Here is a 60,948-nt window from a genome sequence, read left to right as displayed (position 1 = left end):
TGTGGTTAAAACCACTTCATCGAATCCTCCATGAAGAAATTTCATGTTTATGAAAATGCTTAAAAATGAAATGTAGATGCACAACGCAAAATGAAAAAAATGCATGAAATGTTCGAGGCATTGATCCAGAAAAGTGCCCATTATTATAAATAATCCTTATTTCGACAAAAATGTTTTATCTTGTAAGAGACATAAAAACAATCAAAGGTACATTCGGACTAAATCCTCTAGACCCCAAACAACTTCCACCAGGTTGACAAGTCTTCTGTTTTCATCTGTCACTGGTTGTATGCCTTGTTGGACCACTCCAGCTTCCCTTGCCAGGCTGTGTAGATGGCGAGCTGCCTTCTGTACTTGATCCAGGAAATCTCGGATGACTGCGTCTCTGGCCTTCACCCTTTGTTGTGCCTGCTCTCAACGGAAACGCCACTGTAAACCCCCGTCGAAATGCACTATCTGAAGCTCACTCGCTTGCTTTTTGAAGCTATTATTTTACCATCTTTCTCATGTTGTTTCTCCAGATCAGCCATTTGGATTCTCAGGCGTTAGATTCTCAAGAGTTATCCTTGATTTTATCTTGGTACCCCTTTCTCAAGTCTTCAAGCTCAAAATAGACTCTTTTCTGCTCCCTTTCCAGTTTGTCTGCTCTATCTTTCTGAGAATCGGCATCTAGTTTCCATTGATAACGTTCAGCTTCAAGTTCCTTAACTCTCTGTTTCAGCTCATTATTCACAGCTTCAAACTCTGCCTTGACTATATCAAGTTCAGAATGGACAGGCCTGAGATGTTCTTCCATGGTCCGGGTGTCTTCACAGTCTGGCATCGGGATACTATCATTCTTTCTCAATCTTCGCCACTCCATATAATCCAGAGTAAGCATATCTCTGGCAGCCACGACATCCATCCGGGATACTTTCTTCCATGACTCGGCTGTCTCTTTGATCCTCTTCTTATAACTGTCACCGTGATACACAAACTCTGATGTAGATAATTCGTATGTTACTGGGATAAACTGGCGTGCCCCATACTGTCTAAGTGCCAACAACAGAGCATACCCAACTGCACCCCAAAGTCCAAGTAAGGTCATAGTATCAAAATCCCCAAATCAAAAAAGAACGTCACTGAGAAACAACCAGGGGGCTCTCCAAGTAATATCCCGGTCCTGAAGATGAGTGAAGACCTTCATCCATTCTTCCTTTGAAGCACCTTCATGCCATTTCATAGTGATGAACTCTCCGAATGGTGAATAAGTAGTGCTGAATCAGCGATAGGCAACCCCGTTAGTCTTCTAGAAGTGGCTGTGAATCCAGACTTGAAGGAGCTGAACACATCCAATGAACCTTCCTCCACCAGTTCTTCTGCAATGATTAAGAGATCGAAAGGTCTCGGCTAAGATGGTCGTCACTGGGTTGACTCACCTTGGAAGTTGTTCAAATAGTTCTACTACAGCTGCGTCGATGCACCCCAAGGTCTTTGGAAAGATAATCAAACCGTATAGACCCAGAGCAAAAAGATCTATAGTCTTCCACTCGATTCCTTCCCCGCTACCTTTGTGTCGGAGTCGATCAGTCACCCACTTTTCATCAACCCCTGCAATCTTGGTCAGTCCATTCTTAAAAGGCTGACCCTTGATATGTTTGATATATTCCTTCTCTAGTCTGATGCTTTCGTAGTGCAGTAGTGTGGTACACTCTTCGATAGTGGGCACCATGTCCTCCCGGTTAAAGGTGAAGCAACTATATCCCGGGTTCCAGAATTGAATCAGTGCTCGGAGCAGGGGCTCATCAGTCTTGACATGAAGTAAGAGGGCAATATCACCATATCGTTGGTTGAACTTCTGCTTTCTGTCATTCTTCCAACTGTCCCAAATGTTTCGCAACTCTTGGACATCATTCTGTTTCAGGCTGACAGAGGCATAGCTAACCAGATCTGACACGTAGTTCCCCTGAAGACTGTCTCCCTTCTTTTTCTGAGTCATCTCGGACCATAGTCGTGCCTCGGCGTTCTTAATCTCTTGTATTACAACACCTTGTCCATTAATTCAGATTATTTTGTGTGTAACAAACGCTTTTTAAGGATCAATAGCCTCTCGTTATGATGCAAATGCTAAAAAAACAAACACAAAGGTAGAAATGTTAGTAAAATAAATAAATAAATAAATGACGAAAGGAAAAAAAAGACATGGTTAAGGTAAAAATATCCTAGGTTAAGGTAAAAATATCCTAGGTTTCGGAAATGTGGTTTCGGGTAGGCTCTAATTCTCCATGGTCTCCCAGTTTAGGTTCTAAAAATGGTACCCGAGTTCTCCTTGCCGGTGCCCCCTTGGGCTTGTCGGTGCCCCCTTGGGCTTGCCAGACCCTTAGTCCTAAACCCATCACATGCTTGTGTGGACTAAGTTAAACTCGAGGGGACACATTCCCTTATGCTCGCACGGTGAATAAATTCACACGAAGACATAAGGTATATGAATCCCGAAGGCTACTTGCTAGGCTCGCACGATGAATAAATTCACACGAAGGCGTCGCTTTCACCCCCACTTAAAGCATGGTTTGGAGCTCAGGTTTAGAGCCTTAGATGAAAAATCTTTAAGGGCTGAAATCATTAAAAAACGGTCAGTACAACTATTTACTCAAAAATATAATCAAAAGTAAGTAATAAGGATCGAAATGTTACCTTAAAATTTAAACTTACCCTTTTCATTAAAAAGACAACTGGAAATTACCTTAGCCTGACTCACTTACCTGTCTCCCCAGTGGAGTCGCCAAGCTGTCGCAACCGTCTTTCAGTTGGGCCCCGGAATTGGGTTTTGACTTGAAAAATGTGAATTGGAGTCACCACCGATCATTTATTTAAAACAAATGGGTTGATCGGATACTCTATTTATTATCTGATCTGCTTCTTTCCAAAGATGTGTTGGGTTCTGGAGTCAGTTACGGTCAAGGAAGGATTAGCACCCTTGAACCGTCCTTTCGGTACTACGTAATTTCTAGTTGTCTTTGATTAAGAAAATTGCAAGTTAAATTAAAAGGTAAAATTTGATCTGAATTACTTACCCTTAATGAGTTTACGGAAATACCCTTAAAAATAATAATAAAAGAAAGTAACAAAACTAAAGAGTAAACCAAGGAAATAAATGAAACCAATAATAATAAACATAAAATAATTGGATGAAAAAATGAAATTGAATAAAATAAAATAAATGAAGATAAATATATACAAAAAGAATAAAAAAGGTAAAGTGTTTTTTAAAAAAATAATAATAATAAGAGCAAAGAAACTAAAAATATAATGAAAATAAATAAATAGTATAAATAAAATAATAAATATATATATATATATAAATATAAAAATGTATGTATAATATAATAAAATACTAAATAGAAATAATAATAATAAATAAAAGAAAAATAAATATACATATACATATAATATTAACTAAAAAAATAGTAATCATAGAAATATAAAATAAAATAAAGTAAGAATATATATATATATATAACGTTAGGAAAATATAGTAAAAAAACATAGTAAATAAGTAAACATAGATAAACAAATAATAATATAATATATATATATATATAATAATAGGAAAATAATATAATATAACGTAAAGAAAAATGAAAAAAATTATAATAAATAAATAAAATATAATTAAATATATACATATATACATATAAATAATAAGGGTTAAATTAAAATAAAAAATGAATTAGGTGTCAAAATTAAAAGCCAATAGAAGAAAAAAACGACAAAACACGCGGATCCACACGACCCGTTTATAAAAATCCGAATAGTTTTTCAAAAACACAAGCCTCGGGGACTAGATCTACAAAAATAGATCTCGAAAACGCCCCCGGTCATCGGCCAAAAACACTTCTCTCAGTTTTCTTTCGAAATCAAAACACAGCAAGGGTAAGGAAAAATAACATGCAAAGGTATGAACTTTACCTTTCAAAATATAAATGCTTCGAAAAATGGCTACGAGTTGTTTGTAATTTTTTGCTTGGTATTTCGTATATCCTCCTCCGAATGTGTTACAATAGTGAGTTACAATGACTATTTATAATGCTTGTGGATCTTATCTTTAGGAGTTTAAATAATAGTAGAACTCTATCCTATTTTTAGGAGTTTGAATCCTAGCAAAATTCTATCCTATTTTTAGGAGTTTGAATCCTAGTAGGACGAAAATGTGTGTTGACAACCGGTGGCGGTGAATATTTACTGACAGTGGCCAGAAAAGTGACCGTTCGATGGTCAGTCGGTGGTCGACTGGTGACTGGAGTTCCCTCCAGTGAGGGATTTTAAAGAGAATAGAGAGTTTTTCTCTCTTTAGAGAGAGAAACAAAAGAGGAAAATGAGGAAAAATGGCCATTTAATACCTATTTATACTCTCATCAAAACTACGTCGTTTTCAGGAAGGAGTGTCTGTGTAATTTCAGAATTGATAAATCACGTCTGTGGTCCCTATATTCTGTAATCTTCCATTATAGTCACCGAAATCAGGTTTCTATATCCTTTAATTTTATCTACGCATTTTATTTATTTTGATTTTAGTCACTACTCGTATATTTACATATATTTAAGATAAATATTCATATTAGTCCTCATAATTTTAATAAATTATATTTTAATCTTAATAGTAATTAAGGATAAATTACACTTTTAATATCTATATTTTATAATATTATGTATTATGGTAATTTATATATTTTATATTTTTTTCCTATATTATTATTTTGGTTATTATTTAATTGTAATTTTATTTTATTTTTATTATTACCTTTTATGTTTAAATATTTTAAATCTAGTACTTATTTATTATTTTTTTTATTTTAGTCATATATGTATCCTAATAATATATACTAATGTTTAAAATAAAATAAAATATTGAATAATTAAAATAATAATAAAATGCTACCATTATTAAAAGTAATAATAAAAAATAGAAAGGTAGAACACTATTATGATAGATGTTCCACTAGCTTTTACTCATGTTTATTAATTTTTGCCAAATTTTGTCACGTTCTCACGTTTTTTTTATTTAATTATAATCACATTAATTTTTGTTTTTTTAATAAGAGCACTATAACTATGTATACTCCATTTTAAAATATATTCTACTAACTTTTGCTTATGTTTATTAAATTTTGTCATATATTTTATGATATTTTGAATTAAGATCATTAATTTAGATATTTTATAATTTAATCAATAAGCTTTAATATTTTAATTTTAAATAATATTTTAGGATTATTTAAATTTATATTACCTATATTTCTTAATATTTCGAATTAGGACAATGAGTTTTGATATTTTATATTTTAATCCTATAATTTTAATTTTCTTTAATTTGGTCACTATTTTATTTTATTTTATATTTTATTATTACCTCTTTAGTTTCAATATTTTTAATTTAGTACTTTAATTATTATTCTTTATTTTATTTTTATTTTTATTTTTATTTTAGTCCTAGTTAATTTCGCATGATATCCTTATAAGCATCACTTGACTCGAATCGAAATACATTGACTAAGGGTAATATTCGAACATTTTAATATTGTCGTAAAGTGACTGTCTTAACGTATAAGAAAGTTACTTTCGATAATTTTAAAATGAAAGTCTATCCCGCTAAATGACACTAATTAAAGCGAATTCATTTTTAAAAAATTTGGGAATCGAAGAAAAGACCGTATTCTTTTAATTAAATTCATTGAGAAAAGACGGTTAAATCGAATTTAAAGTCTTGTCTCAAGATATTTGATTAATCGAATATCCTTATTCTCGTTAAATATTGGTAAAATAAATAATATAATTGATTGCTTGCTTGATTTCTTTTTAATTTGCTTGACTTTTACATGATTTCACTCTAAAAATTAATTTTGGTTATTATTATTTTGAAATTTAGAATGAAATTTTAATATTTTTTATTTCAATTATAGTAAGAATCGATTTCTTCAAGGTATGATAGATTGGTTCTTCTCGATAAGAAATAATTAAATATTTATTATCTTTCATCCAAAATTTTGAAAAATGATATTTTAAGGGATCTTAAATTAAATCAGACTCAAGCTTGTACATTTTATAGCAAATACAATTAATTAATCGACTAGGTACCGATTTAGGGCGTTGTGGGGTGTTAATCATTTCACACACGTAACCGACTCCCGAACTCAAATTTTGGTAACGTATATCCCAAGTTTGTCTTTTTAATTGAAATTAATATTTTATTAAAATGACAAATTTATTTTTGAGTGTCCAATCACACCCTAATCAAAGATTGGTGGTGACTCCCTAACCACGTTTTAGTTCAAACCGATCGATCCAAAGATCATTTTTGAAACGAGGACAACCTTTCCCCCAAGCGGGTAAAAGACCGTTTCGACATATACTTTACCTTTTAATTTAGTAAAATGTTACATTTTTAAAATAATATTAAATTTTAGTATTTTAAACGAAATAAACTGAATCGAAAGACCACTCTCACAATAAATCTATGGAATATTTTATATACATTTATCAGCTGATAAACTAGATATATATATATATATATATATAAGGATTGCTATGCAACAACAGTAATATTGAATGAAATAAGGGGATCACATGATTCTTTGTTAATTCTTCTTTAGCTGTGATTAGGGCATGTGAAAATTAATTATGACCACGTTGACCATTTTATGTACCTTTTAGTTCCTGTTTAATCTTTACCACATGGGAGGGTTTTGTTACAACTATAATTACTTAACCTTTAAAGATATTAAAACACTTATTAGTGTAATTCTTCGGAATAAACCATTTTTTGTGACTAACAGTAAACACAGTGCGAAGGCTATGCAATTGTTTCCATTGTTTTAGGCTTTTCGATTCATCTTTCCTTTAGATTTATCCAATTACGTACCCCTCAAGAAGCATTCATGTAAAATCTTCACTTAAATGATGTTTTTGATGTAAATAATTCAAATTAAGTTTTATTCTAATTGTTAATTTAACGAGTAAATAGGTTTAGGTCCTCGTACCATTTAATGATAAATCATTCCATTATCTTGCCTTTGATAGTTTTAGGTAACTATTTAACGTTTTCAACCTTATTATTTAAGGTGCATAAATTTTTATTCCATATTAGAGGTTTAAGAAATTTTATTTTTTTAAAGAATTAAGATTTTTTAAATAAAAAGAAAACATCATATCATATATCAAATATTGATTAAATAATATTTTTTTTAATAATTGTTAACAAACAAACACCATAAATAAACAGTTTTAAAAAATTCAACTAAAAAACTTTAAATATAATAAATAAATAAAATATATAATTTAGATATTTAGTTTTCGAATTTTTCAGTAAAGTATGAAGTGACAAGTCCGGTACGAAACCAATGTACCAAATCTAAGCACATGGCGGCAATATATGCCAACGCCAGCCGGCATAGATCCTCTGCCATCTGGGCCTCCCTACCCCCTTAATTTGAGGGACACGTCCCCACTTTCTCCACCAATAATTTACTCACAACGCTCGTACCAAGTACACCCTAATTCCACCGCATACAATCCCATTTCTACACCTCCAAATAATATTCCACGCCATGAATCGGAAGGGGCAAGAATGACAACTTATCTTAGTGACGGAACCCTTCGCACCGACGTTAACGTATCAGTACGAAAATGGAGGGAACAACTGACGACACCCACTAACGCCGTTTAACACGTTTCCTTTTGAATCCTCAAACTATGAAAATGAAACGCGCGTGGCACGTGCACCGACGCTCGACGAAGAAGAAAGACACTGGACCCCACGACAAACACGTACCAAAACATTTTATTTGATGTTAGCGACTGTGATCATTTAACGTGTTACCAACAAATCAAAATCAACGGGATAGACGTGGAGCTATCCTTATCCTCAATCAACCCTTCCTTTTTGTTTTCTTCTCAAACGGTTCGTAAATTTTGGTGGCTGTAATAATAATCATAACCCTAATTCCAACATTAATCACAATCAACCCTTTCTGGTCCTAAAAGTTTGTGCCTCTGCAGTAATTTAGTCCAACATTATGCTATTGTACATACATACTTCATCCACACTTTTTTTTTTTTTACATTTTATCCCTTAATATTCAATTTTTAGATAGAAAAGTTATTTTAATTATAAAAATTGCTAGTCAACGAGCAATTAACACTATAAAATAAGAATTTTTACCTTAAAATGAAATGTTCAGATCGAAATATTTTAAAAAATAATAATAACAATTAAAATGATTATTTAATCAAACATTAAGAATGTTCTTATCTTAAAAATAAAACGTTAAAGTAAAATACTCCAAAAAGTAATAAAAATTAAAATGATTATTTAATCAAAGGGTAAAGTACACAAATAGTCCCCCGACTATTGGGTGATGTTCTGTTAAGTCTCTTGACTATGAAAAGTTATAAAATAGTCCCTTGATTATATGGTGTTGCTTTGTTGAGTCATCTGACGATTAAAAGTTACCAAATGGTCACCCGACTATTTAGTATGTTTCAAACCCGTCCTTTTTCGATAAAAATTTGATAACAGTCTGAGTTGGATATTAGTCTGTCGACTAATATATGATAGTTTTTTGAGATTCAGATATAAGATTTTATCATATATTAGTCAGCATGTTAACATCCAACTCAGATTGTCGTCAAATTTTTAAGGAAAAAAGGACGAGTTTGGAACATACTAACTAGTCAGGTGACAATTTTGTAACTTTTAATAGTCGGTGGACTCAACAAAACAACACCCTATAGTTAGGGACCATTTTGTAACTTTTAATAGTCGAGGGATTCAACAAAGCATCATCCTATAGTCGGAGGACTATTTGTGTACTTTACCCTTAATCAAACATTAAATACATTTTTTTAATATTATACTTGAACTTTAATATAGAAGGTTAGTTAAGGGCAGAATATGATGGATGAATGAAGGGTGGATTTGGTCGTCTAAAATTATGCAAAGCTGGTCCTGCTGTGTCTCGTCTTTAATAAAAAGTGGGTGCACTGCGGATTTATGTTCACTTTGTATATAGAGTTAGCAGATGTAATTGAGTATTAGGTTGTGCGTAGGCCACCTTTCATTTTGTTTATTTACTCCAAGCTTCTTAATTAATGGCTTCAATTTAGTTACAAAAGTGCTAATTCGTTATATGTGTCACTTCTCCTATGAAAGAAATCCACACCAGAGATTGTTCTGCCCATCATAATAGAGATTAGGGCACAGCCCCATAAGTTTATCCCCAATTATTGATGTAGGTTGAATAGGATAGGGTAAAATGAAATGAAAGGGGAAGGAATTTTGATTGATGTAACCTGTTTTTGAGTAGCCAAAATCATATGAATATATGAGCTTATAAGTGATGAAACATGCACCTGTCAATTAGTATTGAAATAACCCAAAGAAACAGATAAGCAGGATTGTACCTTTCAGTCAATAAAATGAAAAATGGTGTTTATTTTAAAAGAAAAAGTTAATCAATTTGATGATATCAAATGAGGGAAACCCACTTGGTCAAATTGAACACTTGGATCAATGCATCATCAACATCAAGCAGTCTAAGCATAAACAAAGAAAAAAAGAAGAAACTTTTGGCTCATTTGTTTCAATTCATTGCATGCAGTAGCCATTAATGGTGATTAATTAGAAAACCTCATTATAATTTTGCTCACAGTGAGTGAGACATCATTCAGCAGGACAAGGGACATGAAAACATGCCATAATGAGTGACAAACTCAGTTGCAAAAACCATTTCATTACTGCCCTGAATAAACAAATTCTTTTCTTTAATGAAAAGGGAAACGGTGTGGGCAGTTGGTGGCCTTAAACTGCGGTTGGAATTGCAAGGGAGAAATGGGACTTTACCTTTCCGCTCGTCTCGGCGTTGAAAAGCTAAAGGAAGTTGGAACAAGTAAAAGAAGTGGTTGATTTATGCTTTTATCTGTATTTCCCCTTTGCCTACTTAATTATAAGGGTAAACTACGTGTTTAGTTCTTAAACTATCAGTTTTGATACTTAAACTTTTATTTTTTTCAAAATCATACCTAACGGTTAGTTTTTGTTTCATTTTAGTATCCGTCGTTAAAAACTTAATGGACAGGCTCACCAACTTTCGCGTCGACAGTCGTCGGCCGTCACATCCATTGACTGATGAAACCCAAAATTTCTAGCCCGCACCTTTCTGACCCTCTAAACGCGATTCCGGTCTCCTTTTCACGGGGAAACACCTCAATCTTCCCAAATCAACGATAGATTCTTCGATTTCTTCATCCTCCGATCTCCAAAGTCCACCGTCTGATGGACCTGAAACTGGACTATGTTGGTCAACTCGTTATTCTCATGTGGTCTACTGTTTAGATTGGTCGTCCGTCCACTTGAGCTATGCCACGTCAGCCCGTCTGTTAAGTTTTTAACGGCAGAATACTAAAATGAAACAAAAACTAACATTTAGGTATGATTTTGAAAAAAAAATAAAAGTTTAGGTAATAAAACAGACCAAAACTAATAATTTAGGTACTAAATACGTAGTTTACCCTAATTATAAAGTACATGCCATGTGGGAACTTTTTAGAAGCTACACCTATCTAATCAACCATTGCTTTGACTTTTATAATCTGTTTAGGATTAATTTAGCAAATCTAATTACTTTAATTAAAGGGTCTCCTTGAAAAGAAAAAAATCTAATTCATAAATGGTAGAAAAAGCATTTAAAATATAATCCTAGATTTCATGTTAATCTTAAAAAGTGTGGTAAAACTCATTTTCAAGGGAGGGATATGATTTTATACTTCTTTGAATATTCATGTTCCGGTCAACTTCATCCATTCAATTATGTCTCATCCTAAAATTATAAATACATTTGACTTGATGATTTCTTTTTACGCGATTCATTTAGCTGTATTTTTTCCAAATGTTCTAAAATGTCAAAACCTTATAAAATTCTTAAATTTTCATTAACAATAAATTTCAAGTTCAAATTTGAAGGAATTAGTGACCCTATTATGATTAAAAGAAGAAGGCTCCAATTTGACAGAAAGTAGAGACTAAGCACTGAATAGGGTTTATGCCTTCTTGTCTTACTATATGCATTTGCATGTGATGCTTTCGTACCGTAGTATTAATCATAAATGGTTCGAAGAGTTGATGGAGGGGTTCATCTCTTATAAATTTCAAATGTTTATATAATTTAAATATTTTTTTTTTTACTTTTTGTTGATAATACGTATTCGTCAATTTCAAAATTTATTATATCCATATATTGTGAAGAGAAATAAAGACAACAAAGGTGACATCAGCTAGAGCTAGTGTCAATTAGAACCACAATAATTCTCATAATACAGTTAGTGGGTTCAAGTGTTATCGACATATAATTTATAGTTTGATCTCTGTGAAATTTCTTCATATAATCTAAGTTGATTACAAACGAATCGTCGCAATAAACACAGAGAGAGTGTTAGGTTCATGAAACTGAGCTGGTTATTCTGGGTTCACATGGAAAATACCGAGGAAGGAATGGAGACAGACTTTGCAAGAGGTCCCTAAAGACAAAGGGCAGGCTTCAGCAATGATCCCTTCATTAATTATTTTCCTCTCTGTGCTTTCATTTATGACCATGATGTCCTAGGTCAGATGGTATATTAACACCTCAACCCACAAACAGTTGTGTTGTAAAAAGAGTGTTGTCGGTTGGCTCTGTAAGTTTGCTGGGTTAAATTTGGAATTAGATTATATCAGACAAGGGTTTTGATGCATGTCCATTTGGTAGTATTGTAGTGACACTGACAACTGCACTTAAAGATTTAGCTTATCTTATAACTTGACACCTTCATCCAACTCTAGAGAGGAAAAACAAAATTCGGGTTTCTATTTATTCAAGTGTATAATTAGTAGAGTTTTGAGTAAAGATAATTTCCAGAAATTAAAACGAAAAATATTTGATAAAATACATCAAAACATGTACATTAGTACTTAATACATATATAAATTTCATGTCACCTTTTCATAGTTTCAGTAAAAATATGGGAAAATGGCAGTGACTAAACTAGTAAAGTTATTGCAGATTCTGTTGAGGCGTGGGAAAAACTCACCAGCATTAAGCTTTTAATCTTCACTTAATACCAGTCTAAAGCTTCCATCATTTACTGTTGGGGTACCTTTTTTCCCCCTTTGTTTTCTTTTCTCTATCTTTTTCCACATTTTCCTTTGTTGTATTTGTTATAATGGCTATGGACACTTGTAAGCAGTGTGAGTTGTGAGTTGAAAACTGTAACACCCATTATTTCTTCATTTATAAATTTGAGGTCTGCTGAGGGCCTCATTTGTGAAATGGATTCTCTTCCTTCTTCATTTCTCTCTCATTAAACCATAATCTTCATTGTTTATCATTCTCACCCTTTCTAGTTTCAAGCATTGGTTTTGTGAGTTTTGAATTAAAAAGGGCTGAATCTTGAGCTTTTTTTTTAATCAAAACATGGAAAGAAGATCATTATCATGGCTTTTAATTACATTCTGCTTAGCTCTGTGTTGGGGTTGTCAATTGGTTCAGTGCAGTGTTACTTATGATAGGAAAGCCATTGTGATCAATGGACAGAGGAGAATCCTCTTTTCTGGTTCAATTCATTATCCCAGAAGCACTCCTGAGGTACTTCAAAAAACTTCTCCTTTTATTCAGAATTTAAGAGCTTTTGGGGTATGAATTCTTTTTTGAGAAACTTTTGTTGTTGTTTTTGTAGATGTGGGAAGATCTTATACAGAAGGCTAAAGATGGAGGAATTGATGTGATTGAAACTTATGTCTTTTGGAATGTTCATGAGCCATCTCCTGGGAATGTAATTCATTTCCCCCCCTCCATTTTCCTCCAAAATATAAATTAATATTTTTGCTTTCTAAGCTGCTTTCCTTTTCTTGGAATTCAACTTGTTAAATATTTTATTGTTTTTTCAGTATAATTTTGAAGGAAGATATGACCTTGTGAGATTCATAAAGACAATACAGAGAGCAGGTCTCTATGCTCATCTTCGCATTGGGCCTTATGTTTGTGCAGAGTGGAATTTTGGGTTAGATCTTAGTCTCTAGCTATGCTTCATTTCTTATTTCTCTTCTATGTTGTTTGACCTAATTGGTCTAACATTTTCTTACCATGTCCAGAGGGTTTCCTGTATGGTTAAAATATGTACCAGGCATCAGCTTCAGAACAGACAATGAACCTTTCAAGGTATATTCCCTTCTTGACTTCTTCCTTTGATTTTACTGCATGACTAAAATTACTGGTAGGTAAATTTAATCAGTATTAGTTCAGGATATATTTTAACCATTTGTTACTAGAAATAAAATAAAGAAGGATTACACATAATTGCAGAGAGCTATGCAAGGGTTCACAGAGAAGATTGTGGGACTGATGAAGAGTCATAGCCTGTTTGAGTCCCAGGGTGGTCCCATTATTCTCTCTCAGGTAAATGTTTTCCTTGTTTCCATTAAGATGTCGATTTATGCAACTACAGATTTCACGTCCGAGGTTAGTTTACAATGGTCATATGAGCCTCTAGTTTACTCTTTTTAATTTGTTTGAATGCAGATTGAGAATGAGTATGGGGCACAGAGTAAATTACAAGGGGCAGTTGGCTACAATTATGTTTCTTGGGCAGCAAAAATGGCCATAGAGACCGGAACCGGTGTCCCTTGGGTGATGTGCAAGGAACAAGATGCCCCAGATCCAGTGGTAAGTAATTCAATCAACATTTAGCATGTCAAGTCTCTTGCTCTATGATCTTAGTGTTCTAAGGAATTACTTACTGTGTACAAAATCCAGTTTCTTGTTTTCGAATCATATATGTTCTCTCTTTTCTGTGTCATAAATCTCAATGTTAGTTTGCATAATGTGGATGGATGCTAAGGGAGTTTTATGTGTACTTTGATAGATAAACACATGCAATGGTTTCTACTGTGATTCATTCCAACCCAACAAACCCTACAAGCCAACAATATGGACTGAGGCTTGGAGTGGATGGTAAGTTCTTCCCTCTTTGTGACCTTAATTTCGAAGAATCTTACTGAGATGTGAATCCAACCATTTTATGCCTTTGTTTATGCAAAAGGTTCTCTGAGTTTGGTGGTCCACTTCACCATCGTCCAGCCAAAGATTTGGCATTTGCTGTTGCTCGATTCATTCAAAAAGGAGGATCTTTTGTTAACTATTACATGGTAAATTCCTCTTTTTTCTCATTATCTTCACTTTTTTTCAAAGGGTATACAGTTTTTACAACATAAACCTGATTCTTATTTACATTTCGAAACAGTACCATGGAGGGACCAATTTCGGACGTACAGCTGGAGGTCCTTTCATCACTACCAGTTATGATTATGATGCTCCAATAGATGAATATGGTGAGAAAAGGCTTTTTTTTTATTACTTCCAAGTTGTTTGTTGCTTTAAAATATAGAAGGATTGTTCACAACTTACAATCTTTGCCTCGCATCAATAGCGTTTAAAACCGAAAACAATATGAACTCGTATACTTGTTCACTTATGTCTTCTCATGTTAACTTATAAGCTTATGTCCTTTGATTTTGGGTTACAAAAATGGGAAGATCGTATCTGCTATCCCTTTACATGTTCCTCCCCATTGTCTTACCTCTAATTCAAGCTAAAAATGACAGGTTTGATTAGACAACCGAAATATGGTCATCTAAAGGAGCTCCACAGGGCTATTAAGATGTGTGAGAGAGCTTTAGTTTCGGCAAATCCTATTGTTACTTCACTAGGAGACTCCCAACAGGTTTCTGCTTATATTCTCAAAGTCCATATTTCCAGCAGATATGAGATCCTTAATTGTTCACTAATTCTAGTCATTATTTGATATTTGCCAGGCTTATATGTACACAACGGAATCCGGAGATTGTGCAGCTTTCCTATCAAACTACAATACCAAATCTGCCGCGAGAGTGCTATTTAACAACATGCATTATAACATGCCTCCTTGGTCCATCAGCATCCTTCCCGATTGCAGGAATGCAGTATTTAATACTGCAAAGGTATTGATTTTGTGAAATAACTGAATTCGCTTGATCAGTTTTAGGACTATGGGAACTGAAGCATACTTTTTTTATAAAGTAATAAAAGGTTCAAGGATCTCTATGTAACTCATGCTGTTTTCTTCAGGTTGGAGTTCAGACATCACAAATGCAGATGCTACCAACAAACACCGAGATATTCGCATGGGAAAGTTATAATGAAGATCCTTCTTCACTAGATGACAGGTCTGCAATTACTGCTGATGGGCTATTAGAGCAAATAAATGTCACAAGGGACGCAAGCGATTATCTGTGGTACATTACTAGGTGAGACGATGAACCCGGGGTTAGATTTGAAGAATATTTCTGCTTTGTCCTCTCAATTTATTATAGCTTGTTTCTTCTGCAATTCTTTGTTTCCAAATTTTTTTGTCAATTTGGGAATGTCTCACAAATACATGTTATATGATACAGTGTGGACATTGGTTCATCCGAATCCTTCCTTCGAGGAGGGGAATTCCCTACTCTCATAGCTCAATCAACAGGCCATGCCGTTCACGTCTTTATCAATGGACAACTTTCAGGTACATAGTTATGTTGCCCTGGATTGTACTTTTTCTCTCCTTTTTTTGTTTTTAGAAATAGAAGTCTTAACATGGTGTTTAACAGGTTCTGCTTTTGGAACAAGGCAAAATCGGAGATTCACATACACAGGGAAGGTCAATCTGCATGCCGGAACAAACAGAATTGCGCTGCTGAGTGTTGCCGTTGGATTACCAGTTAGTTCTTCAAATCATCAAAAGTTTAAAAACAATGGCATGGTCATTGTGTTTTGAGATGTGAAATGACAATTTTTTTATGTTTTTTTGGTGATTATAGAATATAGGAGGACACTTTGAGACATGGAATACAGGTATCCTAGGTCCAGTAGCACTTAATGGACTTGACCAAGGAAAATGGGACCTATCACGGCAAAAATGGACTTACCAGGTAGTGAAATGAACCTCTTCATTGTCTTTATTGTGATTCAAATATGTTTTCCTCATGAATCCTCTTTCAACAGGTTGGCCTTAAAGGAGAGGCCATGGATCTAGTCGCACAGAACGGTTTTTCCTCGGTTGAGTGGATGGAAGGATCATTGGCTGCACAAAAACTACAGCCCTTAAGATGGCATAAGGTAAGAAAAAATGAATAGTACAAGTAGTTGCAGGATAAGGTGGGGATTCTTAAAAGTTCAATACGGTTCCCTTTCAATGCTGCAGGCTTATTTTAATGCACCTGAGGGTGATGAGCCATTGGCATTGGACATGGAGAGTATGGGAAAAGGTCAAATCTGGATTAATGGACAGAGTATTGGTAGATATTGGACTGCATATGCTCATGGTGACTGCAATGGCTGTAATTATGCCGGAACGTTTCGACCACCAAAGTGCCAGCTTGGTTGTGGGAAACCAACCCAAAGATGGTAACCATTTTTTGGACCGAAGATATGCAAAAACCTTTCAAGCGTGTGTTATAAATCGGAGCAGAATATGCCCTGAATTTAAACATATTTTCATCGTTTGATCGATAATTTATTTTCCCTGTCTTAGGTACCATGTTCCTCGGTCTTGGTTGAAACCTACACAGAATTTGTTGGTTCTTTTTGAGGAGCTAGGAGGAGATCCTACTAGAATCTCACTTGTAGAAAGATCCCTGTCCAGCGTTTGTGCCGATGTCTCTGAATATCACCCGAATATTAAGAACTGGCAGATTGAAAGCTATGGAAAGGTACAAGAGTTCCGCAGACCGAAGATTCACTTGCGCTGTGGTCCCGGACAATCTATCTCTTCCATTAAATTTGCAAGTTTTGGAACTCCTTTAGGAACTTGTGGAAGTTATCAACAAGGCCCTTGCCATGCTCCTGCTTCATATGCCATCCTAGAGAAGGTATTATAACTTTCTTTGCCTGAGATAAACTAAAACTCGCATCTATGCATTTTTCACTGTGTTCTCCTGTTTGACGTTTAACAGAAGTGTGTAGGGAAGCAAAGATGTATTGTCACCATTGCCAACAGTAACTTCGGGCAAGATCCATGCCCGAATGTGTTGAAACAATTGTCCGTCGAAGCTGTTTGTGCTCCGATCTCTTCTACAACAGCACAGCCAAACTGGGGAGGCTAATAAGATTAAAAACAAACTCACAGAACAACTCCAGAAGGTTTGCATCTAGTAATTTAACTATACACTATCAGTATTTGAAGAAAGGAGCAAAGAAAAAAGAAAAAAAGAGAGCAAAGAATAGGCGTTTAGTTTAGGTTTAGGTGCCACAGCATTTCCAAATGGAGTGCTCTGGCAAAAATTGTTCAGTGTTCAGTGTTCAGTGTTATAGGCAATAAATCATTTTCATTTTAAAAAGGTCACTGTAAATTAGTGATTACAAGATAGGTGAGTTTCTAAGTTCTTGGGGCCCTTAAATTTAGGTTCAACGGGTGAATTTTCTGGTGTGTGCCGCCGGGCTCTTAACCTGATATACTGGCACCGGGGAAACATACACTTTGTTGTATTTGGTGTGATATCTGTTTGTATCAGTAGGGGGAAATTGAACCCCTGTTAGGATCATGTTGGGAGCGGTTTGGCCATTGTTTTATGTGCAGTTCCTGAATCAAAATGCTCTTTTGTCCTTTGTAATTTCTAAGCTATAATTCATCAAAGGTAATTGTGGTACCATTTATTTTCCATCAGATGACATAATCTGACGAGATAATTTACCTTCTTACAAACCCCACAAGTATCAAATAAAAGCTAAAGTTTCAAGTGACATACCCAAAATCATATCAACCATGAAAACAAGCTTTGACTATGAATCACACTAGTTAAGGACATAAAAATACCTCGAATGATATAGAAACAAACTTATAACATAGAGATGTGTTTATTAATACCAGCACATCAAAGATGCTTGTCTGTGATAATAAGTTCCTCAAAACATGATAAGATAGTACTAATAATCATCTCCATCAAGCAGAAGCAGTAGCAGTAGGCATATGTTTTATCACAGTCTGCTCAAGCTCTTCTTTCTTTGCACCAACCACTGTGCCAACTTTCTCTCCTCCCTTGAGGAACAAGAAAGTTGGCATAGCCTCCACACCCCATTCAGCAGCAACTTCCTGAAAACAAAACAAAAACAATCAGTTCGATAGACATTTTCACTTCTCGATCATTGCCAGACTGATAACCGAGAATTGTCATTGGAACTCGACATTGGTGTTACCTTCAATTCATCCACGTCCACCTTGAGAAACATGACATTAGGATACTTCTTGGCCAGTTCAGCCAGAAAGGGTGAAATAAAACGGCAGGGTCCACACCATGAGGCAGTGAAATCAACCACCATCTGCATTTAACATATAAGAAGTAATGCATTTACCATTTATGAAGAAGCAAAAGGTACTGAATGGTTTCAAATTAATGGAGAAAAAGAAGCAAATATCAACATCACCATTAACATCTGTATTTGATAAGTCATCACCAATTCACCAACACCATCTGCCAACCTTAAAATTTATTAATGTCACGCGTATAGCATCAGTCTGTTACTATAGTTTACTGTCTTTCTTCTGCACTTTTTTTTCTAGGGGTGTAAATGAAATGGAATTGAACAAATAAGGTTGAGTTTGTTTGTTTATTTTTTTAATGTGTTCATGCTCGTTTGTTTATTTCTTAAAATGTTCATGTTCATCGACATGTTGTTTATATGTTCAGAAAATGGTGAAATTACTCCACTAGTCCTTAAGCTCCTTAGGCTTAACAGTTTGAACATAAATTTTTTGTTAATACTCATTTACTAAACTTAATAAACAAATGTTCACAAACGGTTTATGGAAACGCTCATTAAGACCCCTATTTGTTTCCAGGGATTAAAACATACTACAGAACTTAATTGGGCTATAACAAAATTTCCATAGAAATAAACACATCAAATCTTAATCTGATGCAAAAAAAAACCCTAAGCTCCTATAATTGATGGTTTAGTTTTTTGCTATTTAACAAAACAATATACGATATGTCATCAAATACAATAAATCAATCACCTAATCTACACGATCCTAGTTTTAATATGTAAAATTGATAGGCTGATATTGTATTAGCTGGAAAATTTTTGAATCTATACATATAAAACAAACAAGTCGCAGAATATATAATATTATTTGAAGCAAATGAAAACAGATCAGATCCATTATCTGAAAAATTAAAACAAAACAAAATACCAGCTGTTTGGATTCATTTCCCTTTTGGAGTTGCGCCTTCCATGAATCAGTAGTGTGGCAACCGATCACTTGTCTTTCTGCTGCCATTGTCGCCTAGATCTTCAAAAACAGAGATTTTATTTTTTACTAGAAACATAAACTGATTTATTCTATGCGGCTCTATTGTGCAGAATAAATATGCAGAGTAAGGGTGTGGCAAATGGGCCCTAGACCTAGATTCTGCTAGAATTACGATTTTGCCATTATTATATGAAGAGTGTATCGTGCCGATAATATTCTCATGTAACGTAACGAAAAGAACATCTCGAGCGCAAAGCACGTTTTGTTTCCTTGGCCAATTAGAATACATTTCATGACAATTTTATTCAATTTAACCCAATATTACTATTTATTATAATTGTCATTACGAGTGTAAATAAACCGAATTTGAACGAATAAGATTATGTTCGCATTCGTTTGTTTATTTTTTAAGATGTTTATGTTCGATTTGTTCTCATTTAAAATTTTAATATCATGTTATTTGTTTTTTAAGATGTTTGTATTCTTTTATATATTGTTCGTGAATATGTTCATTTAATATTCACAAACATTTTCATTTATATATTCATGAACATGTTCATTTAGCATTTACGAATATGTTTATTTAATGTTCGTTTAGCGTTCATTCAGTGTTTATTTTAGCGTTCGTTTAGTGTTCATTTTATCGTTCGTTTATATGTTCAATTTTTAGTTTTACCATTTCATCCGCAAGCTAAAGAAAATGGTAAAATTATGCCATTAGTGCTTAAACTCCTTAAAAATTCATTTTATCACGTGTTCAATTTAGTCTTTACATTTATCAATATTTAAAATATAAAAAAGAAAGAAAGAAAAGGAGAACTGGTAAACAAGTTTGTTCATCAACATAAATGAACGAGTCAATAAATGAGCTTGTATGTGAACATAAACAAACTGTACACACCTCCGTTCGTGTTTGTTTGTTTATTAAATGAACATAATTTTTTTTGTTCATATTAGTTTATTCTTAACAAACAAACATAAACGAACATTATATGAGTGATTCAAGAACAATTCACCAAATACTCTGTTTATTTACACCCTTAATTGTCATGTCATTATTCTTTTTATTAAAGTTAGTTGTATTTATTTGTAAATTTTTAATAATATTAAAAAAAAAACTCATTGAGTTACTTGAATGGTTAAAGGGAATGTTGTTGTCCCTAGAGGTACTGAATTCAAACAATTACGTTTGCACGTGTGTGTTTGCAGGTGTGTATTGTCGATGACTAAGAAATATCATGAAATAGTTCATTGAGCCAAACTTAAATTACCCTTTTCAACCCTGTTTCCCATCCGTGTTGGTTGATAGAGATAAACGAATTCACGACCCTTACCAACCCTATTTCCCAAAACTTACTATAATCCCTCCACTCAACTCCCTTCGTATGTTCACCACACAAACACTCCTCCCCTCAACCATATTCGATAAATCAACAATCAATTCCAATTTCTCGCATCTCATGCTAATCTTGGAAGGTTCTAGATGTCGAATCAATGTTCAACATGTTCTCAGCAAAGTTCCCAAGATTTGGTATGACAACACAAGCATTGTTCTCTTGGCTATCAAACTGGTCTCCATGCCAAAGTCAAACATGTAGAATTGGATCTTAATTTTGTTCAGGACAAAGTTCTTGACAAACAACCGCAAGTTTCTGCAGGTAACTCTGGACTTGATAATTTACTTTATAAAGGAAGAGATGCGAGAGAATACTGCAACATTCCAATGCAGAAACCAAATTTACTTGGGATTCACAAATCGTTCACAGAGATTGTCGGTATGGAAAATTAAAACTAGACTTTATAGCATAAAGGAAATATGTGATCTTTTATCAACTCTATTAACTTAGCACATACACAAATAAACATTTCCATTCATTCTTTGGTATTGATTTTTGGTAGAAGCTACGAATAGATTAAATTCTTGAAACAGTAAGTACCAAGAAGGAACCAACCAACAAGAAGGAATGCAAAGAGGGCCAAGAAAGACAAGTATGTAGTGCCACCAAATGCAAATCCTAGACCGGATACTACAACAAATGGCAAGTAGGATCGCACAGCTGCTGCTTTGCTCAACCATCGACCTTTGAGGAAGATGAGAACTGCAATATTTACTACATTCCACCCACCCGAACGAAAGCCTAACCTGTTCAGGTTGTTTGCTACAAATGAATGGCAATTGCAAGTGAAAAGGCTGTACGTGCGCTGCTGGAACTCTAACATGCCTTTTTCTAGTGCCTCATCCCATGTTAATGCTCCTCTTCTCAGGTCATCATACTGGTATTCTTGATCTCCTTGCGGTGCTGATGAATGAGAGGAAATGCAGCATTCCTAGAAAAAAAAACTCACAAGCGTAAATGAGGAAGAATTACCAACAAAGTAGTATTCAAGTCGAATTGCAGGTGTCTATGAAGGGTTAATATTTCCTAGTGTCGGTGTACAAATCTATAAAGGGATAACAAATCTCATGAAGACACTTCATCAATAGAGTTTAAAATAAATACAAATACTCTTTAAGAGATGGCATTATATAATTCACTATCAGTGTTTGGATTTATATCATGACAGTGCATCAAATACGATCCTCTTAATTCCTTTCATTGACACTATTCTTGGATATAAATACTCTATATTATGCTCGAAAATCTACAAAACAAAAGTGTAGCCATGGATTATATTCAGAAACTGCAACCTATTTCCTGTCATTTACACAATGCTTAGCTACCAGTACTCAAAATGTTTTTGCCATCATATTTGCCACAAGTTATGGAAACGCAAAGGAATTTGCATTGTACACTGTACAGCCTATAACAATTGTTTCCTATCAAAGCCCCATATAAAGCAAAGCAAAACAGCCTAATCTAATCCCACTCCCAGTTCTCAACAGTTTGATCTATTTAATTCTAATTCTGATTACTTAATCCAGTTATCGTGTCATCTTCTCTCCTATTGCAACTTTCTTGGAATCAATGAATGAAATTCGTGAAGAAGCAGAAATTCACGGAGACAAAAAAGGGATGACGAACATATATAAATACCTTATCTTTGTTAATCTGGACATAGCGAGCTACTGCCCCAAAGGCGAAATCATCAACAGAGACGCAATTAGGACCTGCAAAATCTAGAATAACTCCATCTTCCCTGCAAATGCCAATGTGGCCAACGAAAGGAATCAACCATGAAATAACAGGTAGAGATGTCCAAACAATGCAGCATGGAAACCGTTCCCTCCTTGGATCAATTCGCATCCCACCTTCGATCATCATCGACTGGTGATCCGAATCAACCTGTATTTCGTTGTCCATCTTCCAAACTGCAGTTTTTCAGAAAACCCACATCAATTAATTCCTACAAGGATTTAAAATTTTGCGATAAAATTTTTCATCAGCTATCTATTCAAACGAAGGAGCAAAAGCAAAAGTGAGAAAATACCAGTAACGAAGAGAGGTAGCGAGGAATTAGTAAAGACAATTGATTCGAGAATTGAAAGTTGGAGCAATGGAAATAGATGTATGGACAGAGAACGATCAAAGGGTTCCCTGGTGGGGAGAGAGAAACAGAGATCCACCGGAGAGTCGAAGAATCGGCTGCCCAGCGATGGGTAAAAAAAGGGATTCGCTTCTCTAAAATTTCTGCAGTCCAAATCTGTAAGTTGGAATCGAGCAAAGGTCAAACATTGGGGATTTTAAAGGCCAAAAATCACTTAACTATGAATTGAGTTTGATAATAAATATATTATTTTTAAAATGTAATTAAAAGAAGCAAATGTTTAAATTATATATATTTTTATTTTAAGTATTTAACATTTTTTCTAAAGTTATCATTTTAAGATTAATTATCTCATAATATTTAACATTTTTGTTAAAAATCAATAAACCAATAAAAAATTGATACGTAATTTAATATTTAGTTTTTAAAATCTCTTAAGAGTAATTTACACAATTTATCATTTAATTATATTTTCACTCCTATTTTAATTAATGAAGTAAAAAAAATTAATGTAATTATTCAACTTTTAAATAGTTCATGTTTTAGTCACTCTCATTTATTTTTTTAAATATTTTCTATGACATGGCATATTATATTTAATATTTTTTGTCACATAAGATTATAATAAAAAATAAAATTAAAAACTCTAAATCATACCCCTAAAACCTGGACTAAAACCATAAAACCCTAGACTTAAACTATAACCCTCAAATTGCAATCGTCACCCCCACCCTCACCATCAACGATAACACCTCCCTTGTATTTCAATGACAACCTTACCCTCGCACTTGCAAGCAATAGCTCATCGACAGTCTCACCTCCAAATCGTAACATTAACCATCTTCAAATCACAACACTCACTTTACTTTCACCGTCGATGATCTCGCCCCAAATCATTTATTTTTCTCTTAAAACGTTAAAAATTATGATTTAATCTTCGTATTAGGTATTATTACGAAATCATACGTTTTGGGAGACGTGTTAGAGTTATAAAGCACCAGGATCTCGTCTATATCAAGAATGATGGTTCTTTTTGTCTCCAAGATCGATGATGGAGGCAAGTAGTGTCGAATACAAGAGTACGAGAAAAAAACGAATTTCTCTCGATTCCATGGTCTTGTTTTGAAGATTCTGAACCTATGAAGGAAATGTTTGGTGGTAGAAGAAATTGTTATGCGAGCTAACTTTGAGAAAAACCTCACGAGGTGACGATAACATGTCTTGAGGAACATGTTGAGGGCTCGATGTAATGTAGAGGAGGTACAATATGGAGGTGTTGTCGTCAAGGTGAAAGTGGGGTGGGAGATCATAATTGAAAGTTTAGGATTTAGGTGTAGGAATTTGGGGTTTTATTTTGAGGTTTAAGGTTTATATATGTAATTTAGAAGTACGATTTAGAGTTTTTAATCTATTGACAATGCACATATATCTTGTAGATGGTGTTGTTCGAACTAAAGATCTATAGGAATATTAACATTCTATTTTATTATTGATGCCACTTGATGATTTTTTTTTAATTTTATTTTTTATTATAATATTTAAGTGAAAAATATTAATATAATATGCTACATCATAGTATTATTTTGGCAAGAGAAAGCATGGGAAAAACACTTTAATTTAGTATTTAAATCATGATACTATTATGTTTACAAATTTAAATCATTATTAAAAATATGAAATATTCATATATATTTAAGGGTTTTTTATTTACTCAAAAAAGTATTTAAGGGTTTTTAAGATGTGTTAATATGTGATTTACTTCCAAACACGACACTTCCACTAACCGGTCCTGACTCAACCATAAGAGAAATCACCCGAACTAAAAATTCACCTTGAATTTTTTTGGGTAACTTACAAATTTCATCACTAAACTTTACACTCTCCTATTTTTCTCACTAAACTTAAAAGTTTTCAATTTACTCACTGAACTTCATACATTCGATTGTTTTAGACACTCTACTATTAAATAGTTAACGGTGTTAAAATGACACCGTTTTAAAAAATAAAATTTTCACCAAAACGACATCATTTTACAACTATATAATAACTCATTTATAACACCGTTAGTGATAAAATGGTTAAGTGACAAAAAATTCAATGTATTAAGTTGACTGAATAAACTTAAGATACAGTGAGTGAAATATGAGAGAGAGTAAAGTTCAATTACCAAATTTGTAATTTACCCTATTTTTTTTAAAGTTAAAAACTCAATGATTTTAAACCAATAATTAAATCAAATTAAGTAATTAGATTTAGGTAAACTATGTATTTTTAGTCACCCAACTATCACTTTGATTCTGTTTCGGTCACTTAATTATTATTATTTTTTAAATCATACCTAAAATTAAGTTTTGATCACTCGTCGTTAAAAGATTAACGGTGATGATAAAATGTCATCATAAGATAATACTACGTCACTATTGAAAAAATAAAAATGTTATGTCAGTAGTTCTTTTTGTTTTCTAATGATGAATGATCAAAACAGAGCCAAAATATTATATTAGATATGATTTTTAAAAAAAATAATTATTAAATAACTAAAACGAAATTAAAATGATAATTATACTTGATTTATCCTTACATTTATTAGCAATATGGCATCACATAATTTATTAACAAGAAGAATAGGAATTTATGCAGCATCAATGCTTTAAATGTAAATTCCTAAAAGGCCACTAAGATAATGAATGTCCTTATCCAAATGTTGTAAACCAGCCTAGTTCAAGATCCAGCTTGAAATCTGAATGGGTTTTGAAATGATGCTATACACAAGCCAGACAATTTGACAATTTGTGATGGGTTTAAAAGAAAAAGAAATAACTCTAACAAGGATGTAGTCGTAATTTTACAAGCGCGTGAGAGCATACCCCCTGGGAGCTCGCGTTTTCCTAAGCTTTCGTTTCGATCCGTCCATTTCCGAGACGGACGAAGACTGAAAGGAGCTTAGAAAGCTCCCTCTCCAAATACACGAAGGAAAAAAAAAAAGGAATTCAAAACTCATTTCCATGGCGGATCCCTAAATTCCACAATCCAAACAAAAAAACCTCAGCTGTTAAATTTGTACTATTTCCCCCTAATTTTCTCAAATCACTTTCATATTTGTTAATCCTACCACTACATTTCGTTATATAAAAAAAGAAAAAAAATTCAAATTCCATGTCAGCTCTGCCTGCTTCAGTTTCTTCTTCTTCTTCTTGTATCCCTGAAGACGATCTCTTATTGAAGAACGCCATTGAGGTAACTTCTTTCTTCTTCTTTTTTCTCATAATTTAATATTGTCAGAAGTTTCCTATCTTACAGTCTTAAAGGAATCTTTTCCACTTATCTGACCTAAAAGTCTAAAACGAGACAGTATAAAACCCTAAATTCAGTGGATTTTCTTCATTTTTCTAAAAGGTAATAATTGAAATTTTGGTAATTTCAGTCCGGTGCTTCTTTTGAAGCACTAGCAAAAGGCGCGGTTCGATTTTCACGAAAGTTTACCGTTAGAGAATTGCAAGATCGATGGCACTCTTTACTTTATGATCCTCTTATTTCCGATCAAGCAGCAGCTCGTATGATTGAGGTTGAATTATCTTCTTCTAATTTGTCTTCTAAATTGAATAAATTTGATTCTCCTGTTGAAAATGGAAGTGCTAAAAGGAAATTTGAAAGCGTTAGAAGATTATATTATGCTATGAGGAAGAGGACCTGTAACCACCATGTGACAAACTCGAGTGGTGTTAGTTTTCTTGGATCACCTAATGGTAATGATTGCATCCAAAATAGAGGTTATGATGAGCTTGTTGGACCCCGTGAAGGTTGTGTTCAAAACCAAATCGGATTTGGTGATTTAGGGATTGGTAGTGTAGATAAACGATCACAAGAGGATGATTTGCAAGTAATTTCGAAGAAGGATTGCTTTAGTGAAAAAGTAGAGAATATTGAACAGAATGATGTGTCTAGGAGGTCTCCTTGTGTCATTTTCAAGGCTTCAGATAAATTTGATCGTACATCTGGGGTTGAAGGAATCAAACCTTACTCGGTCGGATGTTCATCACCACAGCCAGATATGCCACTGTGGAAAACGATGGAAGACGTTCCAGCTGCTGTGATGCCAGTTAATGATGGCCCTGGAGATAAAGGCCAACATGTAGAAGGTGAAATTGTGCATCCGGAAGATGTGGATGGTAAGAAAATGTGTCAATCTGGATATGATATTGTCCCTTCAGATATGATGTTAAAAGATGGTTATGAAATTAGTAATTCAGTTGCTATCTCTTGTGGTGATTTAGCTGAAACTGATGGTTTATTAAATTTTGACGGTGATGCCATTGATAAATCTTGTTACGAGAGTGTGAATTCACTTTTGCTGAATTCTCCTAATGATCATGAAGAGGATACATCAAAGACTAAAGGACCTGAGACATTAGTTTCGGATGTGTGTCCTGGTACTTCGGAAGCAACTTGCCCTGCAAAGTTGGATGAAGTTCCAGACCAACATTCACATTCTGGCCATGCTGAACAGTCACATTTTGGGAATCCGGAAATCAATTTGCCTTCTTCTGCGTCTTCGTCAAATCCTCATTCTCTTGAACTTCATGATGAAGTGATTTGCTGCATGTTGAACAGTGAGGATCCTGAGATCCCATGCAATGATGATGTTCTCCTAGGTAAAGGTTTAGATACGGAAGAGTGTCTTCAAGTGGGTAGTGACCAGACCTTATCCCTTGGAAATCAAAAGGATAGTAAAGAAGAAGTGAGCTTGATACAGACAGAAGATAATCTTACTCAATTGTTTACTGCTCCCAAGATGGTAGGATTGGACATTTTGTCAGAACCTAGTCAAGGTGTCAAATCTGAGTTTCTTGATGGTCAATGTCATGTGATTTCCAGACAGTCTCAAAATTCCCTGGTCGACCCATATAGGTTCAAAGCAGCCCGCACATTTCCCAATTCTGCTGCAGATGGTGCAGAAGAAGAAGAGCCATCAGATGAATGCAATACCAAAGATAAATTTGCGTATGCAGAAGCTAGTTCCATTGTAGATACTGTTTTGAAACCTGAAGCAAACAATGCAACATCTGATCAGATAGAATATGAAAGCGATGATAATGTTCCTAGCTTTTCTGACATTGAAGCCATGGTAAATCTTGACTATTATGATCATTACGGGAACTTATTTATTTATGTTGTCATCGATATTTATTAGACTGGGTGTTTAAAGAACAATCGTTTGATGTTCACTTCAGATACTTGAGATGGACTTATGTCCAGAAGAATTTGATTCTTTCATTAGCAGAGAAGGTATGAAGTTCAGTTTGAACAACAATGGTCAAGTTATGGTTGAACCAATCAGTACGAGCTGACAGCAAAAAAATTATGTACTATTGATTTTATAAATGTTTGCACGTGTTGATTTTGTTTTCTTGAAATTTCTAGTCTCAAGATATCAGGATGAGCATTCCAAGAGAACAATCATTAGGTTGGAACAAGGGGCTCGGTCTGCTATGCAAAGAGCTATTGCAGCCCGAGGAGCGTTTGCCGTCTTATATGGCCTTCACATGAAACATTACATTAAAGAATCTGAGGTAATTAATTTTATCCATGCATGGTTTTAGATTGCATGCAGTATGCTGAAAATCAACCCATTCCTTTCTCTTTCTGTAGAAATTTTCATATGATATGGTTGGGAATACTACTCATGGACTTTTTTAGCTTCTCAATTCCTTTTCCAAACTCTTTTTTTTTCTTTTACCCTTGTTTTTGGTACTCAAGTTTTTGGTTAAATAAGTGTTGCTTATGCTATGTGTGTTTTTCTTTCTATATTCCAGTGCATGAAGGTGCAGAAGGTTTGCACTGTATTAAAAGTATAGGTTGAGGGTTTATGTATATTAATTTTCATATTGCCTGGTTAGTCACTGATTTCTTGACGTGTGATGCAAATGATTTCTCTCATGTATCTAGTGCAAGCTCTCCCTGGTTTGCAGGTTGTACTTGGCAGGGCAACCATGGATGTTGATGTTGATATCGACTTAGGAAGGGAAGGGCCTGCTAACAAAATATCTAGACGACAGGTATTTTGATTTCCTTGACATGGTTATTTGCATTTTTTTCTGAGTTTGGCTTATGGACAGTGTACAAAGGATGAGGGAACTTTGACCCTTGATTCTGCATATTCCTACCCTTTAAGGGGGAGGTATCTCACCACCTTGCCAAAGGCTCTGTGGTCACTCAATTTAGATATTTGAATTATCAGTTGCGGATACCTTGCCTCTTCTTAGAACTTATCTATGAATATTTGAACAAGTTACTATTACTACTGAAGTGGGAGGCCTCTAGAATGCTACAAGCATGTTATGTACCTTTGTTTGTGATTGAGTCACAGGGTGATTGACAGGAATGCTAGAAGTAATTGCATTCCCGTTGTTCTTGGAATGACTTATGATGTTTGATAGCTCAGCTCCAAAGGAGGCTGATACCTACCTTTAGGATTCATTTAAAGAGAGACCAAGATTCTTTTAGGGTTTTTGATAAAATTCTGGCTTATCTTTTATTCATGCCAATTAGCCTATACTAATAGCACAGCAGCTGCTAAACATAAGACTTAAACTAAACATAAACATAAACATAGTAAAAAGGACTCCTAATGATAATAAAACAGCAGCTGGTAAACATAAATAATAAAAAGGACTCTAATCATAAGGATTCTACTAACTAGAATATTATGGAAGACTACTAATTCCTAGGGGTAATCCTAATCCAATAAGTGTCGTAATGAAGCTCTCTTTCTTTTTTTAAAGAATGGATGACATGTGGTGACACCACTTCTATGTCATATTATCGGAATTGAGTTTATATGTTATTTAGCTAAATTCTTAATTAAGATACAGAGAGCCATACTTGTAGAAAAGGTCATTATATCAGTTTAGAATTACATTTTTTTTACATATCTTAATTAGCCTTTTGAGCGTGTTCCTTTATTATGAGTGATACTCCTACTTGCATTAATTCTAGTTTATGTAGGAACCTACGAAGATGAACAACATTTTTATCTGAAAAAAATATTGATTAAACCTGTTTAGTCAGATATCCTTTTTAGATTGTTTTGCTCCTATACTGCTTGCAGATGTATGGAATAATTACTCTCATCATTTCTGCTAGGCAATTATAAAACTGGAGGAGGATGGTTCCTTCTCTTTGAAGAATCTGGGCAAGAGTTCTATATTTTTAAATGGGAAGGAAGTTTCTACTGGAAAGCTGATAACTCTTGGTTCAAGCAGTTTGATTGAGGTAGCTTCAAGTAATCGGCTTTTTTCTTTCACATTATACAGTCTTCCACTAATTGACATTTTCCTTCTTCTTGCAGATTAGGGACATGGCTTTTGTCTTTGAAGTAAACCAAAATTCTGTGGAGTGTCATCTAGCAAAGATCACCTCGAATAATCAAGAAAAGAAAACAGCATTCAACGGGTCAGAAGAGACGAAGAAGGTGTTGCATGAATAGGGAGATTTGCTTACGAGTAGGTCTAAACCCGAATAACCAAGAAAAGGAAACAGCATTCGGCTGGTGGGAAGAGCTGAAGAAGGTGTTGCACGAATAGGGAGATTTACTTACAAGTACGTCTAAACCACCCTACTTTTCTGCAAATTCAATTTGTACAACAAAACTAGTCTTCAGGGCCCTGCCCTTGATGATGGGAGCAGCAGATAACATATGTTGTACTGTTTTTATACAACGGCCCATATGTATAGACGCATGTTCACTTAAACTATATGAGAACATTAGTTGATTTCTCAATTGTGAGAGGAGGGGAGAAGAAAAAAACGAAAAAACTGTGCTGTTTCCATCACCATCATCATCATCCTCAATTTGCTTCTTATCTCGAATTTAGCCGCAGTTTAAAGCCAGGGAGAATGGAAAGGCAAAATAAGTAGCTGCTGTTGCCGTTCGAAGAAGTATATGGGTATTTGACAATGGACGTGGACATAGAAACACTATTTTTGGTCATAAGTTAAGGTGAGGGGAGATTACCCCAGTACATGATCAAGGTAATGCCATAAACCTCGGAGAGAGCTCGTTAATAGTAATACCCACGATCACTTATCAGATAGAACCATCAATACTTGCGATCACTTATCAAATAGAACTATCAGCTAGACTCGAACTCTCATGTTTATCAACAACCTTATGATTACTCAATCAATTAAACTAATCCCTATTAGTGGGAATAAAACTTCACATGTACACATCGGGGGTTTCTTTCTTGTTTCAGTGTGTTCCATTTTGGTTCCGTGTCTTACGTGGATTATATGTTAATGTCTATCTATTATTTTTACTAGTTTAGAGTGATTATAAGATATTATCTATTTATAATATTTCTTAGTTATTAACAACGCATGTACAACCCAGACCTAGTTGTTAGAACATGCAATATAACATAAGATTATATTGATAAAATATGTAAGTTTTTTATACTCGAGAAAATATAACTTTTATTATCATAATCATAAAACCATAGTCAAAGTAGAATGTCTCGATAAAAACCTCTCTACCCCTAAAGGGAGGAAAAGAGTACATTCTATCGGGCAATACATAAAATAAGATCCAATAGGATCAACACAAAACAAAATAGCACCCAACCGAATCAACCATTACACTGCAATACTCTCCTAACTATTGAGAACAATGGATAATACTAGTAGTGAAAAAGAAATGTATAATTATTTCAATTTTATTAATTTCCACATCAGCACTTCCGTAAATATTAACGATAGGTGGCTTAATTGAAACTACTTAAATAGTCATGTAGTCATATTGCAAAAATTGAAAGTGTGATGATTGTATCGACGCCAATCTCAGAGTTTAGTGGTCATTTGAGTAATTTACCCCAAATTATTTATCTTCAAAAATTTTAAATGATAAAAAGAATAAGGTAAGGATTTTTCATTTGAGTAGTTTAGTGGTTTGACACGAGACACCTCATGACTAGAGAGTTAATTTTTTTTGAATTAAATTAAAATTAAGATTAAATTAATAGAATATCTAAGTATTGAGAACCAGATGCATAATTATGTCAATTTTGTTAACTTCCACATCAACACTTCCGTTAAATATTAACGACAAATGGTTTGATTGAAATCACTTAAATAGTTATGTAGTCATATTGCAAAAATTGAAAGTGTGATGGTCGTATCGACACCAACCCCTTAGTTAAATGATCATTTGAGTAGTTTACCCAAAGTTATATAACTTTAATATTTTTAATAGATAAAAAGAAGGCTTAATGCCCAAAGTTATGTCTTACATATAATGTTAATTAAAAACATTGTTCCGAATCTCAATAAAACTTTTTTTTTGAAGTACTAATTATGATAAGAATAAAAAAAATCTACTCGATCGACTAAAATAGAAATTATTATTAGAAATTTTTTAATTAAAAGACTAGAATCTTAAATGAGAACATATTTTAAAAAATTAATTCTTAATTAAATTTATATGCAGTCATGCATATTGACATGTTTCACTAACTAGGGGTTCTTAATAAGTTCAACGTGCCAACCGATTATTGTGATACATTAATTAAAATTAATTGAAACTCTCCAACCAGGTGATGACACGGGTCACTAGTGAAATGTGTCAAAATAATCGGTTGACACGAGGCATCTCCTGATTAGAGAGTTAATTTTTTTAATTAAATTTAAAATAGAATTAAATTGATAGAATTATAAGATTGAGAATTAAATGTGTAATTATGTCAATTTTGTTAACTTCCACATTAACACTTCCATTAAATGTTAACGACAGATGGCTTGATTGAAACTACTTAAATAGTTATGTAGTAATATTGCAAAAATTGAAAGTGTGATGATCGTATCGACACTAACTCCATAGTTAAATGATCATTTGAGTAGTTTACACCAAAGTTATATAACTTTAAAATTTTTAATTGATAAAAAGAAAAAGGTTGGGATTTTTCTTTATAATGATTAATATGTTGCAGAATTGAAGTTTAAGCTAGTTATCTAATTGCAATTAATATTATAAAATATAATAATAAAATTAAGACAATAAAAGAATTGTAGGGAAATAGAATTTGACGATAAATAAAACTGATAATCCTTGTGGGATTTGGATTGTAAGTAATCTATAGAATGAATTCATGAAACGAGATTATTAATTCATTGTTACAAAAAATCCATAATCAATGACTGGGGAAAAGATGAGAGATGTAGGAATCAAGATTCAGTTGTTATGTTGGATTCTTGCTGCTTTTGGTGGCCTTATGTTTGGTTACGACATTGGAATTTCAGGTTAAGTCATTAGTTTCAATTATTTTGTGAACCGAAATTAGTAGACAAGGAATTAGTTTGCACTGTATAATAGCAGGTGGGGTGACAGCCATGGACGACATTTTGATTAAATTCTTTCCCAAAGTCCATGAAAGAAAGATGCATGCAAAGGAGGACAATTACTGCAAATATGATGACCAATTTCTTCGGCTTTTTACGTCTTCACTCTACCTAGCTTTGCTGCTTCTAAGGTTTGCACCAAATTCGGCCGAGAGCCGACGACTCTAGCGGCATGTTTTCCTCTTGCACTAAACATAAGAGTGCATTCATCCATTTTTTACACCCACTAGTTGTCCTACGTTTTTAGCATTTAAAATCTTTAATTCCGAAATCCATGCCACAAATTGTTCAATAGGAATCAGTAAAGGTTAATGCAAAATAACCACCCATGGAATCAGTTTTGCAGTCTGCAACTTTTCCTGTAAGAAAAAACGAAATAAAAAGTGGTTGTCCATTTAGGAACGGTCTAGAGAGTCATGTTGGATTCCGGTGACACCAGCCTGTTATCCTTCCACTGCCGGGAGAGGGAAGTTTTCGTTGCTCTGTGAAACCAGCCTCACGCAATGCCTTCCTCTCTAAGTGCCAAGAGACCCGAGCCTTCGCACAATGCCCATGGATCAGGTCATTGTTTAGAGAGGGCAGGCCAGAGGAAAGCCACAAGAATTCGACTCAATGAACCGAACCCAAGTCCAATCACCTTGTTGCCCCCACTCGGGTTACGAACAAGCGCTACCCCACTCAGAGAACAGCATGTGCCTCAATCACCTATTCAAATAGCTTGCATTTTCAATGTATCAACAGGGATTATTTTTTCTTTTCACTTTTTGGCTTGGATCCTATGACATTAATCAACACTTGACCTTGATCTAGCTTTCCAACCCCAAATTCACTTAATCCTTATCCCTTTTTGTCTGTTCTTTTCTGTGGCTTCAAATGCATTCCATATAACACTGCATCCAAATTTCAGATTACTAAAAGTCATAATTTCTAAAGCTTGAATTACAATTCATGAATGCTAAAATACATTATATATAGCACAGCACCCAAATTTCAGCCTATCCATCAAGCTAGTTTTTCACGGATTGCTTACGGATGATCAAGTCAGGAATTATGATTAAGACTTTTCTTGTTGAGGACTTTTGATTCAATAACAAATCACTTGAGGTTTTTTCTTTTAGAGCTGGACTAGTATGCTTGTGAAGAAATTCATTGTAACACTTTTTCTAGTACGAAACTTCACAAAAAATGTTTCTTGTATAGGCTTTTGAACTTAATCACATTAACTTAAAGCATGCTTCAAAGATATTTAATTTAGAAAAGTAACTTAAAGTTGAACAACAACTTCAAATTGATAAGTTGTCATTATTGGTTATAGGAAGAAGATAACACTTAAGTTATTTACTTCCCTCTCCTCATTGCCAACACACATCCAATAATAAGTTAAAAGAAGAACAAATAAGTGACAGATAAAATTATGTGTCTGATGTTGTAGATAGTTAATATTCAATGTAGTAGTATAGCACGAATCAAGTAACTTCGGTGGTAAAGGAATTATTGTTATTTCTTAAGGTTTCGAGTTCGAGCAACATGAATGTCAGGGGTACGAGCTTTCAATATTAAATGGTTGAGAGTTATCTTTAAACAGATATTGTATTGTATTTATCCCAGATTAATAAAAAAATAATATTATAAAATAGTTGAATAAGAAAATGATGATAAAGAAGGTGCTAACATGGGTAAAAAGTAATAAGGGTTAGGTATTGTACAAAAATACAATAATTTAAACCAATATATCAATTTCTGTTAGAGTTGGATTTGAATTTTATTAGACCCAATCAATGAATATATAAATTAAGGAAAAATGAGGAAAGTACGAAAAACTTCTTTCGACATTAGTGATTTTTAGAGTATAAAATTTCGTTGTTAGATCGTAACACCATATTGTTCTGGTAGATGGAGGTATAAAAATTTGTAAGAGCTCTCTTATTTTGATGAAAGAACTGAGAAATTCGGTCAAACTTTATATTCTATAGGGTTCAATAATTGTAGAAGATGAGATTATTATTTTCTCATTCGAAATAAAGTAAAATTGTATATTGAACAAAACAATAGTAGGCATAACAGTTTTGGGGGGAAGAAAAGAGTTATATTTTGTGGGGATAACAAATTTGGGAAGCAAAAGAGAGATTAATTCTATAGGCATAACATATTTGAGAAGCATAAAATTTAATTCTGTGAACGTAACGAAAAGAAACTAAACCTCTGCATAGATTTAATGAAACTAAAGTGTTATGGATTTCTAACGATAGAATTTTCGTTAATGATTGAGATCGTGTTGTGCATGATATTGCTTGTGGTGATACAGTTGCGAGCAAAATTGACACATAGGATAATCTTACCGATGTGAAGATTAAATCCAAGCTTTAGTAAGAGTTGGATTCAATTAGCAATCATTGTTGAAGAATACTCATTTATGGGGTTTCATGGAAGAAGTAGAGAATGTGTTCTCATGGCGAAGAATTGAGTCTTTTGTTGAGTTTAAGTGTTCCATCGAATTTGGGATTTTGTCTTGAACATCTCTCACTTTCAGAATTAGTGTCAAGGTGAAGATTATTAGAGTTTGACCAGAATTCGATTTGACTCAATTAATTAAGATATTAATTAAGAGAAAATTGGGAGAAGTTAAGAAATTTAATTTGATTAGTAGAAAGTTTATTTTCCTTTATGTAGAAAACCTATTTTGAGTAGTTTTCTACTAAACAAGTTTTCTTTGTAATCAAATATCTACCTCAATGAATATATACTAGGGATCAAAATTAATAATTAGGTTATTTATTGGGATTCTTCTTGTATTCTTCTTCTTTTGACATTAATGAATTTTCTCCTCTTATTTTACTATGTTCAACTCTATGTATTCCTCTATCTGTAGAGTGTATTGAATGTACAGAAATGGCTATAGCATAGTCTCTGCTATTTGTATTAACAGCTACTATAGGAGGAATATTTTAATCAATTGATAATGTATACATATATTGCATATATAGTTGCTCGAACTAAGGATATCTAGGGAAAACAACATTTCTTATTACCATTCAGGCTACTTGATGGGTTCAACATATTGTAAAATTTGATCGTGGGGTTGCATTTTCAATTTCATTTTCTCTACAAAGGGTAGGAGTCAATGCTTTAAGCTTTGCAACAAGTAATAACAATCTATAACTAGGCAGTACGTAGCGCTCGTTCTCTATCACAAGTTTTGCTTGCTTCACCCAACTCTCATATGATCATTATGAACAACTCTACTCCATTAAATGAATGTTGGAAACCCCAACCAGGGACATTTTGGACCACAATTGTTGTTATTCTTACAAATCAGGGAACATGGTGGGCTTGCAATTTTACCTTCATTGTTAGGAGCCTTTTGTTTATTGATTCCGTTCGTATATGGGACTATATATCCCTTAGGTTTAAAAGAAGGGATAACTGATAAATTTTCTATTCCACGCCCTCATTTTTTATTTTTTTAAATCTTTTTAGTCTATTAACAATGTACGTACAGTCTACAGACACAATTATTCGAACTCAAATTCTTTAAGAAGAATAATATTTCTTTTTATCACTTAGGGGGTGTTTGGATCAAGGAAAAGATTATTACCCGGAATCACATACCCTTTTTGGTTCAATAGCATATTGGAACACATTTTTTCCCCTTATGTAGGATTTTTTTTTATAAAAAGAAAAGAAAAATTAACTGGTATTTTTCTAGAGAATTCAAAGTTGAAATTTGAAATCGGAAGCGGTAGTATTGAATTCGTTGGTGCATGCAAAGGAGGCGCTCCCGTAGAAAAAGAAAAGCATGATGAACCTAAATTAAAATTTCTAATGGTTTTACAATTTTGGGTTTGGTTGCTTGTGGTGTGTGGACTGGGGAGTCGTTAGTTGCTCCATCCTTTTCGCCAAAACCCTGCTGCTTATCGTCATTTTTTGAACCTCTGGGCGCCAGACCTCAACCTGCCCTCGTTTCAAACTTAAATATACATTATTATTCAAACAAAAAAAAAAAGCTTATATATATATTTAATGCACTGTGTATAGCTTATGCTAACGACGATTATTATCGTAGTTTGTTCAATTAAAAGCTGGATTTCTAAAGATTGGCCTTAAAAAAATCGGTTACCAAATTGAAAAGTAAGTTACAAGGGTCGGACCTTATAAACTAATTGGCGTGAATCCGAAGTGAAAATCCGTTTTCGATGATCATAAACGAATTGAGTCAAAGCGAGGCTTACTTCTCTATACTAATTACTTATTGAGAATTTTCAATTTTATATTTTCAATCTTCTTAATTTTCATCTTTAATTACTTATTCAATCTTTTTTTTTTATCAAAAAAACCCCATTTAATTTACCACATATTGCCTGGTCGTAGCAATTCAAACCAAAATTTGAGAATTTTCCAAGTCCTAGTGGATTGACTCTTACTTCTTTATACTACGCATTTCTTTCTTATATATTATTGAGAAGGAGAAATTTATTTTGATAAATAATAACGCTAGTCAAGTTTAAAAAATAATAAAAGAAATGATCATTTTGAAATTATCCAATTATTTTAGGGACAATTTTGTCCAGAACCATAGGAATTGCTAAATACCTAAGGTGAAGGAAGGAATAGGATTCTCATGAACCCAAGCCAAAAAAAAATTGTTGGTAATGCTCTATTACCCTTAGAGGGTATGCTATTGAACCAAAAAAGGGTATGTGGGTAATAATCTTCTCCTTGATCCAAACACCCCCTAAGTGATAAAAAGAAATATTATTCTTCTTAAAGAATTTGAGTTCGAATAACTGTGTCTGTAGACTGTGCGTGCATTGTTAAACACCTTCTATAAAGTAGCTATGACACGACATATTTGTAGTTAATCTTCGAACATTGTTTGATTAGTTATATTTTAGGATAAATTATACAAATGATTTCTTGATTATTGGACGTTGTTTATTGAGTTTATTGACTATTAAAAGTTAAAGAATAGTTCATCGATTATAGGGTATTGTTTTGTTGAGTTCACGACTATTAAAAGTTATAAAATGTTCATTGGACTATTTATATGTTCTAAACTCATTTTTTCCATTAAAATCTGACGTCCGTTTGAGCTGGACATTCTGCTTAAGGATCGTTTGAGTTGTATTTTATGGATTAACTCTCCGTTTATATTATATCGTCGAGCTGATGCTTGAAATATTAATGTCCCGCTCAGACGACCATCATTTTTTTAATAGAAAATTATGAGTTTGTAACATATGAATAGTCGGATGACCATTTTGTAAATTTTAATAGTTGAAAAACTCGACAAAATAATTTAAAATTATTTTATAACATTTAATTATTAAAAGACTCAATAAAATAATATCCTATAATCAATGTACCATTTACATATTTTTTTTTTGAACTATCACATTTTACTGTCTATAGAATGACGATGTCATTACACAAACTACTGAATTTGATTTTTGGCTAGGAATGATAGTAAAGATAAGATGAAGGTTAAAAATGAGAAGTTTACAGTTTTCACTGAAACAAACACTGTAAAAAGTAAAAGCACACAAATCTATAATCTGTGTTCGGTGTAAAAAAAAAAAAAAAAAAGACATGTTCTCTTAGGAAACTGTGATTGGTTGGAAATTTCAGTTGTCTAGATTCCTATTTTCTGAGTGACTGTCCACTCTATTTCCTTGCACCTGACTATATCCTAACAATCCTCTCTTATCTCAATTAAACCGCCAAAATCCAGTTGCTTAAGATTTGATTTTTCCAAATATAGGACCGGTTCGAATTTAAAAAAATTACTTAATATGTATGTATGTGTGTATGTGTGTATGTGTGTATGTGTGTATGTGTGTATGTGTGTATGTGTGTATGTGTGTATGTGTGTATGTGTGTATGTGTGTATGTGTGTATGTGTGTATGTGTGTATGTTTGTATGTGTGTATGTGTGTATGTGTGTATGTGTGTATGTGTGTATGTCTGTATATCTGTCTGTCTGTCTGTATGTATGTATGTATATATGTATGTATGTATGTATATATATATGTATGTATGTATGTATGTATGTATGTATGTATGTATTTGGGGAAAATTGAATTAATGAAAATAATTTTTATTTTTTTTTCATAGTTAAAAATAATTCTTTGGATAACAATAACAATAATAGTTTTATATAAAAACTCATGGGAATAAAATTGAATAATTTATTTTTAAAAAACTATTTTTAAAAAAATAAATCTTTAAAATATAAAAATTTATATTACAAATTTATTTAACACTTTAATAAAAAATTACTTAATACTTATTATATAAGATATATATTTATATAATTAATAACAAAATAAAAATAACTGTGATAAAAGATTTGAATCATTTAGTTGACATTGCCCCTAGAGTAATCAATCATTGAACAACATTTACCTTTGACTGTTATTAAAAGTAATTAAGTTAATATATATGCAATTAGAAATTTAAAATAGTCCCTCTATTTTGTTTTTCGAAATCAAGAGTAAACTACAGTAGAAGACACGTATTTTAGTTTATTTTTATTTTGACCACTCAATTTTTTTATTATTGTATTTTAGTCACTTATGTTATGGATTGAGTACAATTTGAGCACTGGGTCGCTAACTTATGTTACATTGATGACTTGACACGTTTACAAAAAAGGATTTTTTTTCTGGTTTGATCCTTGAACTTTACATCAAAATCAATTTAATACTTGTGACAATATTTTAACTATAATTCTATAAAAATCGTAATCGTAGTCCTTAGTTTTATCATTGCAGTCTCTTGGGTCACCTTTTGGAACAAAACTAATAATGGAGTCGCAATGTTCTTCAACACCATCTGTGAGCGCCACCATCGAATTAGTGAAAAGCCCAGTTGCCCAAACAACAAAATATTATGTCATCATGTACCTATTGGCGTCGGTCCCCTAAGGTATAAAAAGTGATGATAAGATCTCCACCTATAACATACAATAACCAAGGGCAGAACTAGGATAGAATTATAGAAGTCAAGTTGTTTATCTTTGAAACTAACAAGGTTCTAAAAGGTAATTAAACCATAAAAAATAGAAAACCCGGGGCTTAATTTCACTAATTACAAAATTAGCATATCTTAAAAAGTAAGTAAACCAAAAAAGTTAGAGGCAATACTTAATTTCATTTAACTTTAAAACCGATAATGTCTTAAAAATAATTAAATCAAAAAAATTTAGAAGGATTAGAACTTAATTTTAATAGTTTCAAAATTTTTAAAGACTTAAAATATAATTAAACCATAAAAGTTAGGGTGAGTCATGTTCCCTTTCCATCCCTTTCCACCCCCATATGGTTCCGCCACTGACAATAACTAACCATACTCGTGTACCTATAGTGATCCAGGTTGTCAAATTGGATCTTATAAGCAAGGAGTTGGAATAAGCAAAGGGATAGGTAGAGGAAGATTAAGTCGAATTGGATCTTACTAACATGAGATTTATTTTTTTATTAAAATTTTATAAGATCGTCTCTTTCAATATTAAATCATATGTTCGTATTTGTATCTTTTTATTTTGTAACTTGTAATCCTTGGAATATTATATAAGCGAATCTAATTTAATCAAACATTGTAAAGATAATTACTATGATTTTCTTTTGTGACATGCGATGACAAAAGAATTTAGGAATCATTAGAGTTATGGTACGTGGGAACAAAAGCTGGCCCCTTTATACACCTTTGTCTTTGCTTAGAAGGCACGTTCTGTCCCCAACCCAGACCCAATCTTTGCTCAAAATTATCATTCTTATTACTATATTATTATTCTTATTATTATTTTTAACAGTTTAAACCTAAAATAATATTGCATATAATAATTATAAATCACTCTTCAATAAAATTCAATAAATATAAATTATATGAGTTACCAGCAGCCTTAGGTGTTGTTACATACTTTCATCACTATGCTTTAATTTTTTTTATTAAATCCCTAATTTACAGTTAGTGCATGGTTTGAGTCTCGAGGCGCAACAAATCATGTGTCTCAATGGTCTTATGTTTTTGCAAAGAAGGCATGCCTTTTGCCAATTAAGTTTAAATAGCAATCGCCCTTCAATTAAGCATATTGATTTTAATTCATGCCTCGAATCTTTTTCATTAAATTATCATTGTAAATATTAGATTTTACTAAACGTATCATAATCAAAATAGAGTTAAAATGATATATATATTTCAATATATAATTGTCGAAACGATTTTTAAACCGGCGGGGTGATTTTGGAAACCGCGTCATTTTTAATTATTTATCTTTGCAATCGAATTTTAATTAAAAATAATGCAATTTTAGAAAACCTCTCGTTTCGAAAATTTGGAAATCGCTTTACGATAAAAACATATGGTTCGAGGAGTCGCCACCAATCCTTGATTAGGGTGTGATTGGGCACACAAAAATATTGCCATTTTAAATAAAATGAATTTTAATTAAAACAACAAATTTGCGGTCTATGTTACCAAACTATGGGTTCGGGAGTCGGTTACGCGTGGAGAAGGATTAGCACCCCCACAGCGCCCTAAATCGGTACCTCGTCGATTAATTATTGTCTTTGCAACGAATTTCACAAGTTCGAATTTAATTTGATTTATGATCCCTTAAAACAACAAAAATGCAAATTTGAAACATTGAAAAGCAACAAAACAGATTTAACTAAAATTACCAAGTCATTAGAAAGATAAAGGATATTCGATTATTTAAAAATATCGAGACTAGATCTTTAGGTAAGTTCTAACGATCTTTTCTCAAATAATTTAAATAGCCGAATATTTCTTTTTCTTTCATTCCCAAATTTTAAGGTGAAGAAATCGAATTTTTGATGTCACTGATGGGATACACTTGTAATTTAAAATCGTCAAGAACGACTTTCCTGTAAGTTAAGAAAGCCATTTTGACGGTTTTAAATTAAAAGGGTATTACCCTTAATCCGATTATGTAATTAGGTCAAGTTGCATATGAGGACAACATGCATAAATTATACAAAGTGATGTTAATGCAAAAGATAATTAAATATGCGAGTAAAGTAAATGAATTCAACATGCTCATAAAAATAAATTACACCTACATCTATGCGAATTACAAGCTCAAAATAATATGCATGCATACACTTAAAATAAATCTAAATTAACCTAAAATATTTAAACAATGGACTAAAATAAAAAGTTAAACATCAGGTTCATTTTCATAAAAATTCCATTTTCATGTACTGCAATCATAATATAACCCAAAATATTGCATAGGACTAGATTGAAGGTTTTCCAAATTACATATCCAGTGTATAAATAACAAGAAAATAGCCAAAACGTGATACATGACCAAAATACAACACGCTGCAAGTTAGGAGGCTAAATTAAAATCCAACGAAAGTTCATGTTTCAGGACCGAAACGAAATGCGCTCAAAATCAAGAGACAAAAGTAGCATTACAAGTTTACAACAAATAACCATTTGGGGACCAAACCGAGACGGAACAAAGACTGAAGGACCCACGCAGCTACTAACCCACTATCCCAAAACGCGGATTACTCCCCCTGCTGCCAAGGCGCTGCCGTTTTGGCACCGACCAAAACTATGCCGTTTCACGGCCTCCTAAACGACGCCGTTTTGGCGTTATGACAAACGGAACATTAGGGTAAACTCCTAAACCTGAACCCATTCTAACCCTTACCCTAAACAACTCTCATCCGTTTTCTCTCAAACCTTGCAGCGCCACCCTTCTTCTCTACTCATCTCTTCCTCTTCCACAGCAGATCGAGACCACCATCTCCGCTCGCAACCCTCGATAAAGCCCGAGCCTTCCTAATCCAACACTCACGACAACTATAGAGGTAAAAGCTAAACCAAATCGATCCTACTTCCCCCTTACTCTCTCGTCTTCGACTGAGACAGACCCGAATGTTTACCCACGCCGTAAATCGGCCACTCTCTAGCGGTTCCACTCTCGACGGCCAGGAAAAAGAAACCCACCCTGTGACAGAACCCAACCTAAACCCATCTAGACCACGACCAAGGCTAAAACTTACTAACAAGATAACCTTAAGCCAGCCTCTCTCGGAATCAAACCAACACTGCTCCCTCTAGACGCTCTGACTCGTGATTCAACGGTAACCTGGGCTCCGACGAGGGACCAACAACGAGGTAAAATGTCTCGTCCCCCCTACTGTTTTTCTTTTTTTTCTTTTTAGAGTTAAGAACATGCATGTAAAAAAAGGACAAAAGATTAATTGAGATACCTCTGATTTGAATTGGTTCTATTGATTTCCTTTTCGTTCATTCAAAAATGAAGGGAATAATACCCTTGGCTTACATTGCTTGAATCGAAAATTGGGAGCAAAACCCTCATCTTTACCTCCTTTCTCTGTTTTTAATTTTGTAAAAGAAGATTCCCCTATTGTTGATGATTTCTGTTTCGAAGGGCCCTCTCCGCCTTTTTTTTTCGTTGATAGTCGATGTCTCCCCTCTTCACTTGTTAATGATCGCCACTGGTCTCTGTTTTAGAACCCAGGACCCCCTCCTTTTCTGATGATGGTCTCCTTTTCAATTAATATCCCCGTGATTCTACATTGATTGTTGTCTTTCCTATTAGTTTCTGGTTCTGTTGAATGCCCTCGTTCTTCGCGTGTTGTAGGTCACGGGTGATGGGGAGCCGAGCTTGTCTGCTCGGGTATGGTCCTGGCAGGAGCTTCTGGGAGTCTCGTTCAGTGGAGCCTGGGCACAGGGTCTTCACGTGTGATGCTCGGTTGCAGTGCTTCACATGGGTGCACAAGTATGTGGGAGCCGAGGAATGCTCGGGCGTGGTGCTAGTGGGAATGGGGAACCGAGCTCTATCTGATCGGGTGCAGTGGTCCACATGGGCGCACGAGAGACAACAGCGGGTGTTGTGCGTTCGGGCAGAGTGATGTCTCGGTTGTGTGATTCACGTGGGGGACAAAACATGGGAGCATGGGCTGCTGGAGCTCGGGCTTGGTGCTCGTATGGGCAAAGGAGCCTCACGTGAGGCTGCTGGTGACCGGGTCTAGTTGCAACTGGGTCTGGATCAAGCTGCTGAATCGGGCCTTAAACTTAGGTCGGGTCTTGGGCTATATGTAATTTGGACCGTAATTATTTGGGTCTAGCTAGTCTAGTGTTTTAATTTAGTTTGGGTTCGATGTAAAGGGACACTAGACATTTAATTTGGATTTTGGATCTCAATTTGTGTCTCATTTTCCATATACGGTTACAATTCCAATTGAGCACCAAAACTTCCAAACTCAAACTTCCACGCTTCATCACTTGAAATAGATCTTCATTTAAGCATGATTATCGCCAAATTAATTATCGAACATCTTCAAGAAAATTTAATGGCCCGGACAAAATTAGGGTATTACAGCTGCCCCTCTTTGCTCGTTGTTGTGAACACAAGAATGTAGCAAAGACAATTAATGACCTAATTTTGTCTGATTGTAGCGTCATTTTTCCTTTTTCAATCTTCTTCTTGACTTTTGTCTTCATCTCACGTGCATAAGCCCTTTTAATCGATTGCTCCGTTGCTTCGTACCCGAGAATCTTCGATTTCATCCCACATCTGATGATCTGATGGTTTGCTCCGACACCATTATGAAATAGACTAAAAACGGCTCGGATAACGTATTATCCTGGTGAAAAAAATCTTGCCCGAAGGTCTTATGGATGACCCGAAGGATTTATTCATCACGCTTGAAAGGCTTATTGATGGCCCGAAGGACTTACAAATCGTGAAATTTTGAAAATCGCATTCTTTGTTTTCAAAAATTTCATCTTCTTAAAACATCATTTTTTTCATTTTCAAATTCTTGTGAAAACATCCTACCCGAAGGTCTTATGGATGGTTTGCTTCACTGCTATTTCAGGGTGAGTCTTGAAAAGAATCTTCTAAAAACAGGTTCGCTCCCTCTTGCTTCCACGATCGTGTCTGCCCCCTATATCTTCAGAGAGTATAAGACCTACAATCTTCATCAATCGCGTCTGCCCCCTATTTCTTCAGAGAGTATAAGACCCACAATCTTCATCAATCGCGTCTGCCCCCTATTTCTTCAGAGAGTATAAGACTCGAACAATCTTCAACAATCGTGTCTACTCCCTATTCTTTCAGAGAGTATGAGACTTGAATAATCTTCAACAATCGTGTCTGCTCCCTATTCTTTCAGAGAGTATAAGACTCGAACAAACTTCAACAAATGGGTTCGCTCCCTATTTCTCTAGGGAGTATAGAACTCGAACATCTCTTCAAACGGGTTCGCTCCTTCTTTCTTTAAGGAGTATAGAACTCGAACATCTTCAAACGGGTTCGTTACTTCTTTCTTTAAGGAGTATAGAACTCGAACATCTTCAAACGGGTTCGCTCCCTCTTTCTTTAGGGAGTATAGAACTCGAACATCTCTTCACGGGTTCGCTCCCTCTTTCTCTAGGGAGTATGGAACTCGAACATCTTCAACTGGGTTCGCTCCCTTTTTCTTCAGGGAGTATAGAACTCAAAAATCTTCTTCTTACGGGTTCGCTCCTTCTCTCTTTAAAGAGTATAGAACTCGAACATCTTCAACTGGGTTCGCTCCTTCTTTCTTTAAGGAGTATGGAACTCAGACATCTCTTCAAACGGGTTCGCTCCTTTCTTTAAGGAGTATAGAACTCGCATATCTTCACACGGGTTCGCTCCTTCTTTCTCTAGGGAGTATGGAACTCGGACATCTTCAAACGGGTTCGCTCCCTCTTTCTCTAGGGAGTATGGAACTCAAATAATCTTCATTTGCTTCACCACTTTATTGTGAAGGCTTGAGTTTGATTTGCTTTAAAGGTCGAACCTGAAAATCAAACATTATCAATCATTAATGTATGCTTGAAGATTCGAAAAACATTATACTCAAAAATTTAGAATTTAAGAGAATCTTTTCGAAATCATTTCTCTTGTGAGAGCTTGTCTCGCCGCAATTGAATACGAGAGTCTTCCTTGACTTGACTGCCATTTGAACCTCTCCCTTTCTGGGACCTTGAATCGGTTAATGACTCCTCGCGCGTGTTTCTTTTTAATCACTTGATCAGCTTCTTTGTACTCGAAAACTTTTTCTTTTCCTCCTACATCTGATGGTCGGATGGTTTGTTCCAACACTCTTCTGAGAAGGCTTAAAATGGATCTGCTTCACTACTTTTGGTGAAGACTTAAGATGCTTTGCTTCACTACTCTCTGGTGAAGACTTATGATGGTTTGCTTCACTATTTTCCGGTGAAGGCTTCAGATTGATTGCTTCACTATTCTCCGGTGAAGGCTTCAGATGGTTTGCTTCACTATTCTCCGGTGAAGGCTTAGGATGGTTTTTCTCCAATCTCATGTGTGCAAGTCTTTCTTCATACACGAAAATCTTCGTTTTTCTTCTACATCTGATGGTCTTCACTTCAAAGCAATGCTTCTTCTGTGGATTAGACCTCTCTGTTCTTCAGGGTATGCCTTTTTAAATGCAACTCTTTGCATTTGAGGTTTGAAATCTCCCTTTCAATCATCGGGATTTCAACATTCTGCATCTTCTCTCTTCAATGGAAGACCTGTCAAAATCATGTGTTTATGCATAAATCATTAATGCAATTAAATGTATCTGTGTCATGCATTTTCTTTTATGCAGATGATGTTCTCATGAATGCATAAATGTTGAATCAATCTTTGTTTGCCTTCAAATTGGCGAACTCAGTCTTCTTCTACTTGATCCTTCTTTCCAGGGTCTGTTTTCTATACTCGTGTAGCAACTCATAGTTCCCAACTTGCATCATTGAAGATCAATTTAATCTTATTCTATATTCTTGTCGTCTTTGTCTTCTTTCTTCATTTCAAAGAAAGTGTTTTCTCTCTCAACTTCTTGCTATGGCCAGAAGCATGATTGTGTTGCCCTATTTCTTTGAGACTATGCATGACTATGCCGGACTCCACAAAGATCAATGGGATAGCAGCACCTATTCTGATTTGACTCTTGCAGCACATCCCAAGGAGGATCTACCCCAATTCTTCATGTCACCCCGTCATTTCTCATTTTAACCTTGGAGATGCGTAAGACAACCTTCATCTTGGGTAATGAAAACAACACATGATCACAACATTGATTCAACATCATTTTTACCGATTCGTAAATCATTTGAAAACATATTCATCTTTTCATGCGGTTTCTGCTCATATCTTTCCACCAGAGAAGCTCTTTGCATAGCGTTCAGTGTTTTTGTATGGTATTACAAGGATACCAAAACTCAATAGAAATTAAGGTGAGATGTTTTGGCTTGCCAACATTAATGCATGTGAAATCACCAGAATGATGCAACTGATGATGGACAAAATGATCATATACTGTAAACCCCAGTGTCACTGTTTCACTATTTTCAGCATTCATACATTTTCTATCCCATTGGAAATATTTGTTCATTTCAATGATTTCTCCACAGGCCTTCATTGGCTTTCAAAAATGTCCCACGTCAATACCTCTGGCTAAAACAGGCCTTTACTAATGTCGCAACATTATTTTATTCTGGTACGGGCCTTCAAAATGCCTCAATATCTCAAATTATAAGGCTCATTCTCAATGCCTTCTTGGTCTGAATCTTGTCATTTCATCATGATGTGGGTTCAGTCGCGCCCCAACATTATCTCATACTGGTACGGGCCTTCAAAAATGCCCCATCACCTCAAATTGTAAGGCTCATTCTTGATGCCTTCTTTGTCTGAATCTTGTCATTTCAAAATGATGGGGGTTCAATCGTGCCCCAATGTGGGTATTCATGGCTCCCTTCGCACCAAAATCTCTTAACTTCGAATGCTCAAATTCTAGTGCCGCCACACAACAGTGCGACCAAATGTCTTGAGGGCTTCTCTTCGCGCCTCCATCGATGCTTAAGGAATGATCAACCTTTCTAACATAATGCCTTGCATTTTGTTACGAGCTGGGATACGTGCATCTCCTGAATGATGAGATCATCTTCTTCTTGATGGGCTACTGACAACGTCACAAGGAAACATTACAAGTTCTATCCATCCACTTTGATATCTTGGACCATCTGCTTCAAGATTGCGGATTGCTTCATGCTCCGACATTGCTTATTATTCTTCTCAAAAAGAGGCACAATGAGCCTCATCAACTTCAAGGACCTTCCACATTTGAACTGTCCTATTTGAAAATGTTTTTTTTCATTTCTCTTATTTTAGGGATCAAAGAATGAAATAATTTTATAAAACATTGCCCCCTAATTCAAGCTCACAATTGAATCAAATCATAAACATGAGTTCACAGAATATCAAAAGAATCAATAGCTCTTTAATGTTTTCTGGGTTATAGCTCTTTGACACATATCAAAATTGAGGGGTTGGTTTCAGGTTGGTTTCCTATTTTCTAAGGTTTCGGCCAACAAAATTTCATTTCTTTCTCAATCATTGTGAACATTGCAACATGCCCTTCTTTTTGGCTTGGTATTTTAATCGGATGCGGACAAAATGACGCAACTAGCATAATCGATTACTAAACTTTCTAGAACATTTTTATTTCAGTTCTCTAAAATCTTCCATTTGTTCAAGCTTCGTAGAATCCTCTAGCCAAGGTAGTGCAGAAATATCGATCTAAAAATGAAATTTCTGAGTGCTTGTGTGAAATTGACTATAACAGGTGTTCCTTAACTCCCTTAGTCCATCTTTACCGAAACTCCTTATTTATAAAATTAATTTAATTTGCCATTGTCTGGCTAGCTGAAATCAGCTTTATTGTAATTTGCCTTTACCGGGCTAGCTGAAGGATTCATCTCACCACAAAGTCTTTGACTTGACAATCACAGTGGAGTATACACCGAATTGCCAAGTACCCGATCAAGGTCCTGGTTTGAATATAATCTATTCATAAAGCCAGGGCGTTCGAGTTTCCTCTATAACCAATTGCCTTAGTGGAATAGCTCAACTTTATTGTATACACATATTATATATATATATATATTTTGGGTATACGGATTCCATTTCTTAAGCTTGTCAAGGAGAACCTGTTATAGTCTAGGTGTTGTTGAAAGTCAGAAAATCTCATCGTTAGAGTTCAATTTCCAAGCAACAAACCTATACTAGATTCACCTACTCGACTATTCCATCCGTAAAGCTCATAATCATCATTGAACGTCGTCAACAAAAATGGTCTAGTCAATTTTGTAATGTCATACGCAAAAGATGCCCCATGTTGTCCGCTCCTATGCATACCTGAATACCAAGCCTATGGTTCATTCCCTTATGATAGGAGAAGGCTATATCGGTTCATGCAAGAAAAGGGTATGGTGTTCGATTGTATCTCCTGGGGGTAAGGTCAAGGTCCTTATTTTATCGGGTTTCAATCTTGTCATTTTGTCAAAGATTTATAACTCTAATCATTAAAGAGCTTTTAATTCAATTGATATTCAAAGAATTTCAAGTTGAAAATTCGATTCAATGCTCACCATCCTTAAAGTAACATGAATTCATTTAAAATATCCTTACAAACAGAAAGATGAGAAAGTACAAAAAAACATGTTCAAACAAGATGCCGCAAATGAAAACTGCGATTGTGGTGGAGCACAACCTTCACTTGTTCAACCAAAAGGCCCTACTTTCCCTAGAATAGCGGGTGCCCCGTTGGATTAGGGTTTTTACCCTCACTTACTCCCCATTTCTCGATCACTTCTCTTGTCAGGACTCCTTTGTCAACGAGCCTTTCTATCTCTTCCATCAATGGTATACACTTATCAGTGTGATGGCCCAATGCCCCTAGATGAAAATCGCAAGCACTATTCGGGTCATAGCCATAAGCGGATGGGCTAGTCTTCATTCTTAATGGCCTTGGAGTGAGGTATTGATTTTTGATTAAAGGGGATAGCAAGTCAGAAATGGGCACTTGAAAAACCTTGAGGGTCGTATTTTCCCACGACATCTTCTGCGGCCAGTCTCGGACTACCTCTCCTTTGACTTTTATCTTGTCACTTCCCACTTCTATCTTCTTTTTAGTGTCAGAGAGGTCTCAAGAGTTGGGTAATTTATCTCTGCTTCACATACCTCGATTTCCTTGACTTTGCTCTTCTCTTTTTCAACACTCTCTTCCGTATGTACTTCACTTGTTTTGACCCCGTCAACTCTATTCTGGGGATTGACTTTCAGCTGTTTAGCATCCACCTCTATAACTCCTTGAGCCAAAAGATCTCGGACTTGTCGTTTGAAGTTGCTACAATTATCGATGGAGTGTCCTCGGGCTCCCGCATGATATTCACAGGAAACTTTCTCATTATACCAACTCGGATAAGGGGGCAACAAAGGCTTGGCCAGACGTGGAGCAATCAGCTGGGCTTGGAGCAACTTGGGATATATCTGGCTATATGAAAGCTCTTTTGACCCTACTTTCTCCTTGCCGTTATTATGATCATATTGAAGACCCTGTGACTGACCACTGGAACGTTCACTTTGAAGGTTTAACGTTTGACCAACATCTTGGGAGAGACATTGATTTGCATATCTCCCTTCATCGACAAGTTTTGAGCTTCCGGGGAGCTTAGGTTTTCCATTTTCAAAGCATAACAACCCTTCCGTGATGAAGTTTTGAACTTTATATCTCAGGATCGTACAATCTTCTGTAGAGTGACTAAACTCTTGAGAATGATAACCGCATGATCTTTTGACACCTTGCCAGTCTGGACACAAATAAGTATTATACCTCGGAGGAAAAGGCTTTAGGAGCCCACTTTCAAAAAGAAAGGGTAACAAGTCTGAATATGAGATCGGAATCGAAATCAGAGACATCCCCTTCTTATTCTTTCTATTCTTTTTTGGCCTTCTTCACTGGCATTTGAACATCCTCTATGCCTCTCTTCTTTGAGTCCGGCTCCACTTTCGCATTAGAAGTTTCACCCTTAACTTCTGCTTTTCCCAGTATGATCTCCGTAGCATCTTCTGGAATCTTACTTGATTTTTGGAGTTGACTTGAATTACCACATCCCCTAACAGGTTCTTGATCATTTTGCTATCATCACATTGGCTGCAGCGCTAACCTTCAGATTCTCACCCGAAGTCTTCATCTTTTCTTGTGTAACAAGGTCATCTGATGATTTCTCCCCATATATCACTGTAATCATCATGCTCATCAACTTGGACATTTGTTCCCTAGATTCAACTTGGAACTTCTTTACTTCATCAATCATTTCTTGTTGGGTCTTTACGAGCCGTTCTTGAATTCTCTCGATCCTACTAACTCGTGCTAATATCTCATTCATTGCTCTCTATCTTTCCAGAAACACGTCTCAGGGTAACTTCAATTTGCTTTCAGAGCTTCTGCCCCATCATCATTCACGAGTTACTCTCATATTTTCATGATTGATGCATGTAAAAATGCTTAAATTAATACATGCAATGCGAAAATGCAAATGCACGAGGTGTTAATCCCAAAAGTGACCACTTAAGAACAACCGTTCACTTAGACAACAAGAATTTCGTAAGTACACCATGTAGTCAAAATACAACTGCGATTTTTCATCTCTTCATTTCCTTGAGTCGTACTCTTCATGGGATCTGGTATCGCACCTCCAAAGTTGTTGGCGTATTTCGTCACCTTTGATGACGTCGAATGTCTTGAATCTTGAAATCTTTATTCTTATCTTCCATGCGATGTGGTCTTCTCATTTTCATGAAGGGTCTTCTCGTCTTGATGAATGGCATTCTCGTCTTGATGAATGACATTCTCGTCTTGATGAATGCTCTTCTCGTCCTTGGTACGATTGTATCTATCCCTTGACTCAACATCTTGGCCTTTACAGTTTCTTCAATCAGCTTCAGATTTCTTCATTCATCGGGTGTCCTTCATGGATCGTTTGAACATCTCTGGATCTCCTGGTTTAGACTACATAGTGGAGAATTTCTTGCCTCAATATGGTCAGCCTTCTTGTTAGTCAATCACTTGTGAATTAACACCACTCGATGACATGAGGATGCAAATGCAATAAAATCACAATAAAACAGACATAGAACAAAAACGGGTTAGTACACATAAGATAAACAACAAGATAGTGGATACCGTAAACATCACATAAAACCTACCCTCACATGTTGGCTACCCAATCATACTTTAGTAGATCCTACCCGACATGATATCTACCCACATGTTTTGTCATTCATAAAAGATCCTAACCGCATGGTATCTAATTCACATGTTTTGTGCGAAAATATAAAACCTAACCGCATGCTTTTCTAGTTCTCATACTTATTGCAAAAAATAAATTCGAGGAAAAGGTTAGAATGAGTTTCCCCTTCGTGTCTGCAGACAAAAATTTAACATAAGATGGGCAGAGTTTCAGTATTTCTAAAAGGGTCCTCGAATTGTCCTTTGCTGGTGCCCCCTTAGGCTTGCCAGACCCTCGATCCTCGTCCATTATAGGCTTAAAACGGATCAAGTTCAATTCGAGAGGATACATTTCCCTATGTCCATGCGAGGAAACTCAATGTTTCACTCGTAAACATAAGGCATGTACCCCAGAGGTTACTAACTAAAGCCCGTGCGGAGAAAAATAATTTTTCTCACGTAAGCGTAGCTTTCACCCCTACTTAATAGGACATAGCACAGTTAGAAGGCTCTAGAAAAAGTTATAGCAACAATGGGGAAACTCATAATCCTTTGCCTCGATCAAAGAAACACAACAAAGTGAAGGTCAGAAAACTGAAACATGTAGATCACACGTTAGTACAACTATTTATTTATAAACCAAATCACAAAAAATGAAAACAAGAAATTCCAAACAAACAAGGGATCAAAAACCAAATTAAAACGAACTTATAACTTTCGTTTGCAAAGACAATTAATTAATCGACTATCGGCCTGACTCTCTAAAAAAAAGTCCCCAGTGGAGTCGCCAAGCTGTCGAAACGATTTTTTTAACCGGCGGGGTGATTTTGGAAACCGCGTCATTTTTAATTATTTATCTTTGCAATCGAATTTTAATTAAAAATAATGCAATTTTAGAAAACCTCTCGTTTCGAAAATTTGGAAATCGCTTTACGATAAAAACATATGGTTCGAGGAGTCGCCACCAATCCTTGATTAGGGTGTGATTGGGCACCCAAAAAATATTGCCATTTTAAAAAAAAATGAATTTTAATTAAAACAACAAATTTGCGGTCTATGTTACCAAACTATGGGTTCGGGAGTCGGTTACGCGTGGAGAAGGATTAGCACCCCCACAGCGCCCTAAATCGGTACCTCGTCGATTAATTATTGTCTTTGCAACAAATTTCACAAGTTCGAATTTAATTTGATTTATGATCCCTTAAAACAACAAAAATGCAAATTTGAAACATTGAAAAGCAACAAAACAGATTTAACTAAAATTACCAAGTCATTAGAAAGATAAAGGATATTCGATTATTTAAAAATATCGAGACTAGATCTTTAGGTAAGTTCTAACGATCTTTTCTCAAATAATTTAAATAGCCGAATATTTCTTTTTCTTTCATTCCCAAATTTTAAGGTGAAGAAATCGAATTTTTGATGTCACTGATGGGATACACTTGTAATTTAAAATCGTCAAGAACGACTTTCCTGTAAGTTAAGAAAGCCATTTTGACGGTTTTAAATTAAAAGGGTATTACCCTTAATCCGATTATGTAATTAGGTCAAGTTGCATATGAGGACAACATGCATAAATTATACAAAGTGATGTTAATGCAAAAGATAATTAAATATGCGAGTAAAGTAAATGAATTCAACATGCTCATAAAAATAAATTACACCTACATCTATGCGAATTACAGGCTCAAAATAATATGCATGCATACACTTAAAATAAATCTAAATTAACCTAAAATATTTAAACAATGGACTAAAATAAAAAGTTAAACAGCAGGTTCATTTTCATAAAAATTCCATTTTCATGTACTGCAATCATAATATAACCCAAAATATTGCATAGGACTAGATTGAAGGTTTTCCAAATTACATATCCAGTGTATAAATAACAAGAAAATAGCCAAAACGTGATACAGGACCAAAATACAACACGCTGCAAGTTAGGAGGCTAAATTAAAATCCAGCGAAAGTTCATGTTTCAGGACCGAAACGAAATGCGCTCAAAATCAAGAGACAAAAGTAGCATTACAAGTTTACAACAAATAACCATTTGGGGACCAAACCGAGACGGAACAAAGACTGAAGGACCCACGCAGCTACTAACCCACTATCCCAAAACGCGGATTACTCCCCCTGCTGCCAAGGCGCTGCCGTTTTGGCACCGACCAAAACTATGCCGTTTCACGGCCTCCTAAACGACGCCGTTTTGGTGTTATGACAAACGGAACATTAGGGTAAACTCCTAAACCTGAACCCATTCTAACCCTTACCCTAAACAACTCTCAACCATTTTCTCTCAAACCTCGCAGCGCCACCCTTCTTCTCTACTCATCTCTTCCTCTTCCACAGCAGATCGAGACCACCATCTCCGCTCGCAACCCTCGATAAAGCCCGAGCCTTCCTAATCCAACACTCACGACAACTATAGAGGTAAAAGCTAAACCAAATCGATCCTACTTCCCCCTTACTCTCTCGTCTTCGACTGAGACAGACCCGAATGTTTACCCACGCCGTAAATCGGCCACTCTCTAGCGGTTCCACTCTCGACGGCCAGGAAAAAGAAACCCACCCTGTGACAGAACCCAACCTAAACCCATCTAGACCATGACCAAGGCTAAAACTTACTAACAAGATAACCTTAAGCCAGCCTCTCTCGGAATCAAACCAACACTGCTCCCTCTAGACGCTCTGACTCGTGATTCAACGGTAACCTGGGCTCCGACGAGGGACCAACAACGAGGTAAAATGTCTCGTCCCCCCTACTGTTTTTATTTTTTTTTCTTTTTAGAGTTAAGAACATGCATGTAAAAAAAGGACAAAAGATTAATTGAGATACCTCTGATTTGAATTGGTTCTATTGATTTCCTTTTCGTTCATTCAAAAATGAAGGGAATAATACCCTTGGCTTACACTGCTTGAATCGAAAATTGGGAGCAAAACCCTCATCTTTACCTCCTTTCTCTGTTTTTAATTTTGTAAAAGAAGATTCCCCTATTGTTGATGATTTCTGTTTCGAAGGGCCCTCTCCGCCTTTTTTTTTCATTGATAGTCGATGTCTCCCCTCTTCACTTGTTAATGATCGCCACTGGTCTCTGTTTTAGAACCCAGGACCCCCTCCTTTTCTGATGATGGTCTCCTTTTCAATTAATATCCCCGTGATTCTACATTGATTGTTGTCTTTCCTATTAGTTTCTGGTTCTGTTGAATGCCCTCGTTCTTCGCGTGTTGTAGGTCACGGGTGATGGGGAGCCGAGCTTGTCTGCTCGGGTATGGTCCTGGCAGGAGCTTCTGGGAGTCTCGTTCAGTGGAGCCTGGGCACAGGGTCTTCACGTGTGATGCTCGGTTGCAGTGCTTCACATGGGTGCACAAGTATGTGGGAGCCGAGGAATGCTCGGGCGTGGTGCTAGTGGGAATGGGGAACCGAGCTCTATCTGATCGGGTGCAGTGGTCCACATGGGCGCATGAGAGACAGCAGCGGGTGTTGTGCGTTCGGGCAGAGTGATGTCTCGGTTGTGTGATTCACGTGGGGGACAAAACATGGGAGCATGGGCTGCTGGAGCTCGGGCTTGGTGCTCGTATGGGCAAAGGAGCCTCACGTGAGGCTGCTGGTGACCGGGTCTAGTTGCAACTGGGTCTGGATCAAGATGCTGAATCGGGCCTTAAACTTAGGTCGGGTCTTGGGCTATATGTAATTTGGACCGTAATTATTTGGGTCTAGCTAGTCTAGTGTTTTAATTTAGTTTGGGTTCGATGTAAAGGGACACTAGACATTTAATTTGGATTTTGGATCTCAATTTGTGTCTCATTTTCCATATACGGTTACAATTCCAATTGAGCACCAAAACTTCCAAACTCAAACTTCCACGCTTCATCACTTGAAATAGATCTTCATTTAAGCATGATTATCGCCAAATTAATTATCGAACATCTTCAAGAAAATTTAATGGCCCGGACAAAATTAGGGTATTACAATAATCTTTTTAAAAATGATATTATTGGAACTATTAGAAGTATTGTTCTAAAGAGATAAATTGTCAAAATATTAACAGATGAAAACATTGTTTATTTATTTATCAATAAATGAATTAATAATCATACGATTGTTGCACATATCACGGCTGTTCTAAAATGAAATTGGCAGGTTGTTTTTCAGCATGTTCATTGCGAAGGTAACCGGGCTGCTGATGCGTTGGCAAAGCTGACTTGAGGCTATAATTTGGACTGTTTGTGGCTCACAGCTCCTTCAGCTGCACTGTTCTCTTTGTTGCAGGAAGAGAGTGTTATTGTACGTGCTTCTTAGTTTTTAGTCTTGTTCTTATTCCTTTGTTTAACAATATATATATATATATATATATATAATGATTTAGAAGTTATAGGAGGAAGAGGGAAATGTTATCCAAGATTAATCGACATTATGTGAATCAAAATTTCATTTCAATATAAGCTATTTAACAATACAATAAAGATTTCGTTGAATATAAATATACATAGAGAGGGCTACAAAATACTATTACACAATGTAAAACTCTTTTAGTTTTATACTGATTTAGGAACGTTATATGATCGAAAATAGATGATTGAAATTAACATTAAGAAATAAGAAGATATTCACTGGAAAAAACAATGAGTTAATCTTAGTCATTTATTTTCACTCATTTAACGGTCTTAACTGTGTAACTAAATGTTTATTTTTTTAGATTTATTATAAAGTTGACCAATGACGAATACCGAAAATTTTTATTGGCTAGGTCAACATAAATATAATAAAAATTTATGTAACATAATTCATATATACTTTTAATTTAAAGTATAACAAAAATTATATATATTTAAACTGAACCTTGAAAAAAATATATCAACTAAGTTAATATAATTTTAACTTATAATTTTTTATTTAAAATATGTTTTAATTTTGTAATTATTTGGGACATGAAGTGAGTCATAACTTTGGTAAGCCTGCCCCTAAATACGCCTCTGAAAATGATATCACATTGACCTTTATTATAATTGGATGATAAAGATATTTTTTTCGTTAAAGAGATGATATTTTTTTCGTTAAAGAGATGATAAAATATCTTAATAATTTAATCATTGAGGCACCAATTTTGCAATGTATACTAAATAGTTAATTTTAATAAATTAATTGCATGATGAGGATCGTATCCTCTAGCATGAAGGGATGAAGAACAATGAGCCGCGCAAACAAGCAAGATTTTATAATGTATTTTTTTATAGATATAAATTGGTCATTGTATTAACCGTGTTGGTTAAATAGTGGAAACTGAAAATTCATATATTTCATTTTTCATGCGGAGAATGCACCATAGTCCTTGACGACACTGTAATTTAATTCGGTATTTCAAAAATCAGGATATCAATAATTTAACATAATAAACTACAACATATTCAACCTTTTGTTAGAGTGCCTTGTGATTATTGTTGGAGTACCTTGTGATTATTGTTAGAGTATGACTAAATATCAATCATGTGATGATTATAATAACATATTTATTTTATCTTATTTATTAATATAAGGTGTTATTATTATTTTAGTTTTTTTATTGTGTATACAAATAAAATATTTTATAATAAAATCTTTAGAATAATATGATTATTCTTAAAGGATTCTTAGTCAAGTTTTATCGTGATGATTATAATAACATATTTATTTTATCTCATTTATTAATATAAGATATTGTCACTATTTAATTTTTTATTGTGTATACAAATAAAATATTTTATAATAAAGACTTTAATTTATTTCAACTGAATTTTTATATATACTTTTTTAGTGTTACTTCAAATATTTCATTTTTACTTTATCAATTTCAGATTCATTTTTCGAACCTTTCTCAGTGTTATTTTTAATTAATATTTTATCTTTTATTTTCTAATTAAATAATTAATTATTGAATCTTTTTAGATTCTTGCGGTCATGCTTCAAATCGTACAATGTTTATAACCAACGTGAAGATAATATCAACAAGTTCTTCGCAATTGACGGTAATTTCTGATACTATTTTATTTATTTTTATCATTTTTGGTGTATTCAGTGGCAATTAAAAGACTATCAAAGTTATTAACAACTGCTAACAAGTTTTACTAAAGTTGTCGATATTTATTAACAAGTTTTAGATATAAAATTTCTCTTAAATTAAATCAGAAGAAGACAATTTTGATGATAATTCGTAATTCACTAGTTACTTTTAAATTTTACATTGAGTTGATTGCATCGTATATCCTCAAATTATGTTTTTCATTCCAAATTAGTCCATAAACTTTTAAATATTCTAATTCCATCCTTGAATTATGAATGTCATTCCAAATTAATCTTCAAACTTTTGAACATTTCAATTTGTTGAATTAGTATTTTGATATAACATTAAATTGTAAAATTGATTTTGGACTTAATTGAATTTGTCAAAAATTTATAAAAAATAATTTAAAGTCCAGATTAACTTGAAAAATATGTTTTAAATGTTTTTCAACTTAGTTGAACATTTTCAAAAACATACTCGATCGTTTTTGCGCTTTAAAGTTGTGTTTCCAAGCTTTTTTGGTTCAAAGGATCGATCCCCTTGTAAAAGGATTTATCCTTTTGATTCCAGAAAGTTTGGGATCGATCCTTTCGATGAAGGGATTGATCCCTTGTAAAAGGGTTGATCACTCGATGAAAAGGATCGATCCCTTCCCTTAAATGATCGATCCTTTTCTTGCAACGGTCTAATTATTTGGAAAATAATCGATCCATTTCGCAAAAGGGTCGATCTCTTATGCATTAAATGTTGTTTTTGGTTGTAGGTAATGACTATAATAAACCCCAACGGCTACAATTGATAGAAAATGTATAAATTAAATGTTAAAGCATCCCAAGGTCAACAATAACCATATTGAACAAATATACCAACATCACATAAGTCCTTTGTGCTTAATTTATCAATCTTTTCATAGTAACACACTTGTGAGCTTTATTGTTTAATTTGTTCAAGTGTGATTTGGGTGAAAGCTTATTATTTGCTAACACATTTGCATTGTGAAGTTTTCTTTAGTTTGCCAAATTTGTAATTACTCTTTGGGAGAGTGTGTATTCAAGGTTTTGGAGTATAAACCTTGAAGTGTTTATAAGGTTACACATTGTCCTTAAAGGTAGGCAAATTAGTGGATTTGATAAATCCTTAGTGTGGATGCTAAGGTAGTGGATGTAAACTTGGTTGAGAAGTCGAACTACTCTAAATCGTTGTGCAAAAATTTTATTTTTCGATTGCTTCCACCAAATCCCTTGAAAGGCCAATTCACCCCTTCTTGGCGTATTTCGGTTGATCGAAAAAGCTAACACAATTCCATCCCCAAACTATGACTTTCATTCTAAATTAGTCCCTAAACTTTTTTGAACATTTTAATTTCATCCCAAACCATATTTATATAGTAATTATATCCCTTGTTAATAATATTGTTAGGCCAATTTATATTATTATTATATGTTAAAAAAATAAAAATTAGGTTGAACTATGGTTGAAACTAATTACATATTTCGATGAATTTGGGAATGAAATTGAAAGATCCAAAAGTTTGGGGACCAATTTAAAATGAAGGTCATAGTTTGGGGATAAAATGGAATGCTCAAAAGTTCAAGGGCTAATTTAGAATTAGAGTAATAGTTTGGAAATGAAATTAAAATATTCAAAAGTTTAAAGATCAATTTAAAATAAGAGTCATAGTTTGGGGACATATGATGCAATTAACTCTTTTACACTTAAAATCCTATTTTTATAGCGTTTCATAAATAAGTCGATAAAAAAATAAAAGATAAGAAGGGACAACAATCCTATTTTGAGAGTAATTTCTGTGTGGTAGTCAATTTAAGACTAAAAAACGATAATTTTGGGACAAACTGAAAATATGATAAAAATTATAATATTTTAAATTAATCTTAATTTAAAATATTATATTTTCATTAATTTTTTAGTAATATAAATTAAAATATTATGATTTTATCACATTTTTAATTGTGCATTAAATTGTAATTTTTAATCTTATTAAACAGCTGTCGTAACCGTTTTCCAGCAGGACAATCGTTTGATTGTTTTAAAAATAGTTACGACTTTTAATTTTGGAAAATGGGTGATTTTGGAGTAATTTGAAATAAATTGAAAAGAATTAAAAAGAGTCGCCATCAACCTTTGGGTTAGGTAGGTCGAATACCTAAAAACGTCTTTTAAAAACAATTTTAAGAAAAAATCATCTTTTAAGACAAAAGTTGGTATGCGTTTACCAAAGATTTGATTAAAAAGGGTTCGGGAATCGGTTACGCGTGGGGAAGGATTAGCACCCCCACAACGCCCAAAATTGGTACTGTTTCACTTACACGTTATTGTAATGGTGGAAATCCTGAATCAAATATCAAGTTAAAATATGATCCATTTATTGAAATTTAATTATTTTACTTCAAATTAATTATTTAAAAAGAGGAAATTAAAAAGAATGAAATAAAAACAAATGAATATTACAAACCTAAATACAAATAGTAAAAATATGTATTTAAATTTATAAAAACCAAAATAGAGAAAAACAAAAGCTTTAAGGACATAATAAGTGACAAACATAAAATAGTAGCTAATATGTAAACATTATA

At 34.3% G+C, this 60,948-nt stretch overlaps 4 protein-coding genes across 4 annotated transcripts; 2 read left to right on the top strand and 2 right to left on the bottom strand.

Annotated features, from left to right (window-relative positions):
- The first annotated feature begins 12,336 nt into the window (after positions 1-12,336).
- Positions 12,337-17,303, top strand: LOC120196774 (beta-galactosidase 3-like). Its single transcript, XM_039198495.1, has 20 exons — positions 12,337-12,444; positions 12,478-12,653; positions 12,745-12,840; positions 12,956-13,068; positions 13,160-13,226; positions 13,371-13,463; positions 13,587-13,730; positions 13,930-14,018; positions 14,107-14,212; positions 14,308-14,395; positions 14,669-14,787; positions 14,879-15,043; positions 15,171-15,349; positions 15,497-15,606; positions 15,692-15,801; positions 15,902-16,012; positions 16,086-16,199; positions 16,285-16,487; positions 16,615-16,951; positions 17,036-17,303. Exons 2-20 carry the CDS (start codon positions 12,483-12,485, stop codon positions 17,183-17,185), a joined length of 2,565 nt encoding a protein of 854 aa, XP_039054426.1. The 5' UTR covers positions 12,337-12,444; positions 12,478-12,482; the 3' UTR covers positions 17,186-17,303.
- A 574-nt stretch (positions 17,304-17,877) lies between these two features.
- LOC120196775 (thioredoxin H-type-like) lies at positions 17,878-19,436 on the bottom strand. The gene is made up of 3 exons (XM_039198496.1): positions 19,273-19,436; positions 18,276-18,398; positions 17,878-18,171 (listed from the first exon to the last, which is right to left on the bottom strand). Exons 1-3 carry the CDS (start codon positions 19,357-19,359, stop codon positions 18,022-18,024), a joined length of 360 nt encoding a protein of 119 aa, XP_039054427.1. The 5' UTR covers positions 19,360-19,436; the 3' UTR covers positions 17,878-18,021.
- A 1,769-nt stretch (positions 19,437-21,205) lies between these two features.
- On the bottom strand, positions 21,206-22,991 carry LOC120196685 (protein RTE1-HOMOLOG-like). The gene is made up of 3 exons (XM_039198428.1): positions 22,762-22,991; positions 22,368-22,642; positions 21,206-21,660 (listed from the first exon to the last, which is right to left on the bottom strand). Exons 2-3 carry the CDS (start codon positions 22,632-22,634, stop codon positions 21,235-21,237), a joined length of 693 nt encoding a protein of 230 aa, XP_039054359.1. The 5' UTR covers positions 22,635-22,642; positions 22,762-22,991; the 3' UTR covers positions 21,206-21,234.
- Positions 22,992-25,702: 2,711 nt separating this feature from the next.
- LOC120196819 lies at positions 25,703-30,598 on the top strand. Its single transcript, XM_039198536.1, has 7 exons — positions 25,703-26,055; positions 26,243-27,943; positions 28,050-28,104; positions 28,240-28,388; positions 28,788-28,874; positions 29,962-30,090; positions 30,167-30,598. The coding sequence occupies exons 1-7, from the start codon at positions 25,975-25,977 to the stop codon at positions 30,302-30,304; spliced, it is 2,340 nt and encodes a 779-aa protein (XP_039054467.1). The 5' UTR covers positions 25,703-25,974; the 3' UTR covers positions 30,305-30,598.
- The last annotated feature ends 30,350 nt before the right edge of the window (positions 30,599-60,948 follow it).

This window comes from Hibiscus syriacus, unplaced genomic scaffold (assembly GCF_006381635.1).
Source record: "Hibiscus syriacus cultivar Baekdansim isolate YM2019G1 unplaced genomic scaffold, ASM638163v2 tig00117034_pilon, whole genome shotgun sequence".
Lineage (NCBI taxonomy): Eukaryota > Viridiplantae > Streptophyta > Magnoliopsida > Malvales > Malvaceae > Hibiscus > Hibiscus syriacus.
This window is presented reverse-complemented; position numbering and strand designations above follow the sequence as displayed.

What these genes read in the sequence shown, in the direction of transcription:
- LOC120196685 (XM_039198428.1), bottom strand. Translation starts at nt 22,634, where the DNA reads ATGGACAACGAAATACAGGTTGATTCGGATCACCAGTCGATGATGATC. An exon ending in TCCAGATTAACAAAGATAAG is followed by an intron (nt 21,661 to 22,367) that starts GTATTTATATAT and finishes TTTTTTTTCTAG; the next exon opens with GAATGCTGCATTTCCTCTCA.
- LOC120196774 (XM_039198495.1), top strand. Translation starts at nt 12,483, where the DNA reads ATGGAAAGAAGATCATTATCATGGCTTTTAATTACATTCTGCTTAGCT. An exon ending in TGTGCAGAGTGGAATTTTGG is followed by an intron (nt 13,069 to 13,159) that starts GTTAGATCTTAG and finishes TACCATGTCCAG; the next exon opens with AGGGTTTCCTGTATGGTTAA. An exon ending in TGCTCCAATAGATGAATATG is followed by an intron (nt 14,396 to 14,668) that starts GTGAGAAAAGGC and finishes TAAAAATGACAG; the next exon opens with GTTTGATTAGACAACCGAAA.
- LOC120196819 (XM_039198536.1), top strand. Translation starts at nt 25,975, where the DNA reads ATGTCAGCTCTGCCTGCTTCAGTTTCTTCTTCTTCTTCTTGTATCCCT. An exon ending in TTTCTGACATTGAAGCCATG is followed by an intron (nt 27,944 to 28,049) that starts GTAAATCTTGAC and finishes TGTTCACTTCAG; the next exon opens with ATACTTGAGATGGACTTATG. An exon ending in GTTCAAGCAGTTTGATTGAG is followed by an intron (nt 30,091 to 30,166) that starts GTAGCTTCAAGT and finishes TTCTTCTTGCAG; the next exon opens with ATTAGGGACATGGCTTTTGT.
- LOC120196775 (XM_039198496.1), bottom strand. Translation starts at nt 19,359, where the DNA reads ATGGCAGCAGAAAGACAAGTGATCGGTTGCCACACTACTGATTCATGG. An exon ending in GAAATGAATCCAAACAGCTG is followed by an intron (nt 18,399 to 19,272) that starts GTATTTTGTTTT and finishes TGTTAAATGCAG; the next exon opens with ATGGTGGTTGATTTCACTGC. An exon ending in TGGACGTGGATGAATTGAAG is followed by an intron (nt 18,172 to 18,275) that starts GTAACACCAATG and finishes TTTTGTTTTCAG; the next exon opens with GAAGTTGCTGCTGAATGGGG.